Source organism: Ceratotherium simum, chromosome 20 (assembly GCF_057802395.1).
Source record: "Ceratotherium simum simum isolate JZ-2026a chromosome 20, ASM5780239v1, whole genome shotgun sequence".
NCBI classification, from domain to species: Eukaryota; Metazoa; Chordata; class Mammalia; order Perissodactyla; family Rhinocerotidae; genus Ceratotherium; species Ceratotherium simum.
The window spans coordinates 40620703-40692791 of record NC_141919.1 but is presented as its reverse complement, the minus strand read 5'-3'; the positions used below and the strand labels follow the sequence as shown (position 1 = coordinate 40692791).

General features: G+C 40.7%; 4 protein-coding genes, 1 long non-coding RNA gene and 2 pseudogenes across 5 annotated transcripts; 2 read left to right on the top strand and 5 right to left on the bottom strand.

Annotated features, from left to right (window-relative positions):
- The first annotated feature begins 15180 nt into the window (after window positions 1-15180).
- LOC147914422 (uncharacterized) lies at window positions 15181-19026 on the top strand. The gene is made up of 3 exons (XR_015555318.1): window positions 15181-15264; window positions 17007-17720; window positions 18240-19026. It is a non-coding gene; the product is annotated as an uncharacterized LOC147914422 (long non-coding RNA).
- A 7136-nt stretch (window positions 19027-26162) lies between these two features.
- LOC147914421 (interferon omega-2-like) lies at window positions 26163-26861 on the bottom strand. Its single transcript, XM_087444234.1, has one exon. The coding sequence runs from the start codon at window positions 26733-26735 to the stop codon at window positions 26163-26165; it is 573 nt and encodes a 190-aa protein (XP_087300360.1). The 5' UTR covers window positions 26736-26861.
- Window positions 26862-34396: 7535 nt separating this feature from the next.
- LOC101389361 (interferon omega-2-like) lies at window positions 34397-34910 on the bottom strand (annotated as a pseudogene).
- A 2723-nt stretch (window positions 34911-37633) lies between these two features.
- On the bottom strand, window positions 37634-38194 carry LOC147914420 (interferon alpha-1-like; annotated as a pseudogene).
- A 4156-nt stretch (window positions 38195-42350) lies between these two features.
- Window positions 42351-42976, bottom strand: LOC147914419 (interferon beta-like). Its single transcript, XM_087444218.1, has one exon. The coding sequence runs from the start codon at window positions 42935-42937 to the stop codon at window positions 42383-42385; it is 555 nt and encodes a 184-aa protein (XP_087300344.1). The 5' UTR covers window positions 42938-42976; the 3' UTR covers window positions 42351-42382.
- Window positions 42977-65518: 22542 nt separating this feature from the next.
- On the bottom strand, window positions 65519-66124 carry LOC101398447 (interferon alpha-2-like). The gene has a single exon (XM_004436831.2). It carries the CDS (start codon window positions 66074-66076, stop codon window positions 65519-65521), a length of 558 nt encoding a protein of 185 aa, XP_004436888.2. The 5' UTR covers window positions 66077-66124.
- Window positions 66125-69212: 3088 nt separating this feature from the next.
- Window positions 69213-70105, top strand: LOC101395871 (interferon omega-1-like). The gene has a single exon (XM_004436825.2). It carries the CDS (start codon window positions 69542-69544, stop codon window positions 70103-70105), a length of 564 nt encoding a protein of 187 aa, XP_004436882.2. The 5' UTR covers window positions 69213-69541.
- Window positions 70106-72089: the final 1984 nt, after the last annotated feature.

Genomic DNA, 72089 nt, shown 5'->3' with positions numbered 1-72089 from the left:
ACCTCAAGTAGTGCAGACATCACAAAGTGTGTAAGAGGCAGTCGTCGTCGAGCACAGCCAGAGTGAATGGCATGTGTTGGCAAAGAAAGGAGAAATTATACTGTACAGTAGACTGGACCTTTGTATGCCAATCTGTGAGCACTTGCTTTACACCAGGCACTATGCTATTGCATTTTTTAATTTTAATAAATACATTTTTTATTTCAAAAACTATTTTTGTTATTTTGTTTTTTGTATGTTTACTTGCTTGTTTGTTTTTCCTATCAGATAGTGAATAGGGGACATGAGAGAAGTTATAGAAAAGAAAGAAATATTTTTGCCTATCTGAAATCTGAAACATACTGAGTGAATTTTAGTACTGTTTTCATTTTTCTTAGGTAAATTGCTAGGAATGGAATGGCTGAATCACATGGAAGTGTATGTTTACCTTTTCAAGGAACTGTCAACCTGTTTTCCAAAATGCTTATACCATTTTACTTTCCCACGAGCAATTAAGGAGAGTTCCATTTGCTCCACATCCTCTCCAACACTCAGTATGCTCAGTCTTTTAATTTTAACTATTCTCATTGGTGTGTAGTGGTGTTTGATTATGGTATTAAGTGGAATTTTCAAAAGCACTAATGATGTTGAGCATCTGTTCATATTCTTCTTTTTCACCTACATATCTTCCTTGGTAAAACGTTTATACTACTCTGTCCTAAAATATTTGACAGAAGAAATTTTAAAGAATTGAAAGTATATCCATTTTCCAGCCCCATTTTTTTTTCTGGGTTGTGATCGTACTCAGGCCATAGTCTGGATAAGGGCGACGTCTTCGTGTCTCTCCACCTAAAGCTGAGTGTTTCCCTTCTGTTATTTCTAGAGGACAGATCAGATGGTCCCTGAGATGCTGGGGGATGCTGGCCAGCTCCAGGGAGCCCGCACCACACCGTCTTCCCTGAGATGTCTCTGCAGCATCTTCAGCACAAAGGGTCCAGGATGTGTGGGATGAGACTCTCTGCAGAAATTCCACATTGGACATCATCAGTAAGGAGATGGACGTCAACAGCTAGAGGTGTATTTGGGTTAAAACGTATTTAGAAGAGAAGTTTCTGGAAGTGAGATCCAACACTCTGCTGTGCAGAGTTACTTTCAACAGTGTTCAGTTTTTTTTATATTCCACATACAAGTAAGATCATACTGTATTTGTCTTTAAGACCCCAAGGATTCTAAGGGGCATGTTGCATTCAGGCCAGAAACAGGATACTCGAGAACTTCTTAAACTTTAGCACCAAGCATACACAATGTACTTAGCTGGGATCACTGGGGTTAGGGGACTGTTATTCATTTAACCCTTCCTAGCCTTTATTTTCTACTGTCTTCTAGGAATGGATAAGAAAATAATAGGCCCTAATCCGTCCTGAGATCAAATCCGACTCTGCTCCTCATTAGCTGTGGCTCTTGGGCAGGAACCTTCCTGTCTGAGAACCTCACATCTCTGTACAGTGTTCTGAGCTGCATATGAGGGAAGGTAAATCGAAAGAGTATGTGTGAAACGACGTGCAAAGTGCTGTGTGGAGGTCAGAGGTTATCCTTCAACACACCTAGTTGTGTTGTTTTGGACTGTTGATCCAGCTTGCCATGATAGTTTATACAATATAGTTTAGTGGTTAAGGAAGACATCTCTGGAGCCAGAGTTTGAGGGTTGGATCCCAGCTCTGCTATTTACTAGTAAAGGAACAATTTAATATAACACATACACCATGCTTCCTGCTTTCCTCATCTTTAATATGGAGAGCAATAATGGTACTTTTTCATAGAATTATTATATTAAGTGAGTAAATCCACATGCAAGGCATAAAGTGTGCAAGAGCTTGGTGGTTGCCAGAGGTGGGGGACGGGGGTTGGGTCAAATGGGTGAAGGTCGTCAAAAGGTACAAACTTCCGGTTATGAGATAAATAAGTCCTGGAGATGTAATGCACAGCATGGTGACTATAGTTCACAATACTGTATTGTGTATTTGAAAGTTGCTTAGAGAGTAGATCTTAAAAGTTTTCATCAGAAGAAAGATAATTGTAACTATGTGAGGTGATGGATGTTAACTAAACTTATTGTGGTAATCATTTCACGATATATACATGTATCAAATCATTATGTTGTACAATTTAACACAATGTTATATGTCAATTATATCTCAATAAAACTGGGAATGAGGGAAGACTCCTTGGAGGTCTTGAATACACTCATGCTGGTGACAGAAGATTTTCTCATGGCCTAGATGGACTCTGTAGGAGGATGAGAGGACAATTAGGGGCAGGATTGAGGCACAGAGTGAGCAGGGGAGAGGCTCCCTGTGAATTCAGGACTCCAAGAGGGAGTGGGTGCCTGACCTATCCTGACAACTTAACAGCCACTGGGGGAAGGAAGCATGACATTCACTCAGTGCTGCCGGGAATAAGAGTCTCCATCAGCACACCTGGACTCAAATCCTAGTTCTGCCAGTCACTAATTATGTACCCTGGATGGGTCAGTTCATCGCTAAGGGTTCTGCTTTATTCATTTGTAAAATGGACTTGATAGTATTACTGTTCCACCAAATTGACGGGAGGATTTAATAAGGTAATGTAGTAATTTACCTTGTAGATGGCACATAAATGTCCAGATCCATTTTTGTTTCTCTTCCCTATTTTCTGTCTTTGCTGAACTCCCTTTTTGACACTAATCTAGGGGAGGTATCAATGAGCTTACTTACTTCAAATAGAACTAGACTGAAAAATAAAGTTGTTTTTTCTTTTTGGTGAGGAAAACTGGCCCTGAGCTAACACCCATCGCCAATCTTCCTCTTTTTGCTGGAGGAAGGTTGGCCCTGAGCTGACATCTGTACCCGTCTTCCTCTATTTTGTATATGGGATGCCGCCAAAGCATGGCTTGATGAGTAGTGGAGGTCCACACCTGGGATCCAAACCCACAAACCCAGGCCGCCGAAGTGGAGGGCTCTGAACTTAACCACTACGCCACTGGGCCGGCCCCAGAAAGTTTTTTTTTTTAAGCCTTGTTCATGTTGAGAATCTTCATCAATCTTGCCTGACTGGTGACAAGGTGTAACTTAGATGGATCCAATATGGCAGAAAGAGCTCTGGTTATACATTCAGAACTGGCTGTGAGTCCTGGCTCTGGCCAATCACCACAGCCTGGATGGGTGTTCCTGAAGACATCACTTCCCAACTCTGTCTGAAAATCGCTCCTCACGGCACCTCCAATGAGATTCTGGATGAGAGAAAACTCATGCCCAAGGATGAGTGGGTTTTGTGACAAGGTAGTGGAAGTGGGAATCCAGTGGGCTGAGAAACTCGGGAGGTAGTGGTTTGCTGACATGCTCTGCAAGGCAGCTGAATATACTTCCCCTGAAGGATCCTCACATGCTCAGGGAGCCACGCCGCCCTTTCCTGAGATGGCGGCCAGGCTAAGTTCCCGTCCCTCTGTAGAACTTGTATTTCTGAGGCTGAAATGACAGCAGTATGATGAATGGGCAACCTGCTCTTTCATCCACAATTCTTCCAACAAGTGTTCAGATTCATTTAAGGATTTTATCAGACTTCTGTTTCAGGTGGGATTTGGTGACCTATTGCATAAGAGGGATACAGAGCGGGATGGCAGTGATATTTCTAGCTTGGAAGATTGTGAGATGATGATGCTTTGACTCATTTAGTGACATCAAGGGGAGAAACGTGATTAGGCTTTTATTTTGTCACACCTAAAACATCTTCATGATTGCTGTTAAGCTGGCAGATCCAGGCACAGTAACACCCATGTCAAGGACATTCAGCAGTTCTAAGCTTCAGATCAGTCCCTTTCATGACTCCAAGGCTGCAGCTCACATTGAACAAGATGCCTGTGTTAAAAGCTGCTGTCCACGTCACCCTCAGTAAAGGAGATTTGCTTGTAATGGGGTTTTCCACTGTGGAAAGGCAGCAGATTGAGGGGCAAGATTATGCTGGTTTTAATCTCAGAAAGACCTGGATTCAATTCCAGGTGCTATTTTGAACCATTTGAGCTATAAGGAAAATTGCTTAACCTGAGTCTGTACTCTCTCATCAGTAATGACTCCTATCCACGGTTGTGGGGAGGGTTTCCACGTGCCTGGCACACGGTCATCTCTCAGATCCTATTGGTCCTGTTTCATGGGATCGAAGACCGATTGATGAATTTTAGAAACTAAATAACACACTCACAGCCCTGAGGGTAAGGATACCAGCAACAATCTCCATCAACCTTGTCCACTTCCTAAAGCCCCCATCCTTTGGAGGACCAGAGCAGGAATAATGGTGACACCAACATTGCGGCGCTTCTCAAAGGGTCCAAATTTCTATTTTCATTTTTCATCTGATTGTAAATTTTTGGGAAAGTGTATGATATCAATAATTCTATAATGTAGATTCATCACTTTTATTGTTCACACTTTCCATTGAGGACAGTGAGTTTTAGAAACAGTAAGTGATTCATCCAAGGCCACACAGTTACCAAGTGATGAAGTCAAGATTCAGGCCCAAGACAGTCTAACTGCACATTCCAATCACTCTAATTATCTTTCACTGCGTTCTTGAAAATGGACAGATTTTCTAAAAGATGAAGGGGAGGAGCAGGCTTGTTACCATTCATTCCCTATGCAGTTACTCTTACTCAGCACCTTTCTTAGGTTCTGGGGGTGACTGTGTTCACGTGGTCCAGCTTTTCCCAGATCATTGCTAAATGTGCACCCAGATTTCAGGGGATACGGAGATTTCTGCAGTATGTGCTGCTGTAGCTCCTCAAGGGGGTATTTTCGGGCTGAAGCACCAAAGGTAGTGAGAGGAGCTGGTACATCCTGACTAATAGCTTCCACCCAACACACACTGTCCGGGGAGCAGAGGGGACTGGGTAAGATCCCTCCACCTAAAGCTTCCTAGAAATTCATAACAGGCCAGACACGTTCTGTCAGGGGCTTGCTGGGAGGCAGAATGGTGTAGAGGGGCTGTGGGGTAATCAGCACAGCCTCAAGCCAGCAGAGAGCCTGAGCAGAGACGGGTTTGTGAGAAGGACTCCGAGTGTACTCCCAGTCCAGAAGGAGTGTGTTTCAACTTTAACCTCTGCTCTCGGGAATCCACGTGAATCTCCCTTTTAAAGGGCCAATAATGTTGTGAACACCCTCGCCTTCTCCCCTCACATTCTTTGCCTGGTTTTAATCTGTGGAATCGGATTTGTGGTCAGAATTCTTGGATAAAATATCCACAAGCAAGAAAATTGGCATTAGTGCAAGTAGTTTAAAAATGAAGAGTGGTCTTATTCACCAGACTTGTATCTTCTTCCCACTGGTCACAAAATTAGACTCCCTTTCCCAGTCTCTTCTCAGTTAGGAGTGGCCGTGTGAGCGAATCCTGGCCAGCTGAGTGTGTTGGAGGTTCTGTTTTCTCTGCACAGGCCTGACCGGTGAAAACATGCCCATGTGATCTACCATGCATTCTCTTTTACAACTGAGTGGAACAAACCCAAGCACCACTGCCACAGTTAAAGTCACATATTGACCATGGCAAAGGCACTAAATAGAAGGTACCTGGGTCCCTGAATCATTGTTTGGGGGAGAGTCAACCAGAAGAATCATGTGATTGGGAATGCCTGCACTGATGTGTTACATGAAGGGAGGATAAACTTGTGTTATGTTCCAAATACTGATATTTTCATGTTTGTCTGTTTGAGCAGCTGACATTACCTTAACAGAGAGAAGTCTGTAACAAAACAATATAATGAAGATGGTTTTCCCTGAGAAGTCATATTTCAGATTCTAGAGACAGCAAATACCCTCCCCCAAATGGAAGGATAAACAAAAAATGTATTATCATAAGGTTATTTATTTGGAACATAGATCATTTAATTTTCTGATCAGTTTTTGGAAACTCAATATATTTTATCTTGTTTTTTGTGTGTGTGTGTGTGTGTGTGTGAGGAAGATCAGTCCTGAGCTAACATCCATGCTAATCTTCCTCTTTTTGCTGAGGAAGACCAGCTCTGAGCTAACATCTATTGCCAATCCTTCTCCTTTTTTCCCCCAAAACCCCAGTAGATAGTTGTATGTCATAGTTGCACATCCTTCTAGTTGCTGTTATGTGGGACGCTGCCTCAGCAGGGCCGGAGAAGTAGTGTGTTTCTGCACACCCGGGATCCCAACCTGGGCTGCCAGTAGCGGACCGCATGCACTTAGCCACTAAGCCACGGGGCGGCCCCTAGATATATTATAAATGCAAAGCCTTGATATGGATTTCATATATTTTGTAGCTGGCACAGAAGATACAGTGCAGATTCCTTTCTTGGATTTGACAAACAATAATATAATTGATTGGAGAGTCATAAGAATAATTTTCTAATTTCCTCATTTTTCTTTGGAATTTATGAAATGGGGAGAAGCAGGCTTCACTCTTTCCTCTGACAACCTGCAAGGCACCGCAGCTGTTTTCCTTCTCCTTTAGACAGCTGCTGGTTCCTGGAAGAACTCTTGGACCACATTCCCAAGTAAGGCCGAGCCAGAAGATTTTCTACTTTCATCTTCTGCTCAGGTGGCTCCAGACCGGCTAGAGTGATTTAACCAGCAGATCTTACTCTGAACTGTACTGTGGTCTTCTGTGTGGATCATCTTGAAGATCTGTTCTGTAGTCTGTGTGGATCAGGCTGAAGATCTGTCCTGTAGTCCGTGTGGATCAGGTTGAGAATCTGATGGCAGAAACAGGTGGCTGTGTCTTCTGGATGTTGATATCTCCTATTTTATAGTGAAAAATATTAAAGCAGGTCCTGCCATCCTGGCGTGACTGAGAAGTGGTCCTTTTCACATATCTCAAAAGCATGAAAATTTCCTGCTTTTCACACCCGTGAGACCAGGAGGGGCTGGAGGAAAGCATCACCAGCACCACTAGCGAATAGATGATGCCATTGAGTCCTGCGATTCAGCAGACCCCAGCGAAACTGAGCGCGCGACCACCGCTCAACAGCGCGCGCGAAGCTCCCTTCGCTGCCCCCAAGAGCCGGCAGGGGGCGCCCGAACTCGCCGTAACCGACCAACCGGCGCCGCCCGCCCAGCGGGACCCGCCTGGGGCTCCGGTGCCGCGGACTCGGGCGCCGCGTCCACGGGGAGACCCGGCGCTTCGCCGTCCGCTGAGCCCCGGCCCGGGAGGGGCGCCGCCGGGCTCAGGGACCGCGTGGGGCCCGAGAACCGGAGTCAACGCTTCCTCCTCGGGCCTGACGCCGAGGGGAGCTGCGCCGCGGCTTCGCCAGAGCCTTTCACCGTCTGCACCTGCCCCGCGTCCATCAGTCCTTTCCTTTCTCCTGGGAGATCCTAGCAGACCATTCACAAAAGCGCCCGTTTATTCAGGGGACTGACGGCTCGAAATCAGAGCGTGCTGCGGTCTCTTTTCAGATTCAGGATGGTTTCTGGGGAGAAAGACACGAATTCAGGGAAAGGGAAGCGCTTCTACAATCTGGACACGGATCTAGGGACCGTGTTGGGACCCTCCAGTGGAATGACTTGGGGACGCGGCCAGTGCCAGACTGAGACTTACTGGAGCCTGAGGCACATGGCAAACTGTGTCCCCTGTGTACTTGTTCTTATTCTTTTTAATGGTTAATTTTTCGTATAGCGTTAAAGTAGTTGAAAAAAATACTGAAAAATTGAAAAGTAAGTTTATTAAAATTCACAACACTATTTTAAGTTTAAATGTTTTATTTATCCCCAAACAAGAATTCGTTGTTTCATTTTCTTCCCTCTAATAGAAGAAAACTAACCAGTAGTCTTTTCAAAATATACTTCTTTGATTATCTTGTTTTCATTGTTAAGAATTGCTGTTTTTGAAATTTTTGTGATCTGAAATAATTTTTAATCAACTTCAGCTCCCTGAAATTTCTTTTGCAGCATCCGACTGTGACTAGTATTTTCTATAAAATTTTCAAGGCCACTTGCAATTGCTCTAAACCAAATTTGTGAATCATTTTAGAAGATCCAAACACGAAACCTATTTTGTATTTCAAATACTGATGTTGAATCTTGCTTAAAACCATGAAATTTCTGGAGAACTTAAATCGTCAGAATAATTAAGGGCCAAGTCAGTGGCTGCTTTTTGCAAATCAGATGTAGTCATTGAAAATAAATTTTCTCCTGTCGAATATGAAAAATCTGACGGCGCTTGGTTAAATTTTTATATTGCCATTTCAAAGTTGAAGTTAGGCTTCTGTACACTCCTAATTTTTAAAATATGCTTATATCCCACAATAATTGATACTTTCATCCAGGGATTCCTACATTTCTTAACTTTTATTTCTGTTTATTTTCAAATTCAGGAAGTGCATTCATATCTGTTTCTAACGTTTTACGTTAATCAACATACTTTCAAAGTTACTTTCTCTCATTTGTTGTGAGCAGAAGGGTAGGCCTTCTGTGAAACCAGCTGCTTTATTTATAGGTGGAGTTTTTCTTTTTTAATGGTAGAGCATTATTAACTTTTCCCACTAGGTTCTAAATATTATCCCACCAAATGAAATTGCATAAAAATGTGTAATCTATTTGTGCCAAGATGCTTTAGATTTCAGCATAGTGTACGTTGTCACTTGATATCGTATCTTTTAATATTTGGTAGACATCTTTAGTTTGCGTGTGAAGTGCCATGATTGCATTTGACCTTGATACCCATCAGGTGTCTGTAAATGTTTTTAATGTAGTTTTTAGGACAAGCAAAACTAAAAAAATGCATTTATCCTTTGTACAATACTAAAAAAGGTTATCATATTTCAAGTCACAAAAGCAACGTTGTTGCAGATTAAATCAACATGAGTTGAATAAATTATGCACAAATTTAGCATAAACACTTTTGAGGGAAATAATGGGTTTTCATTATTGTATACACTTGCCATCTTCCCTCTATTTTCATGTCCTTGGCCAAGAGCATTTTTATGTCAATATCATACTTTTTCAATTTATTTCATACGCTAAACATATCCAGGTTTTTCTTTCATTTCAATAAAGTCAATAAATCTTTTTTTTTTTTTTATTTTTTGTTTATTGCAGTAACATTGGTTTATAACATTGTAACAATTTCAGGTGTACATCATTGTACTTCTATTTCTGCATGGACTACATCATGTTCACCACCAAAATACTAATTACAACCCATCACCACACACATGTACCGAATTATCCCTTTCACCCTCCTCCCTCCCCCCTTCCCCTCTGGTAACCACCAATCCAATCTCTGTCCCTATGTATTTGTTTATTGTTGTTATTATCTACTACTTAATGAAGGAAATCATACGGTATTTGACCTTCTCCCTCTGACTTATTTCACCTTGCATTATACCCTCAATGTCCATCCATGTTGTCACAAATGGCTGGATTTCATCGTTTCTTATGGCTGAGTAGTATTCCATTGTGTATATATACCACAGCTTCTTTATCCATTCGTCCCTTGATGGGCACTTAGGTTGCTTCCAAGTCTTGGCTATTGTGAATAAGGCTGCAATGAACACAGGGGTGCATGTACCTTTGCAAATTGGTGTTTTCAAGTTCTTTGGATAAATACCCAACAGTGGAATAGCTGGATCATATGGTAGTTCTATCGTTGATTTTTTGAGGAATCTCCATACTGTTTTCCATAGTGGCTGCACCAGTTTGCACTCCCACCAGCAGTGTATGAGAGTTCCCTTCTCTCCACATCCTCTCCAACACATGTTGTTTCCTGTCTTGTTAATTATAGCCATTCTGACGGGCGTGAGGTGATATCTCATTGTAGTTTTGATTTGCATTTCCCTGATAATTAGTGATTTTGAACATCTTTTCATGTGTCTGTTGGCCATCTGTATATCTTCTTTGGAGAAATGTCTGTTCAGGTCTTTTGCCCATTTTTTAATTGGGTTGGTAGGTTTTTTGTTGTTGAGATGCATGAGTTCTTTATATATTTTGGAGATTAAGCCCTTATCAGATGTATGGTTTGCAAATATCTTCTCCCAATTGTTAGGTTGTCTTTTCGTTTTGTTGATGATTTCCTTTGCTGTGCAGAAGCTTTTTAGTTTGATGTAGTCCCATTTGTTTATTTTTTCTATTGTTTCTCTTGCCCGGTCAGATGTGGTGTTTGAAAAGATGTTGCTAAGACCGATGTCGAAGAGCGTACTGCCTATGTTTTCTTCTAGAACTTTCACAGTTTCAGGTCTTACATTCAAGTCTTTAATCCATTTGGAGTTAATTTTTGTGTATGGTGTAAGGTAAGGATCTACTTTCATTTTTTTGCATATGGCTATCCAGTTTTCCCAACACCGTTTGTTGAAGAGACTTTCTTTTCCCCATTGCATGTTCTTGGCTCCTTTGTCAAAGATTAGCTGTCCATAGATGTGTGGGTTTATTTCTGGGCTTTCAATTCTATTCCATTGATCTGTGCGTCTGTTTTTGTGCCAGTAACATGCTGTTTTGGTTACTATAGCTTTGTAGTATATTTTGAAATCAGGGAGTGTGATACCTCCAGCTTTGTTCTTTTTTCTCAGGATTCCTTTAGCTATTCGGGGGCTTTTGTTGTTCCATATACATTTTAGAATTCTTTGTTCTATTTCTGTGAAAAATGTTGTTGGAACTTTGATAGGGATTGCATTGAATCTATAGATGGCTTTAGGAAGTATGGACATCTTAACTATGTTAATTCTTCCAATCCAAGAGCACGGAATATCTTTCCATTTCTTTGTGTCTTCTTCAATTTCTTTCAGAAATGTTGTATAGTTTTCGGTGTACAGATCTTTCACCTCTTTGGTTAAGTTTATTCCTAGGTATTTAATTCTTTTTGTTGCAATTGTAAATGGGATGGTATTCTTAATTTCTCTTTCTGCTACTTCATTGTTAGTGTACAGAAATGCAACTGATTTTTGTATGTTGATTTTGTATCCTGCAACTTTACCATATTCGTTTATTACTTCTAAAAGTTTTCTGGTGGATTCTTTAGGGTTTTCTATATATAAAATCATGTCATCTGCAAATAGTGACAGTTTCACTTCTTCCTTTCCAATTTGGATCCCTTTTATTTCTTTCTCTTGCCTGATTGCTGTGGCTAGGACTTCCAATATTATGTTAAATAGGAGTGGTGACAGTGGGCATCCTTGTCTGGTTCCTGTTCTTAGAGGGATAGCTTTCAGTTTTTCACCATTGAGGATGATATTAGCTGTGGGTTTCTCATATATGGTCTTTATTATGTTGAGGTACTTTCCTTCTATACCCATTTTATTCAGAGTTTTTATCATAAATGGATGCTGGATCTTGTCAAATGCTTTCTCTGCATCTATTGAGATGATCATGTGATTTTTGTTCTTCATTTTATTAATGTGGTGTATTACGTTGATTGATTTGTGAATGTTAAACCATCCCTGCATCCCTGGAATAAATCCCACTTGATCATGGTGTATAATCTTTTTAACGTATTGTTGTATGCGATTTGCTAGTATTTTGTTGAGGATTTTCACATCGATGTTCATCAGTGATATTGGCCTGTAATTTTCTTTTTTTGTGTTGTCCTTGTCTGGTTTTGGTATCAGGGTAATGTCGGCTTCGGAGAATGAGTTAGGAGCTTCCCTCCTCAATTTTTTGGAAGAGTTTGAGAAGAATAGGTATTAAGTCTTCTTTGAATGTTTGGTAGAATTCACCAGGGAAGCCGTCTGGTCCTGGACTTTTATTTTTGGGGAGGTTTTTGATTACTGTTTCGATCTCCTTACTGGTGATTGGTCTATTCAAATTCTCTACTTCTTCTTGATCCAGTTTTGGAAGGTTGTATGATTCTAAGAATTTATCCATTTCTTCCAGATTGTCGAATTGGTTGGCATATAGTTTTTCATAGTATTCTCTTATAATCTTTTGTATTTCTGAGGTGTCTGTTGTAACCTCTCCTCTTTCATTTCTGATTTTACTTATTTGTGCCTTCTCTCTTTTTTTCTTGGTGAGTCTAGCTAAAGGTTTGTCTATTTTGTTGATCTTTTCAAAGAACCAGCTCTTGGTTTTATTAATTTTTTCTATTGTTTTTTTGGTCTCCATTTCATTTATTTCTGCTCTGATTTTTATTATTTCCCTTCTTCTACTGATTTTGGGCTTTGTTTGTTCTTCTTTTTCCAGTTCCTTTAGGTGCATTGTTAGATTGTTTATTTGAGATTTTTCTTGTTTGTTGAGATAGGCCTGTATTGCTATAAACTTCCCTCTTAGAACCGCTTTTGCTGTATCCCATAAATTCTGGCATGTCGTATTTTCATTTTCATTTGTCTCCAGGTATTTTTGATTTCTTCTTTGATTTCTTCGTTAACCCAGTCGTTGTTCAGTAGCATTTTGTTTAATCTCCATGTATTTGTGGCTTTTCTGATTTTCTTCCTATAGTTGATTTCTAGTTTCATACCGTTGTGGTCAGAAAAGATGCTTGGTATTATTTCAATCTTCTTAAATTTATGGAGACTTGTTTTGTGGCCTAATATGTGATCAATCCTGGAGAATGTTCCATGTGCATTTGAAAAGAACATGTATTCTTCGGTTTTTGGATGGAATGCTCTGTATATATCTACTAGGTCCATCTGTTCTAGTGTGTCGTTTAAGGCCAATGTTTCCTTATTGATCTTCTGTTTGGATGATCTATCTGTTGGTGTAAGTGGAGTGTTAAAGTCCCCTACTATTATTGTGTTACTGTCTATTTCTGTTTTTATGTCTGTTAATAATTGCTTTATATATTTAGGTGCACCTACATTGGGTGCGTAGATATTTACGAGTGTTATATCCTCTTGTTGGATTGTTCCCTTGATCAGTATGTAATGCCCTTCTTTGTCTCTTTTTACAGTTTTTGTTTTAAAGTCTATTTTGTCTAATATGAGTACTGCTACCCCAGCTTTCTTTTCATTGCCATTTGCGTGGAGTATCTTTTTCCATCCCTTCACTTTCAGTTTGTGAGTGTCTTTAGGTCTGAAGTGTGTCTCTTGTATGCAGCATATATATGGGTCTTGTTTTTTTATCCAGTCAGCCACCCTATGCCTTTTAATTGGAGCATTTAGTCCATTGACGTTTAAAGTAGCTATTGATAAGTATGTACTTACTGCCATTTTTTAACTTTTTTTTTTTTTCCCTCAGTGTTTTAGTAGTCCTTCTCTGTTCCTTACTTCTTCTATACAGAATTGATGGTCACTTTAGTTTGACCTCTGTCTGAAAGCTGTACTCTTTAACTCCCCTCCTCCCTCCTTTTATGTTTTTTATATCATATCTAACCTCTTTTTTGTGCATTTGTATCCATTACGTTCTAATCGTGGAAATAGATAATTTTCCTATTTGTGGTCTTCTCTTTTCCCCTTAAATCAGTCCCTTTAACATTTCTTGTAACACTGGTTTCTTGGTGACAAACTCCTTTAATTTTTGCTTATCTGGGAAAATTTTGATCTCTCCTTCCATTTTGAACGATAACCTTGCTGGGTAGAGTATTCTTGGCTGTAAGTTTTTTCCTTTTAGCACTTTAAATATATCGTGCCATTCTCTTCTAGCCTGTAAGGTTTCTGCTGAGAAGTCAGCTGATAGCCTTATGGGATTTCCTTTGTATGTAACTTGACATTCTCTTGCGGCTTTTAGGATTCTCTCTTTATCTTTAATTCTGGACATTTTGATTATGATGTGTCTTGGTGTGAGCCTCTTTGGGTTTATCTTGTTGGGGGCTCTCTGTGCCTCCTGTACCTGGATGTCTGTTTCCTTCCTTAAGTTAGGGAAGTTTTCATCTATTATTTCTTGAAATAGATTCTCTGCCCCCTTGTCTCGCTCTTCTCCTTCCGGGACACCTATAACACGGATGTTAGTGCACTTGATGTTGTCCCAGAGGTCCCTTAGACTGTCCTCACTCTTTTTAATTCTTTTCTCTTTTACCTGTTCAGCTTGGGTAATTTCTTCTAGTCTTTCTTCCAGCTCACAGATCCGTTCTTCTGTATCCTCTACTCTGCTTTTGAGTCCCTCTAATGAATTTTTCATTTCCAGTATTGTATTCTTCATTTCTGATTGGTTCTTTTTTATATCTTCCATTTCTTTGTTGACATTCTCACTGAGTTCATCTATTCTTCTCCCCAGATCAGTGAGCATCCTTAACACTCTTAGTTTGAACTCTCTGTCAGGTAGGTTGCTCATTTCTGTTTCACTTAGTTCCTTTTCTGGGGTTTTGTCCTGTTCCCTTACTTGGAATGTATTCTTTTGCCTCTTCATTTTGCCTCTTTCCCTGTGCTTGTGTCTACGTATTAGGTAGGTCAGCTACGTCTCCTGCTCTTGGATAGGTGACCTTATGTAAGTGATGCCTTAGGAGGCTTCCAGTGTGCTTCCCTCAGTTCTCAATGTTCCAGGGGTGGCCCCTATGTGGGCTACGTGTGTCCTTCTATTGTGGCCTGTTAGCTCTCCCTATAGGCGCCCAGGGAGGCTGAGTTATGCTCCTGGCCAGCTGTTGTAATGCTCAGCTGCTTGTAGTTGTTGTGGGCCCTTCAGTCTCTTTATCAGGTGTGGGGAGCCCCAGCACAGTTGGCTGTAAGTTCTAATACCACATTTGTGTTGCAGTATTTCTTTTAAGTGAGTAGGCCCCCAGTGTGGCAGGTTGTTAGGCTCAGGGCCTTACAATTGCTGTAAGGCTCTAGCCTATTAGGTCTCTTGTCAGTTCTCTGAGGATTGCAGCTGGGTGGGGCTGCCCTCAGGCACAGGAGCACCCAATTGTTTCAGGCTTTGGAAGGTGGGGCAAACCTCCTATGTGGGTCTTTTAGAAGCACAAGTCTTCTGCAGCTGACAAGCCCTGTTGCCCACAGGTCCACACACACAGTCAACACAGTCCTGCCCGTGTGAGCGCCCCGACCTCCCCAAGCGGACCCAGTCTCTCCACGGCGGGAGCCCCACACACTCCGCCACCACCCCACACTCTCCACCCGCTCCTTGTGCACACCCTGCCCCGCTCAAGTCGGCTCAGTTGCCAGGCTGCAGAGAATCCAGTCACCAATCTATGCAGGCCCACACGTTGCCTGAGGGCTTGTTGTTGGGTGGGGCCAGTCTCTAGGGTGGGCTGCCTGCCCTGGCTGAGCTGGATTAAATCGGTGCTCTAGCGGGTGGAGCAGACCCTGGGCTAGCAGGCCTCAGGGAGAACTCCAATGGCGTCTGTGTCAGCACGCTCACACCAGGCCACAACAATGGCCGCCGCCAATGTCCCAGTCCCTGGAGAGGTCTCACCCCTCACCGAGATGCACACAGGGCCTATTAGGTGAGTCTCTTGTCACCGAATCACTGTGTACCTTTCTTTCTGGTGATTTTAGGATGCTTTCTGGAACGGGTGAGTTTGCGTGCGGGCCCTTTAAGAGCCAGTTTTAGTTTCTTTGTGAACCAGGTTTTCTGGGGGTGCTACCCAATGCTTTAGTAGCAGGCAAAGTCAGATATTATGCCACTGGTCTCGATTGTGCTGGGTCCACAAAATGCCCACAGCGGGGGCGCTCCCGGCTCAGGACCCCGCGCCTCCAGGGAGGGTGCATACCTGTGAGCTGCTCCCGGCGGCCGTGAAGCTGGCGGCTTGTGAAGGCGGTGTTTTTTCTCTCCAGAAGGGAGTCTCTGCCTCTTCTACCCCAGTTAGGATTGTCCATTGTTGCAGGAATTCCTCTTATCCAGTTTTCAGTTCTGTCTCAGGGGTAATTTTTCCACGAGTAGTTGTAAATTGGCTGTGTCCACGGGAGGAGGTGAGTTCCGAGTCTGCCTACGCCACCATCTTGACTCCGTCTCCCAATAAATCTTTTTTCTATTGTTTTGTCATCATCTGTAATGAGAACATACCTAAATCTGATCTAATATCAGATCACCTTGTTGACTTTATAATGAATAAAACAAATGTCATCGCTACTTTGAATAGTGATCTTTGCATCCCTTCACCTCTGACCAAGTAGTGAGAAAGTAGAGCTCAGACATCTATTAATGAATGTTAGAGTCTATTCGTTTGAAGATCTCTATACTTGGTTGAATTTAAGAGAGTACCATACTGTACACAGTAATGTAATTGGATAGTTAAAGAGGGCGTGTGTGTGAATTGCAGGGTAAGGTGGGGAAGCGAGGCCTCACATGGGGGAGTCTCTTCCCTCTTTACCTACGAAATTCTTTCCTTTCCTTCTTTACAAATTGGAGTTAGGCAGGGTATGCATTTTATTTTAAAATATCGTTTCTCTCGTTATTTCCTCTTTTAGTTCTCCTGGCTGGATTAGTTGTCTACCCAGGCATGGACATTACTGTTCTTTAGTTTCCCTGGATTTTTTCATGTTTCAAATATTATGAATCCTCCATTTCTTAGTTTCTGCAGATTTTTTAAGTAGACACTACTTTTTTTTGTTTTTAAAGAATTTGTGTAAGAAAGTTGTATTATCAGGAGTGATTCAATTTTAGATAAAGTGTGGATCAGAATTTAATAAGGAAGGTAAGATGTTTTGAATAAATGGGTGTGGTAGGGCCTCAGGATAGTTTCAAGCAGCTGATTCAGGGTCCATGTACTGGCTTATTAAGACACTGGAGGAGAAGAGGTCCTCAGTCTTTGTTCATTGGCCACCTTCCCATCTCAGGTATCTCTGGGCCAGGTCTCTCTATTGTTTCAGTGCCAACATGGAGAGCAATGCTGAGCCTCCGAAAGTCTCTGATCAGATACCACCCCATATGTCCTCAGGGAGTGGAGTCCTATCAAATGGAGCATATACATCCTGAAGAGCTGAGATTCTGTGCCTTTCTTCCCCAGAGGACTAATGCATGAAATATTTTTAAAGGACCGTGTGCAGTAAACCATTCTTTGAGGTTTTCAGAGAAGGATCAGTAGAAAAGATTTTGATCCACTTTAAAAATGACTAAAGAATAGAAAGAATACAGATCTCAAATCAGTGTAGAAACTCACATTATTCACCAATAATGAATGTCTGCTGATTTCCTAGAAAGAAGAGAGTCAAATTGTCTCCCCATGTAGCTTTTCTTGTCTTTCAGCATCAACAGAGAGGCAGGAAAAAAAGCTGGCACCTTAAAGGGTAATGTTCTGCTGCTGAATGCTGGGCTCTCCCTGGATGAACTTGAGTATCTCTTTTCACTGAGGGCTCAGGCCCACAACACTGAGATCAGTTCCTAGAACCAGTCCTTCTCAGAAAATGATGACCTCAGAGGGGAGCCTCTTAGGGAGCATATCAGGCCTGGGACACTTCTCCTAACCCCTGTGCTCCCCATCTGTTCGAATTGAACAGTGATGGAGTTGGGGCATGACTCTTGCCCGCTAGGTGGTGGAGTGAGATGTAGTGGAAGGATTATTGCTTTTGGAGGCAAAATTTCTGGGTCCTGCCGTTGGACAGATTCTAAGTTGTTACCTTCCCTAAGCTTCAGACTCCTCTTTGGAGAGAGTACTGGCCTGCAAATCTCATGGTTGTGATGATCGCTTAGAACAACGTGTGTCAAAGAACTTTAAAATGGCATAGCCCTGTGCATATGAGAACCTTACTATTATTGTCATTGAACTTTTGACCTTGAATCCTAAGTCCTGGGCCTTTGGAATCTAAACTTGAAAGAGTTTATTCCCAATGGAACTTTCTACTCAGCTTCCTACAAGATCCGACCTTCTCCTGAGGTGACCCAGCCTCCTATTTTCTCTGTTCGGAGAGCTCCCGGCAAAGGCGCTCACGTGGCACCAGACCTACTTTCTCTTCAGAAAAGGTGATTCATCTCTACTGTTATTTCAGGAACCCCTCTTCCTAGGTTGCCTGTGGAATTCTGGGGTCCCAGTGCAGCCTGGAGTTGACATGAGAGGAAGAATCATAGATAAAGGGATGTGAAATCAAGGCTTGTAGTAGAGATAAAGAGAATATCATGAAGTCAGACACATGGGAGAATGTGACTCCTTCCAGGCCTCCCTGTCCCCATTTGGCATTTTTTTTTGAGGAAGATTGGCCATGCACTAACATCTGTTGCCAGTCTCCCTCTTTTTTTTTTTCTCCCCAAAACCCCAGTACATAGTTGGGTATCATAGTTGTAGAGTCGTAGTGGGATGTGGCATGTGGGATGCCGCCTCAGCATGACTTGATGAGCAGTGAGTAGGTCCACGCCCAGGATCTGAACCAGTGAAAACCCAGGTCTCCGAAGTGGAACATGCAAACTTGACCACTACACCACCAGTCTGCCCCTCTCCCCGTACTTCGACTTTTAAATGTGCTTTGTACCCCCTGTCTCTTGCAGGTACCTGCACAAGCCTCCTTTGATGAGTAACTTTCTGGACCAGTTATAGCAGCATCCTTTCTCTGAGGAGAGGGGTAAAGCAGCCAAGGAAGCAGACACTGTGTTGTTCATGGAGCTAGGAAGATGTTTTTCAGTGTCGCCTTTGAGATCCACTAAGTCATAGCTCCCTCTGGCCTCAGTGCTTCTGGCCTCCACCTTATGACCGGACTATACCACCTGCTCACTTTCCTTGTTTTCACCATGTAACCATTGGATGCTTTTCTTTGAGCCGAGCACACTTTGTCGCTGGATCCCACGTGGTCAGGACCATCCTTCACCCCCACCACTTACCTCTTCTCTTCTACACCAAGAGCACACTCAGATACAGGACCCTATCCCCAATCCAAACCCCATTTTGTCTTTGGCCACACCTCATCAACTGACCCCACCTCATCCCCGGATCCCACTCTCTCTCAGGATCTCACAACTCCCCTAAGGTGACACACCCCAGGGATTCCAGTGGTTCAGTTCACTGTCTCCCTAGTTTTCCAAGGTTCCAAGTGAGGGATCCAAAATAGTTTCAGCTACGTGAAGACCTGGACAGTGGCCTCCTGCATGACTGCAGGAGTGTCCCCATGACACAGCCATGGATCCATCAGGCTGTCCGTGACCCTGCCCCACTCTCTGTCTCCGGGACCATGTTTCCTCAGGGCAGCAAGAAAGTCCTCCTGCATCCCCTACTCCCTGAAAAACTCCTCTCAAAGAAATGTTTCCAGAAAATCAGAGGAAATTAAATGGGTCTCAATTACCACAGTCTCCGAAGTAGTTTGTCTGTATTTAAGCAAAGATATATATTTCCAAAATATATTTATTTTTTTCTGAAAGGAGACTTGTGTCTTCTGCCTCAGCCACATTTGGGGAAGTGTCGGGTTAGCCAGGAGCTCAGGCTTAGAGTAACAGAGGCTCAGCCTCAGCTCATATCGAGAGACTTTCTGAAGGTGATCAGGGTCAGGGAGGGATGTTGACGGTGGCACTGCACACCCACCATCATCTCGGGTTCCTTCATTTGTATTTGTGAATATATCTCAATTCTAAAATCTTGTTAATATAATACTACCACAAGAATACAAGAACAAAAAATACGAATGCTCAGGGGCTTTGAAAGTGAGAAAATCAAAGACCATGTCCCGGGACCTAGACTCAATAGCCCCTCCCTCTACTCCCTCATTATCTAGAACATTATATGATCAAGGGGTGGAATAGTTGGGGTTGCACAGGCATCATAGTGCAAAAATGACCCACTCAGCCTCTAGGAACAGTGAGAGACAAGAATCCTGACATATCCCAAAAATGGAACTGGACTCCTAGGACCCTAAGTTCAGATGGGTAACAAGAAGTCCCCATGACCTTGAATCTTTTGGTGGGGAATAGCTTCTACCTGCCCCCAGTGCTCCCCTCTATTCTTGATGCAGGCTGGGGAGGTGGGCACTGCTCCCCAACAATTATTATCTTAGCCTTAGTGAAAATGTATAGCCGACCACCAACTCCCATTTCCTCTCCCCATGTGACAGGTTCAAGAACAGAAAAACAGAATTCCTGGCTCTGTGTGTGGTTAGAAGGGCTGAGGGAAGGAGAGGAGACCCAAGGAAAGGCAGAGCAAATATAAGGGCTTAGCAAACCTGAGAATAGAAGAACATATTATCAGAGTTGAGAAAGAAATCTGCACATATCTTCAAGTGGCCCTCAGGTCACCCCTGACCACTGGAAGAGAACTGGGTTCAAAGCTAGGGACGTGAAGATTGGGTCACCTTGCCCCACCTCCCAACCTCCACAGACAACCCTTCTCTGAAAGGGTTCAGAGGTAAGAACTTTTTCCTGAAAACAGTGGGTTTTGAATGTTAGAAAAACTATCCACAGTGGATGTAGAACTAATTGAACTTTAGAGGAGGTGGGTGTTTAGGGGATGCTGGGGTTGATGTGGCAAATCCAAGGAACAAGGTAAGTGCTGCTTAAGGATCTGCCATGTCTGTGGGGTTTACCTATCTAGAAAAAAGCTTTGGACACAACAACGAATTCCCTCCATTGAATGGCTACCTGGGAAACGGAAGCCCTTCCCATGGAGACAACATGACACCTGATGGTGTCACTGCAGGGCAAGGGACGACACAGCGATCAGGAAGGGAATGTTCACGGTGCAGCCATAGTGACTGCAGATAAATGAACAAGTTTAACTACAAGTGAAGAGGGAAGAATGACCCAACAAGTGGGAAGGAATGGGAATGTCACCTTTTCACCATCATGACACCTGCCCCGTTCCCTCACTGAAGGGGGTGGGGGCCTAGTTGCTGAGCTATGTAACTTTGAAAATGAGTGGCTTTTGTAAGACTAAAGACAAAAGACACTGCTCATAAGCATTCGTGTTGATAACCTTTCCCACCAAGATATGGGTTAACAATGCTGATTCTGCTGTATATTTATAGAAGTGAAATATTAAGTAAACTGACGTCAAGTTATGTGACTCAGGGTCTCACTGATGGAGTGAAAGGTTACAGGTAAGCAAGAGAGTGGAGCTAGAATGGTCCATGTGGTGATAGCAGTATGCACTCATGTGTGGTATAGATACACATCTTTGGATATGGAAATATTTATAGGTATGTATATATGCACAGGTTGGTTTAACACATCTGTTCCATTGCTCTGTCACCTGAGAAGGCCTAAAAGCGATGACGCTTGAGTAGGAGCAAGAACATCTTGTGCTCAGATCTAGGTCACTGATACCATTTCCAATAAAGGAAGCAGAGTTCCTTGGGGAAATGACTCATTCTAGGACTACAGCAGGGAATATACAATACGAACTGAGATCATTGTCTAGTGCCAGAATGGAAATGCTAAAACACACCTGCACACACACACACACACACACACACACACAATGATGGGATATGTCAAAGGGACACAGGAGCTCACTGGAAGAGCTCACAATGACCAATTCTAGAGAAATTTGAGCAACAGAATAAGATTGTACAGATTATATTTCAAAGTACAAAATAAATATCCATTAGTGCATATTGCTATAAGTAAATTATTGAATAAATGATTAAATATGAGAGAAGAGACAAATCTCCTGTTCAGAAGAATTCCAAATAATTTATACAGCTATTGTGCCCTCGAGGAGGTAGAACATCACTCCCTGCTCTTTAAGTCTGGGCGCATATACAGACTTCCTTCCAAAGAGGACAGTGTGGAAAGAGGGGACATACAGTAACTTCACAGGAGAGACACCTGACAACACTGCCCCCGCCAGGTGATGGAGCTCAACAATAGCAGTGATGTCATGTTGACAGCATGTACCTTTGATAGGGAGTGAATAAACGGCATTTTGCAAATGGTCTTCTCAAAAACCTGTAACCCAGCATAATTATTAGAAAAACATCAGACAAGTCCCAACTGAGGGACAGTCTATAAGATACCTGACCAGCATTCCTCACAACTGTCAAGGTCATCAAAAACCAGGGAATTCTGAGAAACTGACACAGCGCAGAGGAGACTAAGGAGTTATGACACTAGATGTAATGTGGTATTCTGGAGGAGATGATGGAACAGAAAAAGAACAGTAGGTAAAGAGTAAGAGAACCTGAATAAAGTATAGACTCCGTGTAGTAATAATATGTAAAGATTGATTTGTTATTATGGTAAATGTCCCTTACTAAATAAGGATGTTAATAATAGGGGAAAATGGGAGTGAAAACTCTCTGTACTATCTTCATAATTTTTCCATAAATCTAAAACTATTTTAAAATAAAAACCTTATTAAATAATTTAAAATTTATAATTAAGGAAACATACTATTTAAGAAATGAAAAGGCAACTTGCACTTTGGGAGAAAATATTTCCAATACATATATCTAGCAAAGGATTTCTAACCAGAATATATAAAGGCCCCCTACAAATCAAGTTAAAAAGACAACTCACGAATGGCAAACAAATGCATGAAAATGTACTGAACACCATCGTTCACTAAGGAAATGCAAATGGAAACCACAGTGCGATACCACATTACACTAACCAGAATGCCTAAATTAAAAAGAGTGACAATATTCAGTGTTAGCAAGGATGTGGAGAAAGTAACACTCGCATTCTTGTGGGAATGCAAAAAGTTATAATCTCTTTGGAAAACTGTTTCTTATAAAGTTAAACTTACACAAGTCTTATGGCTCGAATTCCACTTCTCGGCGTTTACCTACGAGAATGAAAACATATGTATACAAAGAGATCTTTTACAAGAATGTCCATGACAGCTACATTCATATAGCTGGAAACTACAAACAGTCCAAAAGTTCATCAACATGAAATGCATAAATATATTGTGGATCATTCATTCAATGGAACTAGTACTGAGCAATAACAAATGAAGTACTGCTAATACACGCAAAAACGTGGATGAATCCCAAAGGCGTGTTAAGCAAAAGAAGCCAGGCACAAAAACAGACATTCCAATTATATGAGGTAGAAGAAATAAAGTGAATCCTTAGTGACGGAAATCAGATCATTGTTTGCTCTGGGCATTGGGGGTTGAGGGATGATGATGAATTTTATGTCTTGATTATAGTGTTGATTAATGGTTCAATCTATGTATTAAATACATAAAATTATATACTTCATAACCATTCATTAATTTGCACGTAAATTTTGTGTACATGATATAGGGTACAAGAAAGTAGGAATTATCTTTGCTTCCTCACCTCTTTTTCCTGAGGGCAAGCACACAAACAGGCATATTGATGATCGCTTTTAGATCTTAATATGAATGAATGAAGGATTTGTCCATCTACTCTTCATCTTCTCATAAAATTCTGGATTGGTTGGGTTTTCATTACAAACGTACAAAAGAAAATTTTGCTTGTAGTAAAATTTAATAGCTGACAAGAGAATTAAAATATTAAGATGAGCATGTTGTTATATTTCACACAATGTAAAGGTAAACATGTTATTTTATAAAAATCTGTAAAATTTAAGGCAATATATTTCATACCAAAAGCAGTCTTTGAAGGGAATCAGCATTTTGTTTTTTAATGAAAGCCCTGGGCTCACTCTTTACATGCTCTTTTAAAAAAAATCAACCACAGCCATAGTTTACATTAGGGTTCACTCTTTGTGTTGTACATTCCATGGGTTTTGACAAATGCATAATGACATGTATCCACCCTTATAGTATCACACAGAATAGTCTCCCTGCCCTGAGGATCCTCTGTGCTCTGCCTCTTCCTCCCTCCTCCCTCCCCCGGCACCTGCCCAAACCCTGGGCAACAACTGATTTTTACTGTTGTCACAGTTTCGCCTTTTTCCAGAATGTCGTATAGTTGGAATCGTATAGTATGTAGCCTTTTCAGATTGGCATCTTTCTCATAGTAATATTCACTTAAGGTTCCTTCATGTCTTTTTCATGGCTTGATAGCTCATTTCTTTTTATTGCTGAATAATATTTCATTGTCTGGATGTACCACAGTTTATTTATCCATTCACCTATTGAAGGACATCTTGGTTGTTTCCAGACTTTGGCAAATATGAATAAGCTGCTATAAACATCCCTGTGCAGGGTTTTATGTGGACGTAAGTTTTCAGCTCATTTGGGTACCAATGAGCACAACTGCTAGATTGTACGGTAAGAGTATGTTGAGTTTTGTCAGAAACTGCCAATGTGTCTTCCAAAGTGGCTGCACCATTTTGCATTCCCACCAACAATGAGTGAGAGTTCCTGTTGCTGCACATCCTCACCAGCATTTGCTGTTGTCAGTGTTCTGGGTTTTAGCCACTCTACTAGATGTGCAGTGGAATCTCGTTGTTGTTTTAATTTGCAGTTCCCTGATGATGAATGATGTTGAGTAACTTTTCATGTGCTTCTTTGCCATCTCTCTATCATCTTTGGTGAGGTGTCGGTTCGGATCTTTTGCCAATTTTGAATTGGATTTTTCGTTTTCTTATTGTTGAGTTCTAAGAGTTTTCTGTCTATTTTGGATAACAGTCATTTATGGGATCTGTCTTTTGCAAATATTTTCTCCTAGTCTGTGGTTTGTCTTCTCATTCTCTTGACAGTGTCTTTCACAGAGCAGCAGAAGTTTTTAATTTTAATGCAGTCCAATTATCACCTTTTTCTTTCATGGATCATGTCTTTGGTGTATCTAAAAAGTCATTGCCAAATCCAGGGTCAACTAGGTTTTTGGTATCTTTTTTTGAAGAAGATTGATGATGAAGACAACTGGCTCTTGATTTCCACTCTGACAACCTCCTCCGTACATTCACTGTGTTCCTTCTCTTTAAAATAAAGACTAGTTCCTTGAAGCACCTCTTCACAGCCAGGAGGAAGTCTTGCCTCAGGAATTTCTTTTCCTTTTTTCTCCTGAATAACAGATCTCTAGGTCTCCCAGCTGCTGCCCAAGTCAAGTGAGGAATTTCTCCAGGAGGGTCTCCTCCACTTCACAAAGAAGCTTCCCCAAATAATTTTCTAACACAGTGACCCTACTTCTCATACTTGTGTTTCTTTTTCAACCTACTCCCATCTGGTTTCTGTCCCATTCTTTCTTCTAAACCAGATCCTGCTAAGGTCACCAGCAGTGTCTGTTTTCAGGGTCCCTGGAACAGTTAAGTCCACACCTGCCCTGCAAGCACCACTTTGCCTTTTTTTTGTGTGTGTAAGGAAGATTGTCCCTGAGCTACCATCTGTGCCAATCTTCCTGTATTTTTTGTATGTGGCACACTGCCACAGCATGGCTTGATGAGCGGTATGTAGGTCCAAGCCCAGGATCCGGGCCCGGGAACCCCAGGCCTCTGAAGCGGAGCATGCGAACTTAACCACTCTGCCACGGGGCCAACACCACACTCTGTCTTCTAAACACACTTCTTCCCTTCAGTAGTCTCTCCCCTATTTGTCCCCATATGTTCTTCTAAGTGAACTGGTCACTCAGCCTCAGTGCCCATTGCAGACTCTCCTCTGCCCCACCTTTAAATGTTGACGGTCTGCAGGGCTAGGTTTAGGTCCTCTCCTCCTCATCCGCTCTATAAGTGACCACATCTATCCTCGTGTCCTCCTGTCCAGATGTGCAGTGAGGTATCCTGAATTAATATGTGCACCCACGGCATTGGTTGTTCATTCTAGACCCATATGCCCAGCAGCCAACAAGACTTCTGCAATTTCATATCTCCCAGATACTCTAGAAAGGATATCTTTTTCCCCTCAAAATTATTTGTATCTAAAGCTTCTGACGTAAGAACATTTTCCTTTACTTCTTTTTGTATTTTTTAATAAATTGAGATTTTAAAATTCCTGATAATCTTCTTATGTCTCTTTCATTGTAAGACTGAAAATTTCAATACACAAACTGCGGTGTTGTATTTATTCACCTGTGTGTCTTGAAGGCAATTCCACAATCTCCCACTTTGATACTCTATTCTTACAGATGACGTGAACTGCATGAATGAATGAGTAGATAAATATTACCGTACATTCTTTGATTTGGTTTAGAAAACCAGGGTTTGGATTTGGATTTTAAGGATAAACAGACTCAAGAAGTTTTGTTTGATAAGAATTTAATAAATAAAACAAAATGCAAATTTAATAAAATGGAAAGGTCGACATGTTTTCTAAATTTTAATGCAATATAAAAGCAAATATCTTTTATATGAAAGTAGAAATATAAATATGATAAGATATAAGAATAAATAAATATAAATTAATAAACAATAAAGAAAAAGATCAGGACAGTCATCTCTTAGGCACCGATGCCACAGGACCTGAATATTTTTAACATATTCTTGCTAAATACTACTGAGAAATACTTGCTGAGTTAAATTCAATAAAATCGGTGACTAAAAGAGAAATAGGAGCCTTTTGAAATGACCAAAGACATGTGCAAAGGCGACATGGCACAGTAGTCCAGGAGAATCATTTCAAGCTGACCTCATTCTTAATCTTTCTTGCATGTTTGTCAGTGAAGAGAAGGATCTCATGATTTCCATTCTGACAATCTCCCAGGCACAGTCACTGTATTTCTTCTCTTTCAGGTAGAGATGGAGTCCCCAGAAGTATCTCTTCACGGCCAGTGTAGGGCCCCCAGTTCCCAGGGCAGATTCTTCCTCTCCCGTCTCCTGCACCAAACAGGTGTCCAGGTCTTCCAGCTGCTGATGGAGTCCAGTGAAGAGGTTGTCCAGGAGGGTCGTGTTCCAGGCAGCAGAGGAGTGCTCTGTGTGGAAGAGGTTGAAGATCTGCTGGAGCATCTCATGGAGGACAGAGATGTCTTGGGCCTTCTGGTACTGGCTGCCATCTACCATCTCCTGGGGGAACCTGAAGTCTTTTCTGTCCTTCAGACAGAGGAAAGGGGAGATTCTCCTCATTTGGCCCAGAAGCACAAAGTTCTTCCTGCTAACCAGGATGTGGTTCTGAGGCAGGTCACAGCCCAGAGATCCACCAGGGCCATAGCCGAACACCACCAGGGCCATCAGTAGAGAGAGCAGGAGGGCCATAGGGACAACAAGGGTGCTCCTGGCTTGTCTGAGCAGAGTCTCTGTGAACCTTGGACCCGAGGTTCTCTGATGACATTCTTTCTAAGCTTGGCCATTAAATAGGGAACACAATAATTTTCATTTTCTAAATATTTCTCTACACTTTTACTTCCTTTTTTGTTTTCGTTTATGTATTCTCCATGTGGTCTAAGAAGATGTCATCAATCCAAACTCTTAATTTTGTGATAGAAGTTAAATTTTCCCAGTAAACTTCAGATGGGCCAATCCAAATGGATACTTATCAACCAAATGAGAAAAGACTTTGCCCTAAAGTCAGAAGTGATGTAGGTATGTCAATACTCACACACACATACACACACACACACACAGAGTCTCTTATTCGTATATAAATATTATCTTCTCTGTCTAGGACACATTTTCAGCCCTGCTCTTAGGCTCCATTTTTCCCTCCTTACTTTACATAGGAGGGCGGGCTCCCTCAGCCCTAATGGTCTCTATATTTGTTGAGGGATTTACCAGTCCACTTTTGGCAATTAAGCTCTTTAGAACCAATGAGTGGGGTTTATTTACTGTTTGATTCACTGCAGAGGCTGATGGTTATGATTGAATGAGCTTCTCTGATATTCCCTTGCCTTCTAGAACTCATTCATGCAGGTCCATGTGGTTATGCTTTTGTGGTTCATCATTTTTCACTTATAATTTTTGTACCTTCTTTTCACTTAGTGGCTCAGTGGGCAAGATTTGTCTTGCTTCTCCTGCACGACATTCTAATTCATGATGAAGTGAGAACAATAAAGGAAGTAAAAGAAAGGCAAAGATGCTGCAATCCCTATCATTTTCAAGACTTCAGATTTTTTGTTTCTCATTTCTACTTTCCTAGAAAGTAAAATCTGACAGTTGTCTTGTGGGAAAAAAGAAAACAAATGTAAGTCTGAGTGTTGCAAAAGTGAATAAAGGGAAGTGATATTCCGCTGACGAAATGACATATTCTAAGTTAGCAAAATTCAGTACAGCCAAATTGGGGACCAGGGTATGGCAGAGGGGAGGGATGAAGGCCAATTTTGAATAACACAAAGTCAGGACAATGGCTGCTTCTGCCAGACACTCAACGACGAACTCCTGGGTCAATGGCCTGCCTACAGGTTTGCAAGACCAGCCATCTGATTTTCTTTCATTTAATCCACATGTGATCAGCTCTGAGGCGAGAAGGAAGAAGGCACACCAACCAGCTCACAGAGACTGGCAACAAGAACCCCGGTTACTACAACATTCACCCTCTCTGGCAGGATAGTGGGTACCAGTCCTTGCCTGAGGGCTCTACCACCTGGTAAATCCTCTAGGCAATGAAAAGATTGCCTTGAGAGACTAAAAGAAATGGAATTAGTATTAAATTAAATTAATTAGAATTGAAAGAAAGGAATTAGATGATTCCAAAAGATTCTGATCTTAATCTGGATAATAGTAAGGGTGATTAAAAAATAACTGAATTTTTTGCATGCTTATTATGGACTAGCCACTACTCTAAGTTCTTTAAAATATTAACTCAATCCTCACAATAAAAGAGGATTTGGATTACACTCACTGATATAGCTGGCTAGAAATATAAATGTGGAGAGTTGAACTCTTCCAAATGTACCCAAGATCCAAGGGCAAACCATAGGGAGTGTCGATATAATGGCTTGTCTGGAAGAGCCCATTAAAGGAAGTGATGGATAGAAATGGACGTGGGCTTTATGAACCAAAGAGAGGCCACGGCATGAAATCATAGAGACAAGACAGTGAGATGACAAAGAATCCTGAGTTCCACTTCAGATGCCAAAGAATTCTTGTCTAATGTTTTGTAGGCAACACAGGGTGTGGTATGAGTCCACTGAACTGACTTGGTTTCCGAAAAAACAGACCAAATCTCTATTAATAGTTAGAAGGGAGTAGATTTTTCTGCCAATTGAATAAAGAGTCTAAGATTTTATGAGTGATTTCTTCAATGAAATATAGTAAAATAACTTTACTAACCCCTTAACTGCAGACCCTTGGCAGCCTGTTGATTTTTAACTCTTGAGTTTTCTCATGACTTAAGAATAAACAAAAAGCACCTGACAATTTCTTTGACTTGCCTCCTTCAGGACCTCACGGATTCCATGGAGCCCTCTTCAGCAGCCCGCTCTTCTCACTCCCAAGGACAACTCCGTTTCTCACCTCCAGGCCAGACTGCACTTCCTGCTGTCTACTGATAGAGTCCAGTGAAGAATCTCTTCTCCTGTCTTTGCAACCAATGGTTGCGATGTGAGTGCTGAAGAGACTTCGGTATGACCAAGATGCACGAGTATTATGCACGTCCCAGACAGAAGCAGGGAATGCTTTTAAAGGGCTACTTACCAAGGAGAGTCTGGCTTGAGCTCCAGACTCAGCCACACTGTTTAGTATAGTTGTCTTTCTTTATTTTTCTAGCCTCATCCTATTAAAGATTCATAAAATAAAACTGTAAGATTAAAGTAAACATATTATTAAAATCAGCATTAATTGTAAAATGATATTTTTAGCAGTAATATAAGAATGTTCTTCGGTTATTTTTTGACCCTAACCTCAGGAAGGTTTCCAAACTCTAAGTGTACCTTCTCACTGCAGCGTGCACCAACAGGAAAGTAAAGAAAGAAGATTGATCCACCAATGTCCTCTTTCCAATTCCCTAAATTAAATAAATGAATTTTCACAAAGGTCTTTGTTGCTTTTAGAAACTGTAATCTTCCACTATGCACATTAATAACACATGTTCTGCTCGGGAGGCTCTACCTGCTTCTGGCTAAATGGACTCAAATCCCTGCGTGTGTCCCTCCTATTCAGGCAGTGTTTTCTTTTGTTTGTTTTTAAAGGAGGCTGCACCATGACCCTAAGTTAGGAGATTCCTTGGATTGCATTGGCCCCAGGAATAATTTTCCCTCCACTGTGGTGACTTGCTGGGACCAACGGAGGGAAGAGAAGTTTGCAGCTGACACCAGAGTAACCCTCCTCCCTTCCAGTACTCTGCAGGCTGCTGTGCTGCCAGTGTCACCCTTGCTGGGGACCCTGCTATGGGCCATGCCTCTGTGACAGAACAATGTGCTCTCAGCATCCACTTCAGTCTTCTCATCCTCTGAAGCAGAACGTTCTGGAGAAACACGTGACTAAGTGCTCCCCATTGTATCCTTCCCTCTCCTGTGGACCTGCTGAACAGCGAAGCTTTTATCTCTGTGCTCCCTCCAAGTTCTCAGGCTGCTGCTGACTGTCAGCTCCACCTTTCCTGTGTTTTGGGTTTTTGAGCCAATGGGGGTCCTGAGCCTGGTGCTGCCTCCTCCTAGTGGAATCAGAACGTGGAGGCGCCTAAATAGAGACACAGATGAGCTCCTGGAGTCTTCACTGGCTCATCGGGTGTAGACATGCCGGCAGCGCTCCCTCGGGTCTTTACTGTGTTCCTGTGGGAGGCTGGACAGTCTTGACCTGCAGCGCGCAGGTCTGGGCGGGCAGAGAGGGGGGAGGCGGGGCCCGGTTCACACTCACTCCCTGTGCTTACAGGACCCGGCGGTCCCCAGCTGGCGCTGCACTGTGACCTCTTGTCACCGCGCCAAGGGATCCAGGGCGGGGACCATGGATGCCTGTGCCCCTTCTCCAGTCGCGCTGCCCAGGCACCTGCCTGTGCTGGGCAGGCGGGTGATTATAGCCCGTCCATGCCAGCTCCGCGAACGCCACCCCTACATCCCTCCTTCCCCTCGTTCTCCAATATTTTGGAATAAGTAACAAATGAATAACTTCTGGATATGAACAGGCTTTGGCTACAGAGATTTTTCAGGATAAGGTGGGAATAGGGAGCCCAATCATACAGTTTTTGCCCATGGAATATAAAAGACATGAAGGACTCTTACATGCATATTACTAAGTGAGAGAAGCCAATATGAAAAGGCTGCCTGCTGTGTGCTTCCGACTGTATGACGGTCTGGATATGGCAGATCTATGGGGGAAGCAAAAGATCAGTGGTTCCCAGGGGGTGGGTGACAAATAGGTGGAGCACAGAGGGTTTTAGGGTAGAGATACTGTAATGGTGGATGTATCACTATACATTCCTCCAAACCCATAGAAGATACAGCACCAAGAGTGAACCTAAACATAAACTGTGGACTCTGGGTGGTGATGATGTGTGAATGTTGGCTCAACATTTGTAACAACAGTTGCATCTGATGGGAGATGCTGATAATGGGCAGACTATGCATATGCCAGGGCAGGGAGTGTGTGGGGAATCTCTACACCTTCTGCTTTCACTTTTGCTGTGAACCTAAAACTCCTCTAAAAAACAAAGGCTATTTTAAAAAAATATACAGAAGCTCAGGAAATGAGCTTCTTCCAGTATGAGGTTTGATTCTTTCCAAGAAAGAGCCTTTTTTAATTCTGGAGAAAATGCCCCAAGAGGATAGAATTCTGCGTAGAACAGAAGCCAGGTGTCCGGACTTGGTCTCTGTCTTTATCCCTTTTGCCCAGCAGCGGGCACTCTTCCTTTATAAATATTTTAATATTCCACAGAGCAAAATGGATCCAACTTTCTGTTTCCTTTGTGTTACAGCTACTGTTACATCATTGCAACAGGGATATCCTCTCATTTCCAAAAGTATACACAAGGAGAAAAGAAAAGAAGAAAAATGCCTTTCAATTGAGAGTTTCAGAAAAACCTAGAACTTTCACTCAACTTTTCTTCAATTTGTGACTTTGTACTCTTAAGGAGAAATTGACAGCCAGAAACCATAATGGAAAAGAGAGCAGCTGTGTGAATAGGCAGAACAGCCTAATGAGGAGAGCACGCCGGAGGTTTGTACACTGGAAGGAAGGGAATGATGGTGATACGGGAGTGAAAGAATAGGATCTAGGAAAGCAGAGAGGAAGGGGGAAGTGTGCCAGATACCAGGATCAGCAAATGAGTACTATATAAACGTATGTAATACTGTATCTCTTTATAGCTGTATAGTATATAGTATGGCATGTATGTGTATTTTATGGTATATATGTACATATTTATATATATCTTATATTATTGTGTATATAATTAAATACAATTAATGAACCACTTTTTCCCAGTTCTGTTTTTTAGACGGTCAGCGTTTTGCGACCAGTTACAGAGAGAGAGGTAGGAGAGTTCACTATTCTCATATAGCTCTACATGAAAAAAGAAGAAATTAGCCACCGTCTGTTAAGCCCTCACTCAGTGGAAGATACTCTGCTAAGTGCTTTGAAATGTTCTAGTTTGTTTAATACACACAACAACTCTAGGAATATTTCCACCTTTATATTTGAGAAAACTGAAGGTCAGGGAAGTTGAGTGAATTCCCCGGGATCACACATATGTCCTGGCAGAATCTAGGTTCAATGCAGAATCTCATATCACATGTGGTAAATAACTACTTAAGTTTCATCCTGTGAAACCTCAAACTCTCTGTTTTCTTCTTCACTGCTTTCTGGAGATCCTTCCTCCTGGTTTTCTCCTAACTGCACTGGCTACTCCGTCTCTGTCCACTTTGCAGGCTCTCCTCTTTCTCAGCCTTAAAAGTTGAAAGTTTTTATCAGCTTTACGTCATCTTCTCGTTATACACTCTTGTCATAAATAACGACATCCATTAGCATTCCCTGCTTTCCAAATATGAAGCAAAAAATTGCAAATTCATATCTCCAGGATGTTCATTGTTGGAGAGTCTACATTCACAGATGCATCTCCCAGTGGGATGCCTGTCTTGAGATGTTTCTTGAGGACTTTATAGAGAACGTCTGCTTTCCCCCTGCAAGACATCCGTCATTCAAGCTTCTGGTGACAGAATCCCTTGTCCTCTACCTCTCACTGTAACGTGAAATGTAATCAAAATTCACTAAACATGTTGCTGCTCTTATATCTCTTTCTCTTCCAAATTGAATGCTCCAAGAGAATAGGTTTTGCATTTGCTTTCACACCTCTGTATTCTCAGAACTATCACATAAACTGACAGAAATAGGCAGTTTTATACTATAACTGACTGGGGAAAACAAATAAGTGAGTTGAATTCATCATTTAGTTTTTAATATGGGTTGGAAATTTAGGCTATTTCTCTTTTTAAGAATAAACAAATCCAAGATGTCTGCTGGGGAAGAAGTTTATAAATTAACTAAGAAAATAATTTGATAAAAGATAAAGGTGAACATTTTTCATGATACTTGAATATATTATTAGGTGAACATGATATTATATGAATAAAACTAGTTAAAATACCATACATAGTATGACATAGATAAAGTAGATGAATGAATAAATGAATACATTGGAGCCCTCAGCATATTAACCATAATTATTTTTAAATTCCTGGTCTGATAATTCTAAAATCTCTGCTGTATCTGAGTCTAGTTCTCATGCATGATCTGTCTCTTCACACTGAGTGTTTCACTTTTGAGCATGCTTTGTAAGTTTTGTTGAAAGCTGGACATGATGTCCTGCGTAAAAGGAACTGGGGTAAACTGCCCTTTAGGGTGAGGTGTTTCATTTCTCCAGCTAGGAGTGGAGCTGTGTTCGCTATTTTCTGTAGCTGTAGGTGTCAGAGGCTAAAATTTCCTCTTGTGGCCTTGCTTTTTTCTCCCCTGTTGTCTTTGGGTTTCCCTAGAGATTTCTTCTTAAATAAAGTCTGGCATTTGCAGTTCTTCCCATTGAAATCTCTGGTTATTATACTGGAACCCTATTGATCTGATGTTGGTATGGGGGAGGGGAAGTGTTCTAGAATCCTATGATTATGTCTCAGTCTTTCAGGGAGCCTGTGCCCCTGGGCTGTGACCTTCACAAGTGCTTCTCAGCTTTTTAGAGCTCTATTAGATGAGACAGGAAAGTGAGAGGGGTTTGGAGTGAAGCATTTGTCCTCCCCCAGGTGGGTTAGGCTCTGGTAAAATAGTTTCCCTTGAGGGCTGGCCTTTGTTAAGAGGAACAGAACACTCAAAGTATTTCAAAATGATTACTTTTTGCCTCCCTCTGCTGGAAAAAAACAGATTTTTCTCTGATCTTCCCATGAGAAACTGGGAGGGCTCATGAAGGCAAAAATCACAAAATTGTGGGGTTCCAAAGACTCTGGACCCCTGGAGTTTTCAACTCTGAAGCTCATCCACACAGAGCCTCCAGGAATTCTTCAGTTAGGTTTAAGTGTTCCCACTAATACTAGAGCCAGCTGTGGGCTTCTGCTCCAGGTAAGCTGTGATTCTCTGCATCCTCCTTTCTCTCCAGTTATCAAGGCAGTGGCTTGCCCTGGGATTTCAATTCTTGATGGATCCAAGAAGAGTTGTTTTTCAAGTCATTCTGCGTTTTTTGTGTTTTTTGTGTGAGGTTGGGAATGATGACTTCCAAGCTGGTTGCATGTTGAATGGGAAACTAGAAGTTCCCCCAATATATGAATATATACAGAACATCACTATAGCTCTCTCTCAAGGAGTGACGCCCTAGAGATATTCATTTTCAGAAAAATATTTTAACAACAACGTTGAACAATTTAACTCAGTGCATTCTATGACTAAAGCAGAAATAAGTCTTTAAAATGACTCAACACACGGGCATGTGACTTAATGTATTAGGTAACAGAATCATTTCAATAACTGTATTTGTTAAAGAGAATTATTTTCAGGTCCCTTCTCTTACTTCTTCATTTTTCTTGCAAGTTTGTGGATGAAGAGAAGGATCTCATGATTTCCACTTTGACAATCTCCCAGGCACAGTCACCCTATTTCTTCTCTTTCAGATAGAGATGAATCACCCGGAAGTACCTCTTCATAGCCACTGTAGGGCCCTCAGTTCCCAGGGCAGATTCTTCTTCTCCCATCACCTGCACTGAACAGGTGTCCAGGTCTTCCAGCTTCCAATGGATTCAGTGTGGAGTTTGCTCAGGAGGGTCGTGAGCCAGGCAGCAGATGAACCCTCTGTGTGGGAGAGGCTGAAGATCGGCTGGAGCACCTTATGGCGCAGAAGATGGCTTGTACCTTCTGGAACTGGCTACGTCTACCATCATCTAGAGGAGATGTGCTTCAGTCAGGAGAATGGGGAGATGCTTCTCATTTGTCTCAGAAGCATCAGATCTTCCTGTGAACCAGTTCATGGCAATGAGGCAGGTCACAGCCTAGAGATGAGATGGTGATGTACCTAACCACCAGGAGGGCCATCAGAGGCGTGGACTTTGGGGACCTTGGCGATGCTGGTGGTCTTTTGAGGTGTGGGTCTATCTGAGTCTTGACCCCTAGTTTCTTTTAAGACCTTTCTATGCCTGTTTCTTAAATAGAGATCACAGTAGTTTTCATTTTGGGGATGTTTCTGTACACTTTTTATCTTTTTTTCTCTCCTGTGTATGCTCTAAATAAATTAGAAGATATCAATCATTTAAATTATTCTCTCTTTTTCTCAAATTACATTTAATTTGCCCCAAGAAACTTCAGATGTTTCAATATAAGTGTTCAAATTTTGCAAATGAAAAAGTCATTTTGTTAAAGTTAAACTTATGGAAATACTGATCTTCTTCTTGCTAAGAACAAAATTTCTCATCTTTTCCTGGGCTCTGTTTTACCTTCTTTATTTTACATGTCAGCCAAGCTACCTCATCCTTCTGAATTTGTCTCCTTGAAAATGGATTTATTAGACCTGTTTGACACATAGTAACCTCCTTAGGAGAAAGGTCTATATCTTGTTCACTATTGTACCATTAGTCCAGTGTTCATAATAATTACTCAAGCTATATTTATTAACAAGTAGTAGTCTCAGATTTTCCATCAGACTTCACATCAGAAACTTATATTGACCTCCCATCAGAACCTTACACTGAAGTATTAATAGCCATCCCTAGATTATTCAGTCAGTACATTTCTACAGAGCTTCTTTGTTTATCACTCTCCATCTCACAGTGAAGATGGAGGACAGTGAGGGCAGCATACGATGCGACAGAAAACTCGCCGTCTTTGCCGCACTAATTTCAGAATCTCTGTAATTTTGTCTGCTCGCTTTAATTTAGTATTTTTCTGGGGAAGAGTTGTCTTTCTGCTTTTGAATTACTTCCTATTTCATCTTGAGGTTAGTACCAAACTAGTGCAGAAAAATGGAAACAAATTGGCCTGTAGCTTTATTTTCCATCATTTTCAATACACCTTTTTTTTCTTTCTCCACTCAACCTTCTTAGAAAGTTGTCCTTGCATTTGGATGCACTGAGACAAAAGGGAAACAAATGAAGGTCTGAGATGATGAAAGAAATGAAGTGAATCCCCAGGTGAGAAAAATGACAACGGGAGTTCTCTCTTCTCCTATAACCCTTCCACTCCTCCAGTGTGGTTTCTGCTCATTAATTCCACCAAACCAGCTCTCACGAAGGTCAGCTCGATCTGTTTCCCCATCTGGTGGAGGGTTTCAATCCACAGAGCAGCTTAGTGACATTCAACATAGTACTAATCAAAGTAATGATAAATTATCATTGTAAGTAATTAAATGTCATGATTTAACGTGAATAACACAGTAAACATATTAATACGATTTGTCAATATATGAAATCTATGAAATCTATCCAGAAGTAAATATATTTCAAAAAAGGGAAAACAATGCAGAGGAAAAACAATCCTCTATTCTAGGTCCCACCCTATTTCTCTCCTCCGCTTCAGAAGACAAACCTCTCAAGCCCATTTCTATATATTGTCACTAACTTCTCTTATTCACCCTTCCTCCTACTCCAGTAGGGTTTCTGGTGATTAATTCCTCTAAACCAGCTCTCCCTGAGGTCAGCAATGCCATCTCTTTTCCCGGTGTGAGGGGCAGTTTCCATCCACATTTTTCATGAAGACTTTGAGTCTTCTGAGCAGTTTCAGTCTTTAAACATGGTCTTCTCTCTGTTCTCTCTCGTCCTGTTAACATATGGCCATTCCACCTGTTTCCTTTGTGGCTCTTCTCTCCCTTTTAAGGTTGAAGCAATCAATCCTAGCAATCAATTTTAAGTCCTTTTCACATTCTATACTCTCTTCCCGTCTGACCACTTCCCTTCCCAGGCTCTACAGTTTGTGGAATTGCCGGTAAATTGCAAATGGAAATATCCAGTGGACATTTGCACTTAGATGTCTACCAGGAAAATACAGAGAATATCTACTGTTTTTGTTCTTATATCCTGACATGGCTTGATCCAGTCTGCTGAGAGAATTCCATTCTTTTCCCTACTTCTCATTACAGCATTAATTGTAAGTGATATTAATTTCTAAATATTAATTAGTATTAATTTTAAAAATAATTAATATTTAATTATCAGTCACATGATTATTGGTTTTAGGTTACTTTTCCTGCAAAAATCAAACATACAAGAAAGCAGGAACTGTATTTGTTATGTTCACCTCTACACCGTGACGGCAACTCAGAACCTGGCTTAGAGGAAGTCTATTTTTACTTCTAACTTGAATATAACAATGATGGGTAAATGAATTGTGCCATCCATTCTTTAATCACTCATGTGTGGTGTTTCTTTTTAAAGAATAAACAAATACAAGAAATTTTCTACATTAAATATTGCATGAACAAAGAAAATAATAACTTGACTAAATATAAAGAATACATTTTGTTATATTAAACCACAATGTAAAGGGGTACATAATATTATATGAACAAAAATAATTTAAGTGTTATAAATAATAAAGTAAATATTTAAATAGATAAATAAACAGATCAGCATGGTCATCTCTATGAAACTAGTGTCCTCAGGGTTAAACACAATATTCATTAATACTCTTGAAAACATTTAACAAATTTGGTTGAATTCAGGTCATGATTACAGCAGAAATGAGAGTCTTTGACATGATAGAAGACGTGGAAGTGTGATATTATCAGTCAGTGAGAATCATTTCCACGTTGAACCAGGTGTCATTCCTCACTCCTTAATCTTTGTTACAAGTTTGTTGATGTAGAGAAGGATCTCGTGATTTCTGCTCTGACAATCTCCCAGGCACAAGGGCTGTATTTCTTCTCGTGCAGATACAGTGATTCTTTGGAAGTATCTCCTCACAGCCAGCATGGAGTCCTCATTCATCAGGGGAGTCTCTTCCACCCCCACCTCCTGGGTCAGACAGGCTTCCAGGTCAGTCAGCTGCTGATCAAGTCCAGTGTAGAATTTGTCTAGAAGGGTCTCATCCCAGGCAGCAGACGAGCCCTCTGTGCTGAAGAGGTGGAAGATCTGCTGGATCATCTCATGGACCACAGAGACGGCTTGTGCCTTTTGGAACTGGCTGCCATCAAACACCTCCTGGGGGAATCCAAAGTCATTTCTGTCCTTCAGGCAGGAGAAGGGGAGCCTTCTCCTCATTTGTTCCAGGAGCATCAAGACCCTCGTGTTGCCCAGGCTGTGGGTCTGAGGCAGCTCACATCCCAGACAGCAGATGGAGTGGCAGCTGAGCACCACCAGGGCCGTCAGGAAGGAAAAAGGTAGGGCCATTGGGGATCTTGCAGATGCTGCTGGCCTGGCTGAGGGAGGTGACCTGTGACCCTTGTTCTCTGGATTCTCTGAAGACCTTCCTTGTGCATGTGTCTTAAGCAGGGCACATGCGAGTTTCCATTTTCTGAATGTTTCCCTTACTTTCTACTTCTGTTTTTGCTTTCCTTTATGCACTTTCTACATGGGTTTAGAGCAGTGTTTCTCAACCATTTGTTTTTTTCTTCGTTGCCTCCTGCCCCCAAAGTCTCTTTATGTTTTTTCTGAACTGAACCCCTCAAGAAAACTTAGTAACACAGATACATGGTATATCTGTTTATGTATTCTGTCTACATTTCTACTTCATACACAGAAAAACAAAGTGCATACTTTACTCTTTCTATTGAATGCAAGATTAAGAATGAACTAAAATTTTAAGATAAAAGTTAGATTTGAAAGCTATTGACATTTAATTTATCTTAATAACTATGTTTTCAGAGGGGCTTTTTGTTTTGTTTTGTTTTTTATAATTTTATTTATTTTTATTTTGTTCCCCCAAAGCCCCAGCAGATAGTTGTACGTCATAGTTGCACATCCTTCTAGTTGCTGTATGTGGGACATGGCCTCATCATGGCCGGACAAGCGGTGCGTCGGTGCGCACCCGGGACCCAAACCTGGGCCGCCAGGAGCAGAGCACGCGCGCCTAACCACTAAGCCACGGGGCCGGCCCTCAGAGGGGCTTTTAATGTAGTATATTTACTTATATTAATAGCAATGTATCAAATTACATATTCAAATTAAAATTTTACATAAATACATCATCATAATACCAATAATGATCTACTGAAAAATCTTTCAGAACTGCTAAAAACAATTGAAAATTCAAACTCGTTTCTTAACATGTACTTTTACGTACATAACTTTTACTTTTGCTTCATGTCAGAAAATAATTTTTAACTTCTCTAGCTGCTAGATACTCTGACAATATTTTTTCTTTTCTGTAATCAACATCTTTATTAATAGTTGTTTAAATTTATAGATTGAATAATAAAATATAAAATATTTGCATTTAATTCTCAACCTCACCTCACACTCAGAAGCGCCGAGGTTTAACCACGAGCAGCATCCACAGAAAGCCAATGGCGGCTCATAAGTAAGCGAAGGCCACCTCTCACAGTATGACTTTGAGATCAAGCAAACGACGGAGGGAACGTCCTCCAGTGAGCCATCCATTCGCCATGGGTTTACAGCACTGCTCTTGCACACAATTTGTGAATCTTCCATGAACTCAATGTCAATGCTTCTTATATGATACACAAGAAAACCCAATGAGAAAAATGAACTAAAGCGTAAGATTTTGTTGGACAGGGTTGAGTTTGGTTTGCCACAAAGCATTGTAATATTTAAAATTTTTCACAACTCTAAGAACGAATTTTCATGCCCTTGGTAGCAATATCATCCCCAGTGAGAATAGGCGATTTAGAAAACATCTCAGGGGCCAGCCCGTGAGGTAGCGGTTAAGTGCGCGCGCTCCACTGCCGCTGCCTGAGGTTCGGATCCTGGGCGCACACGGACGCACTGCTTGTCAGGCCATGCTGTGGCGGCGTCCCGTATAAAATGGGGGAAGATGGACAAGATGTTAGCCCAGGGCCAGTCTTCTTCAGCAAATAGAAGAGGATTGGTATGGATGTTAGCTCAGGGCTGATCTTCCTCACACACACACACAAAAAATCATCAATTTGAATCTTTCTTTGTACTTTTTTGCATTAAATCTCAAATTTCGCAAAGAACTTTCAGAGGTTCCAATTCAAGTCTATTCTTTTCAAACAAAAGGAAAACATCTTTGTCCTTAATTCAGAACCGCATAAATATTATTATCACGTGAAGAATTATCTTTCAGCTCTGATCCTGAACTCTGCTTTATACGTTTTTTTTTTTTTTTTTGCATAGGAAGTTAAGTTCCCTCAGGCCTGTAGATTCCTACTCTTTAAATGGTAGGTGCTATAGTCTGAATGTTGGTTTCCTCCCAAATTCATGTCTTGAAATCCTAATGCCTGATGTGATGGTATTGGGAGGTGGGGCGTTTGGGAGGTGCTTAGGTCATGACAGCCCAGCCCTCAGGAATGGAATTACTGCTCTTATAAAAAAGGCTCCAGAGAGATCCCAGATCCTTCCAGCTTGTGATGAAAGGAAGAGTCTGCAACCAGAAGTGGGCCCTCACCCGAAGATGCTGGAGCTGTGATCTTGGACTTTCAGCCTCCAGTACTGTAATCAATAAACTTCTGTTTGTTTAAGCTACCCTGTCCGTGGTATTTGTTATAGCAGCCCGAACGGGACTAAGAAAGTAGGGAAGAGACCATCTTCAGCAAATCAGCTCATTAGTAACTGGACTCTGTCTTATTCACTGTGTTATCCTTGGCACCAGGTCTAGTGTAATCACTCAATAAATAATTTTTACTAAAGCAGTTTCTTAGATTTCTTCTTCCTACTGGAAGGTGTTCATGACTGTCCAAGCTATTTTGCTTAATCATGGCCACATTTGCTAGGATTATAAGACATGGATAATATTTCCACTCTACTCCTAGTGTCAATAATGCCTACCAAGTTGATTGCTAAAACCACTAGGATTCTATTTCCTTTAAGGTGCATATAGTTCTGGGTATTCAATCTGCAAGGGCAGCACGATTTTCAGCCTCTGCCTAGCTCTATATTAAACTCACAAGTATGACCTCATCTCTAATTTGCCATCTGCTTTGTGATAATAGAAGACAACTAGCCTGGTATCATACATAGAGCCTCATAGCTAAACTCACACTCTCCCTGATTCACACAGCTCACAGCAACCACACAATTTACCACATTACTTTTGAGGTGGGAAGTTGCCTATGTCCCTCAAATTATCAATCCTGCAGCTGTCTTGCCCTTGTCCAGTATGGACAAAATCCCCAGAATGCATGTGAACTGTAAATAGTCGTGATATAATTTTCCATCCCTCGGAAACCTAGGCTTCAAATGATCCGATAATCTTTAGATGACACTGGTAAAAATTCAGCCTGTCTATATGAGGATAGAGATTATGGAATGGATTGATTTTTTTTAAATAGCCAAGTAAATTTTATTATTCATTATTTTTCATGATTCAATTATAATGTTTATATCATTGCACAAGTAAATGATCTAAGTTCTAAAATGAGCATAGGGATTTGCATAGTAGACAAGTTTTCTTTCCAAAAAATGTACGTTGCAAAATATGATAAGTTTTAGTAGTTTATCCAGTCACCATGTTGTTATTGGATTTAGGGTTCATTCTAATCATCACACCCTGAGAATACAAGGTAAGGGAGAAAACCTAGCCAGATGGTGGGGGTATAAAGCAGAGTTCTTTCTCCCTGTGGTGCCTGTGCCCTGGAAGGAGACAGAGATGCCAGCTCCCCTAAGACACCCATACATCTTGGCTGTCCCATGAAGAGTACCATAAAGGGACTGCTACTTAACAGTGTCACAGAAGTGCCTGGGACTTCTCACCCTTAGGCTTGGGGGGCACATAAACATTTTAAAATCCTGTGGGGTCTGGGGGTGAGAGGGGGAGGCAGAGCATCCTGCAGATAATGGGGATGAGCTTAGGCAAACACAAGAGCTGAAATATTCCTCTGGTTACCCTGACAGCCAGTCAAATTCTAACTTTAGGGCCAGAGAGCGCAGGGCACAGAGTAGAAGCAGCAGGTGCCCGTCGTTCTCGTTCCAGAGCCTCCTGCCTGTCTCTTCCACTTTCCTGTGGCTCAGGCCGCATTTATTCTCTTATGAGGTTCCGGTCCCCTCATCATCTCTTACCTTGTATATGCCACGTGGCTTCCTTGGATTTTAAATTCCCTGAAGGCAGGGGCCAGAAACAATACTAGTTTGCAGCCACGTTTTACAAAGAACATCTAATAGATACTCTGCAATTCTTAACATGGGTGGTTATATAAATCAAGTTGAAATTAAAACGGCATGTTGACTTTTGTTTCATAAATAATTTATTGTCCAAGGTAAAGGTTTAAATAAATAAATTAATTAATTAAGTCATAAGTTAGTAAAAATTCTCGAATCTTTAACTGTCCTTTCAAACGCAGTGCATTAGCTGTCAGTCACTGAAAGCGCCTCTGCTGGTTGAAGAACGCCTGAAATCACCGTCAGCATTGTCCGTTCTCAGAGGCACAGGCCGGGAGATCTTCAGTTTTGGAGGTAATCTAGGAGTCCGGTAAGGAAGGAAAAGTTCCTGAGGATTTCCGCTTGGACTGTTGTCCAGGCACAGCGGCTGTACTTCTTGGCCTTCAGGTACTGCACGATCCGTGCGTAATATTTCCTCACGTGCGGAACGGGCGTGTTTTCCCAGGTGAAGTTTTCCTTCTCCGTTATTTCAGCCACGTTTGTCTCCAGACAGTCCATCTGCAGGTGGACTTCCGCACGGAGCCTCTCGACGACGGTCTCATTCCAGCCAGTGCTAGCGAAATTTCTTCTGAAAATACCTAAGGTCTGCCGGAGCATCTCATAGATGACCAACACGGCGTCCTCCTTCTGCAACTGCTGTGGTTGCTCAATCTCCTCGGGGACCTCGAAGTTCATTCTGTCCTCGCGGCAATAGGTCCCATTCAACTGCCACAGGAGATTCTGACATGCCGAATTGCTGCTTCTTAGTTGGGACCGAAGCAAGTTGTAGTTCCTGGAAAGAGCCACGGTGCAGAAACACAGCAGGAGAGCCATCTGGAGGATACACCTGTTGGTCATGATGAAAACAGGAACAGCGTTGCCTTCTACCACCTCGATGCTGGAGTAGAGGCTGCAAGAGCTTGAGTGCGAGTGTCCTTCGTCCATGAGTGTGGGCTATTTATACGGATGGTCCTCCACTCTTTCTAGTTCAGAGGAATTTCCCACTTTCAGTTCTCCCTTTCTGTTTTCCTATGTCATTGAAATCATTAGTAGTCTCTAAAACTCTTTTTCTTTAAGCTCCTCTTTTATTTTATATATATTAGGGAAAAAGATAAACAAACTCCGAGGATTTCTAATGTTTTGTAAAGTTGCAGTGAATTGTTCAGTACCAAAGGAATAAGCAAGCCAAATCATTTAGAACTCTACTATTACAGGGTTCTTTCATTTGGCAAAGTATTTGTTATTTTTCTGTTTTAGTATTATGAGATTTTGGGGTGGGGGCGGTGTTTTTGTATGAGAATTTTCTTTTTCATAAGAATTAGATTTAATTCCCAATTTCACTATGACAAAACAATAAATATATGCAGTTTGTTATTTTAAAAAAGACACCTACTTTTCTGTGTGTAAAATAGAATAATGGTCAACTAAGTTGATCTGAATTGTTTTTGTAGGGACTTAACCATACACAGCAAGACATCACATAGCTTTATCAGCCTTATTTGTTGCCTTATCTGGCAATCTCAACTATCTAGATGATAACTGAAAACTAGGGATTAAGCAATATCTGTAAGCAGACAAAATGGGTGTTACACAGGCCATGCACTAAAGCTCATGGTTCCCTTTATAGGAGGCCTGTGTGACCATTATTGAGGGCCAATGTATTCTTATTGTGTACACATTTCTAACAAATCAAAATGTCTGATTTTCCATTCCCATGCAAATAGATACTACATATTAGAAGGAGGTCTAGAAGGAAAATGGGAGAAAAAGAAATCAAGCAAGAAGGGGATGTTACTGTTGACACAAATGGTCCTATCTCAACAGTTCTGAGGCCATTTTTTGTTAGAGTGTAGTAACCAATTTTCATAAGAGAAGACTCAGTAAAACGTAAAATTTTGATTTTTACATCCTGTTTATATAGGTGAGGAGACAAGTCATACATTTTTAAAGATTTCAATACAAAAATAAGTTAGAATAACTATGATATTTAAAGTAATTATTTTTAGTTTTCAGAAAACGTTGCATTATCTTTCAACCTGAATTTACTGAATCCCCACTGTGTGCAAGGAACTGTCGAACGAAGTTCTACAGATTGTAATCCTCGCTCTCATGGATCCCACAGTTGAGTAGGAGAGAAGAGCATTAATCAAAGAAATACACAAAAGTAAAATGCAATGGTACAGAGAAGACATTCATGGTTCTGTGGGTTCCTGTGCTACAGGGACACAATGTAGCAGCAGAGGTCAGAGAAGACGGCCCTCAGGTAGTGACACTGGAGCTGGAATCAGAAGGCAGGTCAGATGGGAGTGCATGTGCAAAGATCCTGTGGTGGGAGGATGCATGGTAAGGGTAGAGGACAGGACTGAAGGCCATTGCAACTTTGAGGTCAGAGAGTGGTCAGAGAGTGGTCAGAGAGTGGTCTGAGATGAGGCCAGAGGGTAGATGGGAGCCAGAGAGCGCAGGGATTGTGAGGCCATGTGAAGAAGTTTTTCTTTATCCTAACAGCAGTAGAGGCCATGAAAGGGTTTATGCAGGGTGGAGTGAATTGACTAGGTTTTGGAAAAAAAATACTCTCTCTACAGTAAGCAATAAGTAATGGACGAAGGGCAAATGGCCACAGGCAGGACAGTTAGGGGACTTGCCAATATGTTAGACCAGGAGGATAGTGGTGGAGAAAGATACACTTATTTATGTGAAATCTCTCATTTCCTCACAACACCAGATTCAAATGCTTGAGGAAATTCTGCATCATTTTACAGATAGCTGCAACAGTTCTCTTGGTTCTATGGGTTACGATAATTTCAATATATGCTTCATGTTGAGGGACCTTACTTCTATTGTACCAAATCGAAGCAGAGGCTGGGAGAGTCTGGGTAAATGTGGATTTATGAAACTGGAGCAACCCTGAGCTCCAGGTTTCCCTTTGTCAATATATTTCCTGTCTTCTGGTCTTTACAATATGCTCAACCTTTCTCCCAAATGTCCCTCCATTCCTCGTCCTTCTTCTTCACTGGCTGTATGTAATCAGCTCTCCCCAGAAGGGCCTATCTATTGGTGACATCTGAGGTCTTCCTAAAAACCTACTAGTGCTTGAACTGCACTGATACAATGCCTCCTACACGGGGTGGAGAGGAAGCAATTTATCTTTCCCTCTAGACTGGGGGAGTGGGAGAGAGCAGCGCCGTTCATTCACATGAGTGAAGAGTATTGAGAGTTGAGAAGACGCAGCAAACAATCCATGAATACGGGGACGAGACTCTGGGAAGGCGGCAGTGGTGGCAGTGTAGTGTGGAATTTCCCTGAGTCCCTACACAAGAACAGACACTGCAAGTAGAAGAAACCAAAACCCCATCTAACGTAAAAACTGGGTGACAGAACCACAAAATGCAAACAGATGGGGACAAACCACCCAATGCCACAAGACCTGCCTGGTAGTATCGTCCGTGAGGGAGAAAGCAGAGGAAAGCAATGGACCTGAGAACCCCAGAACAGCCGAGAGGTAGTTACTGGACAGCCATCCAGGCTAGTTTGAGAACAGCAGCTGAACCTGGAAGGGATTTTGCCCAGAGCAATAGCTGGTGAGTGTGAGGAGCCTCAGTAAGTTCTGAAAGGCACTGAAATAGTGTAGGATATGAGCAATTTTCAAACCCACCAGGCACAGCTCCCTTTTGGGAAAGGGCCCTATACTGGGGAGAAACTGCTAGAAGGAGACTCAAATTTGAGCAGGATAGAAACAACAGAAAGAAGGAAAGAAGGCCAGAGCAGTGTGGGTTGGACAAGCGAGCTACCACGTTTTTGCACACTTCACCAAAGCAACAGAAGAGGGAGCTCCGTGAAGTTAGAATAACCATTGACCACTTCTAGAAGTCAGCAAAATAAGCTCCTATAAAATCAAACATCAGCATAGTATTAGGGTTAAGTCTCATACAAAGTTATTATTAGAAAAAGGCGAGTAAGGAGCAGAATAATATCTCTACAGATAATGAAAATGTACCAGGAATGCATTCAACACAATACAGACCAAAATTTTAACATAGTGTTCCCAAATGAGTTTAAAAATATTAGGAAATGATATAAACAACATAAATCAGAATTAGACAAATTCAGAAGTGAAGTAATCTATGTAAGAAATAATTAGAAATAAAAGAAAAACCTCTAAATTTTCCAGAATAAGTTATAGTCACAAGAAATGAGAAAGTTTTGGGGAAATGTGGCACTGGAGAAAAGCTTCAATCTGGGAAAACATGTTAGTAACTAGAATCCAACAGTACAAAAAAATGGTGTGTATTGATCAAGAGGGGTTATTTTCAGGAAACTGAGGATGGTTCAATATTATATAGTCCATATCACATTATATGGAGAAGGTTATAAGGTGAAATGACCAAAATCTTGAAGAAAACGTGGGTATTTTAAAAATAATATTGGAGTAAGGAAGACCTTTCTCAACAAGATATAAAACCCTGGAACTATAATAGAAAATATTGATAAATATGACTAAAACCAAGTTATAATTTTCAGTGTGGCAAAAACATAAATAAAGTCAAAGAGGAAGAGCTGTACCAGAAACAGTCAGCACACCACGAGGAAGGGATAATTTTCTTCATGCAGAAACAGCCTCTAAAATTAATAGAAAACTTTAAAATAGCCAGATACCAGGAAAAGAAGTATAAGGGCCAATGAAGATATGAAAACCTGCTCAATGTTACTGAGAAATGTAAATGAAACTAATAATAAGGTAACCACTTTTCACTAGAAGATTTGCAAAGGGCGTGGAGAAATGGTATTCTAATATACACTCAATGGAAGTATAAATTTATGCAAGCTTTTTAGAGAGTGGGGAAGACTGTTTATTCAAAAATGGTCAGAACAATATCCCCCATCCCACGTGATAATCTGCAGTGTGGCTCTGACTTTCTACCCATCAAGAGCTGGGGTCTGCGTCCCTCCTCTTGAATCGGGGCAGAATTCTGTAGTAGAAGCCATGTTGTGTAATTTCTGAGGCTGGGTCAAGAAAGATAGTGCAACGTCCACCCTTTTAGCTGGAAATCTTGCCCTTGAAGCTGTCTGCCACCATGTAGTGGTCCAATTGCCCTGCACCTGCCATACTGTGGGAGAGCCCAAACTAGCTCGCAGGGAAAGACCACGTGGAAATTGGCAATATATTTCAAAAATTAACATTTCAAACAATGGAATTGTCCCTTTAATTTGCAATACCACTGCTAGGAATTTACCTATGGATATTCCTGCTAAAGTATGTGTATATGTATGTATATATGTGTGCATATATATTATAAATTTACATTATATGAACATTTATGAATGTTCATTGTAGTACTGTCATAGTAAAAACGACTAAATACCCATCAGCAGGGAATTAGTTAAGTAATAGTGTGGTACAGACAAAATGGAATACTACATAGCCATCAGAAAGGAAGATCAGCTGATATGGACCTATATCCCAGATATATTTAATGAAAAGAGCAATACACATAATAGTGGATATGGTATTATCGTTTGTTTTATAAGTTAATAGAAAAATATACACATGTATGTTGATACATGCATATAATTATTTTCTCTGGGCACATTGGCTCATCTATTATTAGTAGTTACCCTGGGAAAGAATGCTGACGGGAGTGAGGACGCAGCAAGGAGGAAAATTCTTTCCCTTATCACTTTGTACCTTTAGAACTGTTTGTGCCTGAGTTTTTTCCCCATTAGAAAAAGACGTCTGGGAGATATAATTGTTAGACGTTTTCATAATTTAGCACACTTTATGTGTTTGAATTTAACGTGTTACTAAATTTTTCACCTTTCTTTTGTTTTTCTATAATGAACATATATTATTAGAATATAAAAAGCACCCAGTTATATTCAAAAGCAGGACTTTTTTACATACAATGCAGCTATGTAAAAGTATATAGAGAAAAATAATAAAAGGAAATGTACTAACATTTTAATAGTGATTGTGTTTGACCTACAAAACTAAAAGTGATACTTTTTCTTTTTTTTTGCGTGGTTTTCCAACTTTGCAGCAGTGAACGTCTTCTTTCATTATAGAACGTGTTCATTTCATTCTATGTTCTTTCATTATCTCTTTCATTTCAATAATCTACACTAAAAAAAAAGAATGAACAAGGCCCAGCCTTTCTGGTTATTCTGTTTCTTCCGTGGGTTTCATTCCTTCTCGCCTCTTGACCTTTGTACGCCAGCTCTGAACAGACCCTCAGCCATCTCATGGGTTCTGCACAAGGAGTTTTGGAAAAAGCAAAGGCATCTCTCAGCTGTTCCACTTTCAGATGCCCAGTAAAGTCAGTCATTGAGAAATTCCTCGGGGTGTTTCTCTTTGAAAAGGATCCTTGGATTAGCCTGAATGATCCACGGCTCACAGCACAAAGGCCGATGCAAGGAGTCACAGAGGTCAGTCAGACTAGAGATGGTCCAGTGCACTCGGGGATGGAGGTCGTCCCAGGAGTCTGGTCACGGGGGCCTGGCCCTCTGGGGTGACTTGCACACTCGTGTAGAGCTGACCTCCCCAGGTGTGACAGAGGGACTCCTCACCTTCCCCACATCCAGTGGCCTCTGATCCTCCATGCTGAGAGAGTTCATAACCTAATGGAATAAAAATAATAGCGGTGGCCGTAGTAACAGTAGTGTTAGTTACCATATATCGAGCACTTACCGTGAGTCAATCTCTGAATAATCCTTATAGTAAACATTTAAGATGGGTTATTATTTTCTTCATTTTATAGAGGAGGAAACTGAGGTTCAGAGAGGCTAAGTAATGTGCCCAAGATACACACAGCTAATAAGGTAGGTGGATGGCATTCAAACTTGTGTGTTTTCCTGTATACCACAGTTAGAATATGAAGTAGACCAGGCCAGCCCCTTCAGATAGTTACATGGTGCCAACCATGGTGGCGATGGTGACTCTCAAAGGAAAAAGGAATTACAGCTGATCAGAGGATAAAGAGGCTCTCAATGCACTTAGTGCGGGCAGTGTGCCTAATGAAGTGGTGTGAGTTGCACAGGCAGAGGGGACTGTGCTGAAGGTGACATGGTGGAGGGCATTCTAGATCAGCGCTGCCCAATACAAATATAATGCAGGCCACATAACCATTTTAAAATTTTCTAGTAGCCACATTAAAAGAGTAAAAAGAAACAAGTGAAGTTAATTTTAATAGTATATGTTATTTAACATAATATATCCAAATATTATCATTTTAACATGTAATCAATATAAAATTATTAATGAGATAATACTTTTTCATGCCGTCTTCAAATGTGATGCATATTTTTACATTCATAGTACAGCTCGTGGGACTAGTCAAGTGCTCAACGGGCCGCATGTGGTTAATGGCTACCATAATGGCCAGTACAGCTCCTGGTGCAGGGACCAGCACGAACAGAACCAGGAGCATGGACACGTTTGCCAGGAGCAAATAGAAGGAACGTCAAATTTGTGGACAGGCTGAGTGTTAGGAGTCAAGGGGACTGAGAGTGGAAAAATCAGCTGGAGGTGTCCTGTGGAGGCCCTTGAAGGCCACAGGGTAGCGTTTGTACTGCGCAGACGCTCTCATGACTGCAGAGGTTGAAAACAGAGGCCATGGCTGGGGAATTGCAAGAAAGGAGATGGATGCAGAATAATAAAAAGGGGGTTCTTGTTTCTGGCTTCTTCCCTTTGTCCTCTTCCCATTTCTTGCTCTTGTTTTCATGAGGTGCTTCCTAACACGTCTCTTCCAGTCACCTCAAGAAGTTTCTCCTCTACACCTTCTCCTGAGGGTCTGGTGGTAATCACTGCAGAAGCCCACATATGAATGGGTTAAAAATCTCCTCTTTTGTAAGACACCGTCTCTTTCGTTTCATTTCTCCTAATTTATCCGAGTTTTATCACAAAACCAGGAAAATTCACATAACCCCGTCTCTCCCAGGGAAATCTCTCTCTTCACCTGGCCTGATGTATAGCTGCATCGCAAGGATTAATGCCCGGGGCCCTTTCCTGGCACTTTTTCCTTTGTTATTCGAAGCCCTTTTTCACTTCACCCCTCTGTGGAGATTGTTTTTGCTTGCGTCCTCTGAGACCAACTTCGTGTGGTGCAGAGAGCTACTTCCGGTTCCGGTACCAGTTTCTTCTGGTTAATGAGGTTTTTCAGAGGCGGAGGGACATTCAGAAAGTAAAACTAGGATGACGTTTGTAGCCAATTGGAATCACCGTTTGAACTTGGAGCTGCTTTGCCACAAACCTCACAGACTAGAAGAGGTTCCTCCTCTTCTTTTTCTATATAGTTCTCTGTGCAAGACAATTATGTATCTAGAATCAAAATTACAGTTGTCTTCTCCTCATCTCTTCAATTATTTCTTCAAGGAGAAGGGCCCTACAAAAATGATAAATTAGACAAGATGAAGATTATCGAGGAGTTCACGAGCAGCGGCAAAACAGAAATAAAGCCAAAAAAAGTCTTTCAGAGATATCTTGGAAGGGGCAGCAAAATCTATATTAAGAGAGTATCTTGATACTCTCTTAATTTGATAAAAGGAAGAATTCCCTATTCCTCCTTTTGAACAAAAGTGTATATAATAAACATAGAAAATCATGCACAAATCTTAAGAATACAGCTTAACAAATTATTATAAAATAAAAACTTATGCCTACCTTTGTAACCACAAACTAAGAGAAGATGTAAACACTACCAACAGAACAAACCTGCCAATCATTATTCCCTCCGTCCCCCATCACTACTTTCCTTCCCCAGCATCACGACTGCCTTTTAACACCCTATATTCTGCCTGTTATTGAACTTTGTATAAATGTATTCTCTCCCTCACTAAAATGTCCGTGAGATTCATCTATGTCGTTGTACGCAATTTGCCACACGAATGTGTCATACCCATTTAGAAATGCCACACTGTTTTATCCTTTTCACCACCGATGAACATTCGGGATTTTTTTCCTCCTGACTTTTTGTCATTATAATTAATTCTGCTATGAACACACTTGTATGTATCTTTTGGTGCACCTTTGTACACATTCCTGTTGGGTATATGCCTACGATGACGCAGCTGGGTATAGAATATGTGTATGTCCATATTTGGTAGATAACATCAAACATATTTCCCAAATGTTTGTACCAATTTCCACTCTCACTGTCAGCATATGGAAGTTACAACGGCATGACACTCTTGCCAACCCTTGGTATTGCTGGTCTTTTGAATTGTAGCCATTCCAGTGGTGTATAGTGATATCTCATTCCAGTTTTAGATTGTATTCCCTGATTATTAATAAGGTTCAGTATATTTTCATATGTTTATTGGTCATTTGGATAGTTTCTTTGTGAGGGGTCTGTTCAAATCTCTCGCTGACTGTCTCAGATATTTTTTTCATTATCTACAGATGATGTAATTGTGTACATGCAAAATACAAAAAAAATTATAGATAAATTGTTAGATTTTAAAAATAAATTTGGCAAGGTCACTGAGCACAGGGTCTATATTAGAAATCAATTGTCTCTTTACTAGCAACAAAAAATGGAAAATGACATTTAAAAATGATACCATTGACAATAACATAAAAAGTCTACTACTGAGAAATTGTCGCAGCCAAGAGGAACCTAAGAAGACAGGACAATTAAATATAATGTGGCATTCTGAACGTGATCTCAGAACAGAAAAAGAACATTAGGTAAAAACTAAGGAAATATGATTCAAGTATAGACTTTAATTTTTTTTTTTTAAGCAGCCTTGACAGGTCAAGGTCAACTTCATCTTTTCCTTGGCCTCTAAGTACAAGCCTATAATTAAATTTTTGATTCAAATAAGGTGGCCAGAAACCAGTGAAAAATATTACATAGTTTTTTCCCTTAAATCGAGACTGATTGTTTTCACCTTCAACACCAATGAGGATCAAGCAGCTTCTCCCACTTGTTCTTTTTGTCAGTGAGCAAGGGACATTTAAGCACGTGGTGGGCTGGCCGCATCATTAACAAGGGCGACCAGAGTCTGCAATAGGAGGCTGCCTAGGCCAGCCTTCCCCTGAGACACACACATTCATGTATCGAATCAATATTTAGCAAATATTTATTAATCACTTCATAAAGAAAAATGGTGAATCTTGCCATTTTATTGGGCTTTTGCAAAACGTCTTTTAATAAAGTTTTACTGTTGGATTGACTGTATGTCTTGCACATTTTTTGTGAGGTTTATTCCAAACATATTTTATATGTTATCATCATTATTACAATTAGGAATGAAATGATTTTTTCATTGCATTTTCTAATTTTGAAGGGGCTAACTTTTCATTCCACACACACACATATATGAAAGTTACTAATTTTGATTTTGTATCTGGGGAACTTCGTAAACACTATGTCTAAAAGTTTTTTGTTGATTTTTCAGATTTTTAGATAAACAAATACATTGGATGCAAGTGAAAAAATTAAAGGACTGAAAATACCAACTGTGATGACGATATGGAGCAACAAGGACTCTCACCCACTCCTATTGGGTGTTTAAATTTGTCCAACCACCGTGGAAAACATTAAGGCTTTATCTAGCAAAGCTGAAAACATGCATAGCCTATGACTCAGTAACTATACTCTTAGGAATTACCCTGGAAAAAAATCATGTAGCTATGCCTCAGGATATATGTACAGGAATATTCATTGCAGTGCTAGTTATAATAGTCCCAAACTAGAAACATCCCAAATATCCCTTAAAAGCCGTATGGTTAAATATATTGTAGTCCATGCATATAATAGGATCATAAATAATGACAGAAATGAGAACTACAACTATATGCACAAACAGGGATAAAACTTACCAACATAATGGTGAGTAAAAGAAATTAAGCTCAAAAGAATACATATTCCATTTATATAAAGTTTAAAAACAGGGGAAACCAGACTGTATGATTTGTTAAAATTATAAAGGAAAGTGAGGAAGAGATTAGCATAAAATTCAGGATAGCAGTTACCTCTGGTGGGGAGGGATGGAGTTGTGTCCAAGAAGGGGCACATGGGATGGTGATGGTGGTGAGGCTTCCAGAATGTTGCAACAGTTGATTGTTTTTATCGGTTGGTGGTTACATGAGTATTTGCCTTAACTATTCATTAAAATTTATACTTACCTTTTGTACATGTTTGTGTATGAATGTTATATTTCACAATAAAAGAAGGTTACTAAATAAGAATCAAAGCTGTAAATGTATACTTACTCTTATCTAAATATTTTAGCTGATAACCCTGAACAGTATCAACTGTATCAACCACGAGAGCATGTTTTCCCATACTTCTTGGCTTTCTAAATTATAACGAAAAGAAGCAGAATTGGAAAATAGGTAGAAGAAGACCAGAAATTCAAACTCACTGTGGGCAGTAAGTATCCTTTCAACCTTGTATAATGATGAAATATATGCGAGATTCTCAAAGTGTAATATGAGGGTCCCTGGGGTTCCCAGACACTTTCGGAGGACTTCAAGGTCCTCCATTTTGTAACTACATGTCTGTGTGAGACTGGATTTCCTTCAAAGACTTGAAACAAAACAACATATCACAACAGATTGAATGCAGAGCAGATATGACAACCCAGATGTCTTCTAGTAAGCCAGACATTCAGGAGATTTGAAAAACTTTAAAACACTTTCATTACATTTTTTTTGTTTTGGAAAATGTAGTTATTTTTCATAAAAACAGGTTTCTGGGGGCTGGCCTGGTGGCAGAGTGGTTAGGTTCGTGGGCTCCACTTCAGTGGCCCAGGGTTTGCATATTGGGATCCCGGGTGCAGAACTACACACTGCACATCAAGCCGTGCTGAGGTGGCGTCCCATATACAAGGAGGAGCAAGATGGGCACAGATGTTAGCTCAGGGCCAACCTTCCTCAGCAAAAAAGAGGAGAATTGGCAATGGATGTTAGCTCAGGGCTGATCTTCCTCACACAAACACACGTAAAGAAACAGATTTTTGTGTTAAGATGTATGAGTTTCTTTTTGTTATTTTTAGAAGAATAAATATCTAAAACATTCTCAGCTTTAATTTCCAATGTGGTAAATATCAATAAATATAACTTCCATAAAGACAATGTCTTTGGGGATCTTTATAATTTTTAAGAGTATCCGAAGTTCCTGATACTAAAGCATTTGAAAACTGCTGATGTTGATAATATTGGCAAGTACCTATTTGGGTGGCTAATTGAGGATGAGTATTACGGGTTTATAATACCATTAATCTCTCTCTTTATTGGTTGTTTTATTCAAATCTCAGAATAACAAATGTGATATTTTTCCAGACCTTTGGTAGTGACTGTGGAGTGAGATTATACTGGAGTAAAGCCCACTGGACAAGGATGAGGATGGGAGGTAATGAAGACGCAGGAAAGGAGAAGGAACTTGTTTCAAAAACAATACTCTTCACAATAATAAAATGAATGGTAATCTCACCAAAATCCTAATTTCACTGGAGAAGTTTTGCTCGGCAACCTAGAGAATTCCTATGAAACTGGAACCACGTGGAAAAGCTGTCTTCAGTGGGAAGGAAGAGTCCGACTCCCCTAGTCTTCCACCTGCTGTCTCACCCTCATCCTCACTCAGTGCCCGAGGCTGATTCTGCCCAGGCTGGGGTTTCCCCATAACCACAGGCCAGCAGCTGGTGATGTAGCGAATCAACCTTCAGGCCTCCAACCTGGTGTGAAGAGGCAGAATGTGCGGCTGAGGCCTATGTGCCCTGGTTTCAGACTCTTCTCTCTTCTTTTTCCCTTTCCCACATCCTGGATGTCTTGTCACAGGACTTTGACGAGACTCATTCCTCAGTTTCCTCCTGGTCACCTCAGGATCCAACTGGGATGAGGCCACTGTGCTGCGGGTCCTGCCTCACTCTTGCTAACTGCACCCCGCCTCCAATATGGACAAGCAACCAGAGGCTCCTACAGTCTGCGCCCCCTGCCACACTTGGAATGCTCCCATCAACAGGTTGGTGGCCCAGAGACACACAGGGGCTGGCCACCCAATGTCTCCCCCCATGTGCTGCCAGGCCTCCCCGTGCTGCTGGAGACTCCAGATAGGCCGGCTCAGACACAGATGCCAGGCCCCACCAAGCCTGGATTTACTATTCCCTTCAGATCCCAGGCTGTTCTCTGAGCTGCACTTATTTAATTCTCACAACCACTCTTAGGGTAGATTGAGCCAGGCCTGGGGTTGAGAAGAGAGTTAAACAGGCAACAAGTGTACAGCAGCTGCTGAATAAGCATCAGCTCCTGCCCTCTGCTAACACGTGGGCGTGTCTTATAGTCTAAGTTCTGTGTGAGTTTCCTGTCTCTGAAGCAGTTTCTGGATCGTCTTTAAAATGAAAGAGCCAAAAGCAAAACTTCCTACATAATTGAAACATACAACTACATTTCGTTTTGTTGCATCATCAGGGATTGAGTAATGACCCGAGGGGATGCAGAAATAACAGTGAGCTTGAGGCAGCAAGTGAAAAGGAAACTAAATGCGAGTCGTCAGACTGGATTTGAAGAATGAGGCTGAGATTCCCCTCTGGCCTGGGCTTGGCTGAGTGGAGCTCACTGAATCTTTGCAGAGCAGAGGATTCCTCTGGCTGCCTGCCAAGATGCCTGTGTTACTCTGGTGGAACCTTTATCCCCTGAACATAAGGCAGCAACAGGAAACCGGTGTGGGAAGGTGTGTCCTCGTAGACAGCTGGGGTGTGTGCCGAGGAGAAATGGCTCCGTCTAGAACTCCAGGATACGTGCTGTGACTCACTTGGCCCCGTCACCCCAGGGAATGGCTATTTCTCCTCTCCCTTGTGCCGTGGTTGAGCTGGCACAGAAGAGACTCCTGGACAGCTCTCTTGGAAGCCCCTCATCTTCCTGCCCACAGACCTAGAACATCAGGGAATAGTCTTCTAACCAGATTCAAATAGAAGAGCTGACATGGAAGGAGCACTTACTAAGGGCCAGGTACCATTATATATGTTATATATATTGAAGCAATAATCTTCAATATATATTGAAGCTTCAATATATATTGAAGCAATAATGTTATATAAATTGAAGCAATAATCCTCAGCACAGTTTTCTGCAGTGGTACTAAGATTATCTTAATTTTACAGATAAGGAAACTGGACACAGTGAGGTCTCTTTTCCTTTCCCGTGTTAAGAAATTTACCAATTGTATTCTGAGCTCCAAGTTTTAGCAGGAACATTCAAGGCCTGGTGTAACGTTCCCATCTCTTATTGCTAGATCCGCTGTAAGGACAGAAACTTGATCTTGTTCCTAGCTCTTATTTCTTATTCATTTCTTATTATTATACAATGTCCGATTTTGCCAACCCTTTGATTTAGCTCTCGCTTCCAAATGGCACATCTCTGGCCCTCCTCCCATTGTCCAATTCTTTAATGTCTTTCCATATCCCTCTATCAGTTCTAAAGTACCAATGATTGATGCTGTCTCTCCATTTTACCACCCCTCGCCCCCGGGCCTATGACTCTTTGCAAATACAGCACTTCCATAAGAACACTTACCACTCTGTTCTGTAATTGACGATTAATTTTTTCTGTCTCTTCCAGAAGATTAGACTTTTTGAGTCTGAACTTTGTATCCTCAGTCATTATCACAGTGTCTAGCCCATGGTCAGAACTTAAGTATTGTTTATTGAATAAAGACTATGCTAGGAATATGTGCTTGGATGAGCTTCTGACTGTCAAATTGCAAGGGGTTGTCTCAGCACTATTCGCTGAGAGTCCATTTCATAAGTTCTCTTGACAAGAATTCAAGAACCTGCCACATCCATGAGCACATTGCTAGCAATGTGAACAAAGGAAGACAAATAAAGTTCAAAATAGAATACAATTTTGATAAGCTTTAGAATACAAGTTTTGATAAAACTTAAATATTGTTTTAGACAAGTTTAGCCCCAATGCATGAGAGTCTTCTTGCTACTTCTGAGTCTCTTTTCTGCATAGTGTTGCATCCAAAAGAAATAGAAATCCATCATCAAAAGTCTTTAAAGAACAGTATAGGTCTTCACTGACATGTCTTGAAGAGAGAGCAAAGTGGGAAATTATATCATAGAACTACTCACTAAAACATATTTAGTTCCTATTTTAACAGGGCATGGAAAGAGATGGAAAGCTATTCAACTCATTTTACAAGGCTGTTATAAACCTGGATAATAAAATCAGAAGAGAAAATCATGGGACATTTTTATTTATAAACATAAAGATAAAAATACCACATTAACTCAGACTCAAAGGTGAATTAAAAATAAACAACTAGGGGCCAGCCCAGTGGCGTAGTGGTTAAGTTCTTGTGCTCCGCTTTGGCGGCCCAGGGTTTGCAGGTTTGGATCCTGGGCACAGAACTATGCACAGCTTATCAAGCCATGCTGTGGCAAGCATCCCACATATAAAGTAGAGGAAGATCGGCATGGATGTTAGCCCAGGGCCAATCTTCCTCAGCAAAAAGAGGAGGATTGGCAATAGATGCTAGCTCAGGGCCAGTCTTCCTCACCAAAACAAACAAACAAACAAAAAATAAAAAAACAGAATTTATCCAGGATATTAATGATAATTCAAGATAAGAAAATCTGTTCCTGTAATTTACTGTGTAACCAGGAGAAAAACCAAAAACTAATCTCAATGGTTGCCCCAAAACGCTGGATTAATGAAAAAGCCATATCTTAGCCTACTGAGGCTTGAAGAAGGAGCTTAAATCTGATCAATGTTATTACATCTATTAGGAGTGCTTTCTGTTGTAACTAACAGACAACTCAGTTAATGGAGGCTAAAAGAATGAAGGCAGGTGCGTATCCCAGTTTGGAAGTCTGTAGGGTGATGGTTGCAGGGTTAGATCAGCTGGTCAAAGCTGCGAGTGTGCTGGACTTGCATCTCTGTGACTCTCTTGGTCTCTTACTGACGGGCACAGGACAGCTCCACCAGCCCCAAGCATGACATCCCTACAAGGGCATCCCCAGCAGGCAGAGAGGAATAAGAGCTGAAATTCTTCCTAGAAGTTCCCTGCAGACTTCCCCCAAATCTTATTGTTTAGAATTGTGTCACGTGACCATATCCACCTTGCATTTCTCTCTCTCTCTCTACTTTTGATTATAGACTTAGGTCAAAAGCGGCAAGGAGAACCTGTAAGAATACGACACAGGGATTATGCTACTTTTCAAATGGCTAGATAATTGCCCCAACACCCACTTTTCCCACTGGTTTGAAACGCCACTTTTATTCTATGCAAAGGTCCCCTAGATTAAATTGTGTTACCCTTGACCTCTATTCAGGTTTTTTGATTGATTTGTCTATTCTTATCATAATACCACTTGGTTTCAATTTCTATAACATTAGAGAATCACTTGATATTTGAAAAGTCAAGTTCATCTGTTTTTTTCATCCTTTCTCAGATTTTCTTGTAAATTATTTCTTCTTGACACATTTTACAGTCAGCTTGCAGGTTTTATCTGAAACTCTTGTTGAGTATGGATTAGGAATGCATTGAATTTACACAGTAACACACAATGCAGCAGTTAAAACGAATGCAGTAGATTTTTACGTACTAATAGGGAAAAGTCTCTAAGATCTGTTACTAGGTAAAAAAACAAATTAGAGACTGATATATATGGAGTGATAATATTTATGTAACACATACTCAATATATCTGTATGGATAGATTTACTAAATACATGGGAAGATGTCTAGAAGGATATACATTAGATTATCAGCAATGTGGGATTGAGGTGGATCCTCCAAGAGGTCAAGGGTGGGCTTTTTACTTGAATGAATTGTTTGAAAATTTAACAATGATAATATATTCATGTGTATTTTGTAAATATAAATAAACTTAAGAAATTCTCTTTAGTTCTTTAAAGTCACACTTACATGGCAGCTGCGTGTCCCCCCATCGCACTTATCTGTCTCTGCAAATGCCGGCCTGCCTTGCTTTTCTTGCCTCCCTCTGGACAGTTGATGGGGACATTTTTCTCCTCTGAGTAGCTTCAGTTGTGCATCTTCATCCTTAAACCCAAAGGACCCAACACTGATGGCCAAGCGACACAGACATGTCATCCCCATTATGGGGGTAAGAGGAGGGCAGAGAATATTTATACTTCAATGTTTTTCACCCTGTTATATAGATTTTGAAAATCAAATATTTATTAACAGTACAAGGCAATGCCTAATAAGTGTTACATTAAAGAAGCTACAATAAGGTAAAGCAAGGAGAGAGTGACGAGAGTTCCTAATCTAAGTTTTCATGAGGCCCTTGGTTAGATGTTGTTCTTGTATTTATCTGAGATGAAGCAACTTCCTTAGGACTATCTTCATTTTTCTCACTACTAAAGAAGACTCAGTCTACCACTAACTCCTTACTGACATTACCCTCTTCATGATCACCAAGGACCGACTGAGGAATTTAATAGACTTCTCTCAGTTTTAATAAGAACAATAATAATCCATTTTAGGGGCCAAGTATTGTTCTGTACTGCATACCTTATCTCATTTAATCAAATCAAAGATCCTGCAAGGAGGGTATTATTATTCCCATTTTATAGAGAGGGAAACTGAGGCTGCTCAAAGAGGTTAAGTATATTTCCCAGGGTCATACAGTGAATCAGCGGGAAGCCAGAATTTAAACATTCGTTCAGACTCTGAACAAGTTCCATGCCCTTACCCACAATGATATGATTCTTGGGTGTCTATGCAAGACTTAATTTTTTTTTAAATTTATTTGTGACAAAATGGCATGCATAAAATTTCCCATCTTAACCATTTTTTAAGTGTGTAATTCAATAGTGTTTAGTATATTCACATTGTTGTACAACCAATCTCCAGAACTGTTTTCGTCTTGCAAAACTGAAACTCTATACCCATTAAACAACAACTCCTCATGCTCCTCTCTTCCAAGCCCATGGCAACCACCATTCCACTTTCTGTATCTATGAATTTGACTACTCTAGGTACCTCATATAAGTGAAATCAAACAGTATTTGTCTTTTTGTGACTGGCTTATTTCAATTAGCATAATGTTCTCAAGGTTTATCCATGCTGTAGCATGTGTCAGATTTCCTTCCTTTTTAGAGCTGAATAATATTCCATTGTATGGATATATCACATTTTGTTTATCTATTCATCCATCAATGGACACTTGAGTTGCTTCTACTTTTTTGCTATTGTGAATAATGCCGCTCTGAACACGAGTGCAGAAATATCTCTTCTAGACCATGCTTTCACTTTTTTGGATGTATACTCGAAAGTGTAATTACTGGATCATATGTTAATTCTATTTTTAATTTTTTGAGGAACCTTCTTAATTTTTCCATTGTGGCTGCACCATTTTACATTTTCACCACCAGAGCACAAGTGTTCCAATTTCTCCACATCCTCGCAAACACTTTTTTTTGATAGTAGCCATCCTAATGAGTGTGAGATGGTATCTCACTGTGGTTTTGATTTGCATTTCCCTAAAGATGAGTGATGTTGAGTATCTTTTCATGTCCTTGTTAGCCATTTGTATATCTTCCTTGGACACATGTCTGTTCAAGTTGTTTGCCCATTTTTTAATAAGGTTGGGGGTTTTTTGTTGTTCTTGTAATCTATGGAAGACTTTTAACACCCTTTTGTCCCCCCAAAGTCTTGTCCTTTGGCTTTTGAGGTATTGTGGGTTCCCACTCAGTTTCTCTGTACTTTTGACCAGTTCTTTCTCCCCAGCTCCTGAAATGTAGAGGCTTTAACAAAAGATCAAGGCATCTGAATTTCTTCATATAATTACTACAACAAACTCAGAGGTGAATAATAATTTATTGAGTAACTACTATGTGCACAGTTAATAACAACAACAACAGTAACAAATATCTCACATCTGAGTGATTCCTATGTGCCAGGTATTTTGCACCCATGACTCATTACCTCATAAGGCTATGAGGTTCAGCATTATTATTAACGCCATAATACAGCTGTGAAAATTGAGCCACAAAAAGTTCAGGCAACTTGCCCAAGGACCTGCAGTAGACCATGGAAGAGGCTAAGAAGTGTTCTTGTTTGCAAGAAACCTATGTCCAAAGGAGAAGACAAGACTAGCATGCTGCAGAAAATTAGAAATAACGGGGTATTCATAAAAACCCTAATTACTATGTGAAGACAACTACTAAATATATAGATTTAATTTTTCACTTCTATTAACAATCTTCAAGACCTCCGTGCACTGCGCTGCAAACAGGATGAGACGTTATGAAAGGGGAAGTCATGATAATTACTCAAAAGGACCAGTTACTCAGCAATCATATAAATGTTCCTCTGCTTAAAGTTCTGGAGTAGGTGACTGGGGTTAAAAGGATCTGATAGTTCCCTGCCCTTAAGGAACTTAAAATTTTTTGGGAAGACATGAACATGGAAAATAATTAGAGTAATAAAAGATCATCTAGGTCTACTAACCATTTTAAGGTGTACAATTCTGTGGTATTTAGTACTTGCACAGTGTTGTGCAACCATCACCACTATCTAGTTCCAGAACTTTTTGTTCACCCCAAACAGAAACTTCATACACATTAAGCAGTTGTCACTCTGCATTCCCTCATCCTCCCCAGCCCCCGGCAACCACAGTCTGCCTCCTGGCTCTACGAATTTGCCTATTTTGGATGTTTCATATAAATGGAATCATACAGTTAGTGATTTTTTGTGTCTGGCTTCCATCACTTTGCATAACGTTTTCAAGGTCCATTCCTATTGCAGCAAGCACCAGTACTTCATTCCTTTTTATGGCTGAATAATATTCCATTATATGGGTATACCACCATTTGTTTATCCATTCATCCATCAATGGGCATTAGATCGTTTCCACTTTTTGGCTATTGTGAATAGTGCTGTTGAGAACATTTAAATACAAGTATTTGTTTGAATATTTATTTTCAATTCTTTTGTGGTATATAACCTAGAAGTGAACATTTTCATAACACAAAAATTTATATACCACAAAAAATTACTATGTGATCCATACCATTCTGGATCATATGGTAATTTTATGCCTAACTTTCTGAGGAACAACCAAACTGTTTTCCACAGAAGCTCAAACATGTTATATTCTCACCAACAATGTGTGAGGGTTCCAATTTCTCTATATCCTCACCAGCACTTGGAGTTATTTTCCATTTATTTGATTACAACCCTCTTAGTGGGTGTGAAGTGGTATCTCATTATAGTTTTTATTTGCAAGTCCCTAATGATTAATGATATTGAGCACCTTTTCATGGTTTTGTTGGTCATTTCTGTATCTTCAGGGGCACGTCTCCTGATCTTCAGGGGCCCATCTTGAACATCTATTCAAGTCCTTTGTCCATTTTTTAGGTAACTTGCTTGCCTTTTTATTGTTGAGTTGTAAGTGTTCTTTATATATTCTGCATACTAGACCTTTATTAGATGCATTATTTGCAAGTATTTCTCCCATTCTGCAGATTGCCTTTTCTCTTTCTTGATAATGTCCTTTGATGCACAAAAACTTTTAAGTCCAATTTATCTATTTTTTTCTTTTGTTGCTTATGCTTTCAGTGTATTACCTAAGAATCCATGGGCAAAACCAAGGACATGGAGATTTATCCCTATGTTTTCTTCTAAGAGTTTTGTAGACTTAGTTTTTACATTTAGATCTTTGATCCATTTTGGAATTTTTCAGTATGGTATGAGGTTAAGATCCAACTTCATTCTTTTGCAATGTGAATATCCAATTGTCCCAGCACCATTTGTTGGAGAGACCATTCTTTCCCCATTGAACGGTCTTGGTAACCTTGTCAAAAATCAATTGACCATAGATGTATAGGTTTATTTCTGGATTCTCAGTTCTATTCCATTGGTCTATTTGTCTACCTTTCTGCCAGTATCACACTGGTTGGATAACTATAGTTTATAGTATCTTTTGAAATCAGGAATGTGAACCTTCCAACTTTGCTCTTATTTTTTTAAGATTGTTTTGGCTATTGGAGTCCCTTGCAATTCCACATGAATTTTAGGATTGGCTTTTCCATTTCTGCAAAACTGGCCATTAGGATTTAGTGAGGGATTGCATTGAATCTGTAGATTGCTTTGGGCAGTACTGCCTTCTAAATAATCTTAAATCTTTCAATTCATAAACATGGGATGTCCTTTCATTTATTTAGGTCTCTGTTATGTACTGAATTGTGTTACCTCAAACGTTATATGTTGAAGCCCTAATCCCTAAAGTGACTTATTTGGAGACAGGGCCGTTGAGGAAGTAATTAAGGGTAGATGAGATGGGGCCCGAATCTGATAGGTTTGGTGTCCTTAGAAGAAGAGGAGAGACACCAGAGGTCTCTCTCTCTCTGTGTTCACAGAGGGAAACCTATGTGAAGACACAGCAAGAAGGTCGCTCTCTACCTGCCGGGAAGAGAGGCCTCACCAGAAACCAACCCTAATCACACTTTGCTCTTGAACTTCTAGCTCTCAGAAGTGTGAGAAAATAATTTCTCTTGTTTATTCCTCCCAGTCTGTGATATCTGGTTGTGGCTGCTTGAGCTGACTAATACAGTACTCTTTAATTTATTTTAGCAATGTATTGTAGTTTTCCGTTACAATCTTGTGCCTCCTTAGTTAAACTTATTCCTAAGAATTCAATTCTTTTTGATTTTATTATAAATAGAATATTTTTTCTTAATTTCCTTTTTGGATTGTTCATTGCTAGTTTATAGAAACACAACCTAGTTTTTGCGTGTTGATCTTGTATCTTACAACTTTGCTGAATTCGTTTATTAGCTCTAATAGTTTTGTGTGTGTGGATTCTTTAAAATTTTCTAAAATAAGATCATGTCATTCGTGAATAGAGAGTTTTATTTCTTCCTTGCCAATTTGGATGTCACGTGTCCTTCACTTTTATAGGGTGGTCACCGTCAGTCACCTGTATTAGCACTTATTGACCCCTGTCCTTGGATTCTTTTTTTTTTTTAAAGATTTTATTTATTTTCCCCCCAAAGCCCCCTAGTAGATTGTTGTATGTCATAGCTGCACATCCTTCTAGTTGCTGCGTGTGGGACGCGGCCCCAGCATGGCCGGAAAAGCGGTGCATCGCTCGCCGAGGATCTGAACCCGGGCTGCCAGCAGCGGAGCGCGCGCACTTAACTGCTAAGCCACAGGGCCGGCCCTGTCCTTGGATTCTTTGATGTCTCCTCGCAGTCTGGTGAACGGCCGTTTGCTTCCTGGTATCTTCTCCCATCTAATCAGGATTTGACACAAAATTCTGCCAGACACTAATCAGAATCCATTTCAGATTTAATACTAATGATTCTGAGTCTGAGAGGTGCTAGTGTGTCCATTCTCTTTATTTTTCAGAGATATACCACTGGCTAACCTCACTTTTCTTCTCCTTAGGCCAGCTCTCTAGAAGACTATAAACATTTTGAGTACAGGGTATAATCTTATTCAACTTTGTACTCTAGCACCTAGCATCGCACCTAGTATATATTACAATGTAGGATCTCAAACAATATTTGTTAAGTGAATAAGGATAGTGATGATAAAAAAAATTACAATTAATTGGCAGAAGGGAGTTTTGAGAGTCAAATAAAATAATAAATATGGAGCAATCGTGGAAAATAAAAGCATATTTCAATGTGCATTATGATTAAATTAATTTTGATTAGAGGGATAATTCCTTCTATTTTGTGCTTGAAATATTTAGAATATAAGAATAACAAATAAGACATCAGGAGTGGTCAAGTGTCGAAAACTTACTCACCCTCCCTTCCTCAGCCTTCTCCAAGACTCTCCAGTGTCCACATGTCTAGATTGATTTCTCTTGGTTTATGTGGTTCGCTAAACCTTGAAGCATCTCCAGTTGTTGGAGGCCCCAAGCGGGTAATGGTGTCCATGCCCTGGGCTTTTGTCCTCAGATCTCCCTTCCACCTCTAAGCTATGTCTTAGGGAATCGTATTCAATCCCTCCTCAAGATGTCCTCTGTGCTATGACCCGTGCTGGGCTCCACCTATTCCCTCTTCACTCAGGAACCTTGCTTAGGTTACTTAGTGGGATCTGGCTTAGGGTGAGGTTTTTATTCAAAAAGTGTGTGCAAGCAAAATTGGTTTTTAAAAATTGCTTTTATTTCCCATAACTTAACTATGAACAGCAGTTGGGGACAAAGTGTAATACTAAGCAAATGATATGAAGAATAAATATTTAAATACTATGAATAGCATAAATATTACAAATAATTTAAATAAATAAATTTACAAAAGTTTTTTCAGCTAAAGCAAACGGATTGTGCATTTTTCTGTTCTAAACAACTTCTAACTTACAACACTTAACAGACTTAATATAATTTTATGATAATCCCATACATTGGCTATTACTTATTTTTCATCTGGCATAAATATAGGGATGAAGATTGCACTTTGTGTCTTAGAAGATAGCCATTTAGTTGGCCAAATGAATTGTTTTCAGACTCAGTGTCTTCTTTATTTCGAGAGTTTTCCTGTGAGCTTGTTCATGAAGAGGAAGCACCTTCTGATTTCCACGCTGACCACCTCCCAGGCACAGGTGCTGTACTCTTTCTCTTTCAGATACAGACTGATTCTGTGGAAGTACCTCTTCACAGCCAGCCTGGAGTTCTCACTTCCCAGGGGTGACTGTTGCACCTTCGTCTCCTTCCCCAAGCATGTCTCCAGGTCATCCAGCTGCTGATAAAGTCCAACGAGGAATTGGTCCAGGAGGGTGTCATCCCAAGCCGCAGGAGAGCCGCTGGTGCTGAAGAGGCGGAAGATCTGCTGGAGCGTCTCGTGCACGACAGCTGCGTCTTGCGTCTTTTCAAGCTGGTGCCCGTCCACAAGCATCTGCGGAAATCTGAAGTCAGCCCTGTCCTTCAGACACGACCGAATGGAGATTCTCTCCATTTGACTCAAAAGTGTGAAGGCTTCCTGATTGCCATGGCTCAGAGGCAGGTCACAGCCCAGAGGGCAGGCAGGGCTGGAGCACAGCATCACCAGGGCCAGCAGCACAGAGACTGGGAGGGCCATTGGGAAGCCGGAGGATTCTGCAAGAACACCTGAAGGGGACGTCGCAGCAAGTTCTGAGGACTTTGGGTAACCAGTACCTTTTAAATAGTGAGTATAGAAACTTTCATTTTCTGGGTTTTTCCATTTTTTGTCCTTTCCTTTCCCTTTCTACTTTTTTTTTTACCAAGTCAATTAAAAATGTGCACTTATTGATATGAGTGCCTAGACGAGGGACTCCAAATCACACATGCCATTACAATATCCACATAGTATTATAACATAGTTTCCATACCTCCTAGAAAGTTCTTGGGGAGAAAAGCCTAGATTAAGGCAGAGAAGGAAGAAATACTCATACACTCAATGGTGGCTTTTCAAAGTCAGCAGGAAATATAAAAGTGCTTATAAAAGAGGAGATTTTTCTTCTTTTTTCTGATTTTTCTGATTTTTTCCTTATTTACACTTTTCCTCCTTCTTTAAAAGATTTCAACTGTATATGTATCTTAAAGATATCCTCTGAGTTCGTCTCAAAATTACCGAAGACATTGTTTCGCAGATAAGATTTGTTAAAAATAAATTATGGTGCACTTATGGTCTGCCAGGCACTTTGCTAGGTGCTGGTTTCCCTAAAAGGGTCAAGTTTGCCTGTGTGTGATTCTCTCTGTTCTCTACCAAATACAACCTTCCCCGGTAAAAACTCTGCCTCAGTCATTATGCAGTAAGGCAGATAATCTCATCTCTTTAGATAGTCATTGACAAGTGCCATCCTACCACATATTCAGGGATAATTGGGCTGCATTCAAAGTTAATCATCACATGTCTTCATTGAATCTGTAATATACAGATTATTTTTAATAATATTAATGGCAGCAATCTTTTATTATACAGGCTCTCAGCAAAGTGTTTTACAGACATTGTTTCACTTAATCTTCACAGCTTCCCTATGAGATAATTACTATAATGATTTACATTTTGCAAACGAGGAAACAGAAAACTCAGAGTGGTTGCTTAACTTGCTGAAAGCCTTGATTTATTCCGTAAGTGGTATTTAGCGCTACACTGTTCTGCCTCCACGTTACTCCTCATTAACCTGAAGCACTCTCCTTTAGCTACACTCTGTATGCCTATAATTACATAATCCATCTAATTATTTGTTTAACATCTGACTACCCTAACAGACTGTAAGCTCCTTGAGGACAGTAGTGCCCTATCTCGAGTGTCTAGCAAGGTGTCTGTCACAGAGGAGGCACACAGAGGGCTCTCTGTCCCACAGCAAGTACAAAAATGACTATGTGTGCCAATGAGGGAGTAGACCTAAAATTTGGGGGGACTGTGTCAGAAAATGGTAGTCTTCTATAAACAAAGACAGTAAGAATAAATGTTAAGTGGATGCTTTAACCTCCTGGATAATTTCTGAAATTATCTCAGATGAGAATAGGAAGTTTCAAAGAAATAGTAGAGCTCAACAAAACAGGTCATGTGAAAGGCAAGACTGGAACTTAGCAAGTGAAAAGGGCGCTATAGCCCCTTCAAGTGTACTGTAATGTGTCTGGAATCAGCGAATGGTGCTTTTGGGTGATGAAGACAAATGGAAGTTGGAGAGTGAGAACTTGCTAAGTGTTTATCTAAGACAAGAAGAACGTTGTAGGAGGAGACAGCCCAATCTAGTGGCTAGGACGTGGACTCTGGGGCTAGGTCTGGGGCCATGTCACGGCTGCAGCCAGCACTGGTTGTGTGATTTTGGGCACCTCAGTTTTCTCCTCTGTTATATGGAAATGACAATCATATCTATTTCATGGGGTTGTTGTGAAGATTGGATGACGTAACGTACCTACAACGATGCCTGGACAAAACAAGCACTCGACATCTGTTAGCTGCTCCTACAATGGAGAAAACTAACCATCCAACTATGGGAACTGGATGGAAGTTTCCCTGAAACAATCTGCTTCCCTTCCTTGAATTCTCAGCTCACTAAGAAACATTTTTATTTCTAATCTCATCTCTTATGTGAACAGGAGTCTGCGTTCACGTGACAGGGAGTGCCCTGTCCACATGACTCACGTCTATTAGCCTTCAGGTAACAGCTGACCTCACAAACCAAAATGGCCATCCAGTCTGTAAGCCAGTCTCTTTTGAGTGTGAGTTGGTATGATTAAATCCTTGGAATCTGATCATCCCTGTGGATTGTGAAAAAAGTAAACAGACACATAAATAAATAAATGGCTAGATTCTCTGATTTAGCAAAGCTGAAAACTAGGCCTTTAGGTAAGAGCCTGCCTTGAAGAGCCAGCTGCCCTCCTCTGGACCTGTCTGCAGCTGCATCAGTCTCACACAGACTGGTTTGAAACCTGTTACTCTGTAGAGCTCTGAATCCCTGACTTGTGTAGTTAGGTGACATTTTGTGGTTTAGATAGAGAAGATGTCATTTCTTTTTTTCATTTTCAGTGTTTACTTTCCAATTTCCCTTGTACATTCTTTTTTCTTGACTGCTTACTTTTACTTTCTAGGAATGTTAAAAGAGGGAGGAAAGTTGTGAGTCTTGAAAATCATACAGGAAATATGTAATCTCTTCTTTTCCCTTACATTTTCTCTTCCTTTTTTTGCAATAAACCTCAAAGTGGAAATACAAAAGATTGCAGAAGCATTAGGTAAACTTTTATAAAATGAAAAGACAAATACAAAAGAAGAGGTAAGAATTTTAAAATTATGTAAAAATAGCAAAGAAAAAAATGGGTTGCTTAACTATTATTTTGACAGAGCTAGGACAATGGCCTCGGCTAGGACAAAGAGTCTTCCACGAGCAGCAAAGAGACATTCTAACTGCTTGAACATCTGGACGGTTGTAGTGGTTGCACTTTACTCTTCTTGAGGGCAGAATTGGAGGTATAATCATCTTGGTACAGCCTGAGCTCTGTATAATGATTGGCACATAATAAATATTCAGTACTTTATCAATTAAGTAGAGTAAATAAAACCAAATTTGATAAACTGAATGTTTTGCAGCAGAGAATAAGGTGAGATCTATGCATATAAAGATGAGGTATCTTTCACACCTGATCAACACTTCCAAGAAGGACATCGAGAGGGGGGCAGAAAGAAGATTTAAAAAAGCAGCCTAGCAGAGCCTCCTTAGAAGTCGTTCTGAACATCAGGAAGAAAGATCCAGATAGTTCTCTCATTAGTTCAAAGTTGGTTTTTGCTAAGAGGATAAGCATTCCCTTGAATTAGGACTTCTAATCTTTTATTGAATAAATTTCACTTCAATTGTAAGAATACAGAAAGAGTTGAAAGTAATGACAACTTTCCAGGCTCTTGAAGAGAAAGGAAAGTCCAAAATGGGGAAGTACAAAGATCTGGGGAAAATTCAGAAAATGAAAACTCTTGTGCTCAATATTTAAGAGGCACACAGACAGAAGATGCTCAGAGAAGCTAGACCAAAGCTCAGAATCTCCCATCTCAACCAGAAGAGCGTCTTCTTGGAACTTACCAATGGCTTTTTCAGTCTCTTCACTGATGGCATTGGTGATGATCTTCTCCAGCCCCATCTCCTCCACTAGCTGTTACCTGCCTCAGAGCCTTGACTTGAGAAAGCAGGAGACCTTCACAGCTCTGGACCAAATGAAGACAACCTCTCTTCTTTCCTGTCTGAAGTACAGGAGCGACTTCAAATTCCCCCAGGAGAAGCTGGATGGCAGCCAGTTCCAGAAGGCCCAGGCCATCTCTGTCCTCCACGAGATGCTCCAGCAGATCTTCGACCTCTTCCACACAGAGCGCTCCTCTGCTGCCTGGAACACGACCCTCCTGGACAACCTCTGCACCGGACTCCATCGGCAGCTGGAAGACCTGGACACCTGTGTGGAGCAGGAGATGGGAGAGGAAGAATCTGCCCTGGGAACTGTGGGCCCTACACTGGCCCTGAAGAGGTACTTCCGGGGACTCCATCTGTACCTGAAAGAGAAGAAATACAGTGACTGTGCCTGGGAGATTGTCAGAGTGGAAATCAGGAGGCACTTTCTCTTCATCAACGAGCTCATAAGAAAACTCAGGAAGTGAGAAGGAACCTGATTCTCAGTGACGAATGTCCTCGCTCAGACTCTTAATTGTTCAGTCATTTCCAAAACTGTTATTTTTTGCTTCAGCTATAAAATAATTTGAATCCTATTTGGCATATTTTTATCAGTAATATTAAGCATATCTATGTTCAACTATTTTCAGAATTAGAGGAAATGTAACTGGTGCCCTGTAGCCGAACCTCATGTTATAAAATATTTATTTATTTATTTATTCATATTAATCTATCCATTTTTGTGGTGTTTGTACTTATATGTTCTATTTTTATATGTTCACATTCTCTTCTTTAATAAATATGTTACATTTTTACATATTAAATGTATTTTATTACATTTCTCTTCTTTTTTTAAAGAAAAAATCTTCCCCAAAGTCCTAATACTGTGGACTAAATATAAAAGCATGTGGTGCAGTTCATCCGTTCATTCACTGGCCTTGGGGATAGAGTCTAGAGTATGAGATGTGTTCCTGCCCTTATGGAGCTCACATTGGAGCAAATGACAGAGCCATTAAAGAAGTAGTTATGATGTAATTACGTATTTACATTTGGGATCTGGGCCACAGCGGAGGAGGAAAAGATGCATGGCAGTGAGTGTCATTTAGACTACCCTTCAGTTTTCCCCAGGGAAGTCATATGAAGTATGAGACTTCAAGGATGAGTAGGAGTTTGTTAAGTATCATGAGGAGGGCAAAATCTCCCAGAGTAAAAAAAAACTGCAGAGCGTGCACCTTTAGCAGGAAAGGTAGATTTAAAGAAGCAGAAAAGAGCAGAGTGGGTGGACTCTACTGACGGATGGGAGTATGGCGTGTAACGAGGCTGGAGAAATGGAAAGAGGCCGGATGACTGACTATGTTAGCGATGTTAGACTTTACCTTGAAAGCTGAGGAAAGTTCCTTTAGGATTGAAAACTAGAGAGTGGCTTGACCAGGGCAGGTGCAGGGAAATTCATTAGATCAGCAGTTCTCAAAGTGTGCTTTGTGGGTCCCTAGGGGTCCCCAACACACTTTAAGGGGATCCACGAGGTCAAAATTATTTTTATAATAATATTAAGATGTTATTTGCCTTTTTCACCACATTAACAAATTACACTGATGGTGCAAAAACAGGGGTGGGTAAAACTGCTAGTGGCTACGTGTCAGTCAAGGCAGTGGCACCAAAATGGACTAGTAATTATATTTTTCACTGTAATATACTTGAAGTAAAAAAAATGCCAGTTTCACTTAAGAATGTCCCTGATGAAATAGTAAGTTTATTAATTTTATTAAACCTTTACTTTTGAACACACACCTTTTTAATTTTCTCTGTGCTAGTCTTTTTAAAATTCTGTGTGACAAGCACTACTGCTGCATGCACGGTGATTGTTTTGAGGAAAAGCACTTATATGATCATTGGAGTTGTAAGCTAAACTAGCCACTCTTTTCACAGAATCCATTTTTACTTGCAAGAACAACAGACAGACAAACTATGATTACTCAGACTCGGACATTTGACAGACATTTTCTCAAGATATTTATAAGATGAGCTTGTCACTTCAAGGAAAACATTTGTTGCCCAGTGATAACAGTTGAGCTTTCAGTAGAAAATCAGAACTTTGGAACATCTACCACTGTGAACTTGAAAACTTCCCAATACTTAAAGACTTTTGTGATGACAACAGTGGTGATATTAACAAATGAATTACTTGATTATAGAAATTGAAGTATATATAGATTTGTAAGATCTGAATATCTCTGTGAACGAATATTTTCCAAATGACCAATGCATATATTACAAAATCATGCATGGGTAAGAGAGACCTATTCAAAGAGTAAATCAGATTGATAGGTTTTTATATAACAGAATTTTAAAAGTTCATTGTTTTAGTTTTAGACTCCTCCTTGCAACTAATGCTTAAGAAACTACCACTGATCGATCTCTGGTGTGATAAATGACATCTTATATAAACATATTTTGTAGTATTTAGAATTC

Bases quoted from the DNA above. Each gene is read 5' to 3' on its own strand.
- LOC147914421 (XM_087444234.1), bottom strand. From the start codon at position 26,735: ATGGCCCTCCTGCTCTCTCTACTGATGGCCCTGGTGGTGTTCGGCTAT.
- LOC147914419 (XM_087444218.1), bottom strand. From the start codon at position 42,937: ATGACCAACAGGTGTATCCTCCAGATGGCTCTCCTGCTGTGTTTCTGC.
- LOC101398447 (XM_004436831.2), bottom strand. From the start codon at position 66,076: ATGGCCCTCCCAGTCTCTGTGCTGCTGGCCCTGGTGATGCTGTGCTCC.
- LOC101395871 (XM_004436825.2), top strand. From the start codon at position 69,542: ATGGCTTTTTCAGTCTCTTCACTGATGGCATTGGTGATGATCTTCTCC.